The following is a 72,089-nucleotide window of genomic DNA, read 5'->3' as shown; positions in this document are numbered from 1 at the left end:
TACTATACCATTAAAAGTTGATATTCCACACCATCCATTCCCACGACTCGTCCTTTCATTAGCTTTGCTCATTTTGTCTTGTAATTCTTCTTAACTACTTGTTTGCATCACAGCTATGCATCATAGTCCTTCTACTGTTCTGTTGGTTCTTGTTCTTATCGTGAAATCCTCACAAAGTACACCCTTTCCTTTCTTCTTTCGTTGAATCTTCATCTTCTTTTATGATACTACAACTTGTGCACACATATATAGATATATATCTCAAATTTTTTTCGGCTTTCTTCATGATCGCATTTTTGCATCTTTCACACAACCATTGTCTTATAATTTAAATTTGTTTTCCTTTGGGCAAGTCTACTGACTCATTAACCTTCTCCTTGTTGTTGGCGGCCATATAATTCCCTTTAACCATTTCATTACACCTCCTCCTCTGTTTAGTCCTCATAGTTTCTTTTGTTTTCTTTTACTCGTAAAATGCCTATTTCCATTAATCATCCTTTACTCTTAGGTTAGGAAACTTTGGAGTGTTTCGTTACGAGTGCGAATCCCTTTTGATGCTGAAAATATGTTCTTGAGGTACTTTCTTCCCTTAAATAGGCATACCAATCATGGGTTCACATCCATTCTCCTGGTTAAATCTCAAGAGTTTAAAATTTCCTCGTCGCTCTCATAAATCCTGTTTATTTCTTCTCAAGGATGCACCTTTATTTATTAGTTACAACCTCCTTGGTTCTAATTATGAAGATGTGTAGGTTGGTTCCAGTGTCCTCACGTTCATCCCTTGTCACTTATAACATTACTCTACCTCCCGTTGATTTATTTAAATTTGCTCCTATCATCTGCTTTTCTGCTTTCATCCTAACCTTTTCCTCAAATATATATTACCTTACCCTTAATGGGTATACGTTTTCCTTGTCCAAGTTTCTCTCCCCTTCATGATATCATAACCTTCTTTTTCCTAATGCTCTTTCTTACATTGTTGGTCGCGTTACCGCTATCTGACTTTAATTCTCGAGAAAACCCAATCCTGATTCTCTCTGTAGCGCTTGCTACCTCAATTTTGACATACAACACAATCAATATTTTTAACATGTCGTAACATCAATCATAAGGGTATACATAATACTCGATGTAGCTACTCGTGACTTATCTTTTTTATCACTTTTCAACACCTTTTTCTTGCGAGATATCCCATTACCATTTGATCTTATCCTGAATCTGTGGCTTTAATACATTTGCCCTCTCTTTTGTCCGGCTAGCCAGAGAATTCTAATTGTAAAGCTCATATGCTCCTAAATTCCCTCGGGCTATTCTGGTTTTCTCATATTATCTTTTCGTATGTCTAAATTTGTAAGCCTTCCTAGCATAACTTCCTACGTCCTAATTTTAACTCCTGGCGATATAACCTTACTTAAAAATCTTTACTCATACTTGTACCCTGCCTCTTTGTCTAAAATAATCAACCTCACATCCTTTACTTTCCTATAGCAACCGAATCGATCCTTGCGATATTTTATCTTCACTTGTACACCTACTCTCTTCTTTCCTTATCACAAGAGTATAGCATAAGCGACATCGCACCTAATTTCTCTATCGTCAAATAACCTTCACAACACCCGTCTAAAAAAATTGAGGTGAATCCTTCTTATAAGGATTAGCTAGAAATACACCACATATTCCTAAGGTTGATACAATCTCTACTTCCTTCGTCGGCCACGCAACATCACATTTAGAAGTTATATAAGCAATCTAGAAGACAATCATAAGCACATTCCAACTTACCTATCCATTTCTCCTTCTTGAGTTCAAGGTCATCATTAATACCCGAAGTAACTTAGCCATAATGATTCTCAAAATAGTACCAACTATCAAATACTCAAAAACACCCTTGAAGTAGAATGACTGGTTACTTCTGAATCCCAATGTAAACTCACATCATATAGGAAAGTCCGATAAAACGAGTCTGTGCGCCTGTCATCAACCCGTCCTGGTCTTATGTATGTATAAAATTCTAGAGTAGAACTTTCCCTTACTCGTTAACTTCCTTTCCCATATCAATATCTTTTCGTTATCTCTTACTCACCAATCTATAAATCATAATACTGCATTTGAATTCTTAGTGTCAATGTCTTCAATAAATCTCAATTTTCTGAAATCTCGAATGCACTCATTCCAGCTCTTTTAATTACTAATAATTTTTCCCCTCCAGGGTTCTTCCCTTGAATTAAAATCATTCTAAAACTTCTCTTTGAAAGCGTCTTATACTTGTTCATTCAATCATAACTTACCAAACATCCGATATTCCCTTCATTCTTTCTCTATAGCCTAGACATTCAAACAATTCAATTTGTAAAAATCTCGGCAGAGTTTCCTCTATACTTCTTACTACCTCATTCATGCACATAGCCCAGAAAACACATCCAATGCCTCACAGGGTGATCACAATATTCGTAACATTTACCTCAAGTTCTCATATCAAAGTCTATTAATATCAATAAGGCAGGAAACATACCTTTCGGAGTAACAACTTCAATTCTCATCAATTATTTCATAGCGGCATAATCAACTGCTTATCCATAATCAAAACATTTAGGGTTAGAATTAGGGACATCACATCCTAAACTTTAGCTCTACGGCACGATCTAAGATGAGAAAAAGGGTCAATCATTCCTAAATGCCCTGCAGCCTCTTGTTTATAAGTGTGATGCGCTTTACACCCATAAACAAGACTCTACTGGACACGGCTCATAGACACACCCTAGGACGAACTGCTCTGATACCACTTTTGTCACAACCCAACCAGGGAGCCATGACGGGCACCCGGAGCTAACACACCGAGCACCTCTAAACATATATCTCATAAACATTTCTGGGTGGACCATAATGATAGCTCCTGGATATCATGATCTGTAAGGACATATATCACAATATAACGGCACATCTCTACATAATCTTCAACAGTTATGTCTATCATCACCAGCCGACAAGGCTACTAAAATGTTATACAATGACATGGACCGATAGGGTTATGAAATGTCTAACTATACACACATGTCTACGAACCTCTACATAGAATACAAGTGATCATAAGGACCAATATCAATAGACTGCAGCTCCGAAGTAAGCGGAGTGCTCTTGAGAATCTGCTGATAAGTCACCTACGAGTCAAATCTGTGTACCTGACTACCTACAGGCATGAATACAGCGTCCACAAGAAAGGACGTCAATACGAACAATGTACTGAGTATGTAAGGCATGAATAACAACATAATAAGAAATATAGAACAAAACATGAGATAAGGATAACCTGTATGTCTGGTTGCCTCTTAGGGAGAATATCATGCATGCTTAGTCTTTTCATAAAAATCTTTCTCATACTTGTATAATATAACAGTGCTGCAGAACGTGCAGCCCAATCCATAAATATTTAGTATTCTTCACGGCACGTGCGGAATATATATATATATATATATATATATATATATATATATATATATATATATATATATATATATATATATATATATATATTGCTGCGGAACATGCAGCCCGATCCATACCCATATATCCCGCGTTCGGGCATCCCGCGTTCGGCATCCCGCGTTCGGTACGATATCATAATATACCGACTGATCAGGTGGCTATGCGTATATAACGCCTCACCTTTCCCCATATCCCCTATATATATATATATATATATATCATATACATATATAATATAAGTAGCATGCATGAGAGCCCAAATAAAAGCTACGACTCTATCGGAGTGACGTAAGGTCGGTAACCTCCGATTTATATTATGGAACAATCATCATCGCTATATCTCACCCCGAAGGAACAATTATCATGAGGTGAGATCAACAACAATGAGTAAAATCAAGGAAATCATGAAATATACTCAACAATCTCATGATAGCATTAAAACCATAAACTTTGGAATTTCTAGAAATAGGATCATCATCATCAATATTATCATCATAAAATATACTTATCTTTAGCATCATAAGAACTCTAATAATCATGAATCTCTAGCTTTTGGGAACAAGGACATTATGGAAAACACGTATAGGTTCATAAGAAAGGAATCATGCCTTTAGAAAGAACGGGTTTAGCCTTAACATACCTTTTCGGTCGCCTTAAATTTAACTATTTAATTCTTATCCTTCCAAGCTCGTAAATCTACATTCAAGAGAATTCATATTATCGTTAGGCTTTATCGTCATATGCTTGTCATAAGCCCTCAAATTAATTCCTTTTAAAATCTGCCGAAATTCGAGCAGCATCTCCCCTATTTGTATCCCTAGCCCGAAATCACAATACCAACAAAAGAACAACAATAGCAATACTAATATCAAATACATCATCATCAATACCAAAATATTCCATAAAACATCCCACACGATGTTTTTCAACATACAACAACAATATACACTTCCTTTCTTCCCAATAAAGGAGCATAATCTCATCAACACACTAACAACATTAAAAACCATCCTTATACATGTAAATCAGCCCAACCACATGGCCACAACATGCTCAAACCAGTCCATAAACACAACAACTACAACACAACACTTTATGACCTTTCCTCCGTAACTATTTTCAGTTTTAAGACTTGCTAAACCTTCAAATAAACTCAACATATGAGATAGGATGAAGAACATACCTTATACTTGAAGATATTTAGCCACACCAACTTTCTTCAAGACCAAACTCACCACAACATCAAGTAGAAACAAGAACAATCACCTTTCATGGACTAGTTTGGTGTAATCTTGTTAAATTCTTGATTTAATGGGCTATAAATGCTTGGGGGATGTGTTATGAAGTTTCTAGGACTCATAAGAATGTAAAATGATGAAAAAAAAGGGGTTGATGGGGTTTTTATACCCCTCATAGGTCGGTTCCACCACTTTCCCAAGTGGGACCCGCGGAAGCCATTTGGTAGCTTGGATGGGTTATCTTAAAATGGCTATAACTCCTTACTCCAATGTCGTTTTGATGAGTGGTTTATTGCGTTGGAAACTAGACTCGGCAAACTTCATTTTAGGCTTTTGAAACACCTTAAAACTCCTAATATACCTAGAGATATACCCTGCCAAAGTTGACCCAAAATTCTGTCCAAAATTCTGCCAACCTTTTTCCAAATTTTCGACAAACTTATTTTCTTCGATTTGTTTGGTCCCGGAATCTTCCAAAACTCTCCATACATGATATTTATCATTAATTTTACTTGATAATAGTCATGTTCGTTGGTTCCAAGGTTTTCCTTCCCGGTTACGACTTACGAGATCGTAATTTATCCTTTACTTCATTGTTACGTACTTCCCATGACTTGTACCTTCCAAAACTTCATGGGATGTCTCCGATACTCCAATAATATTGTGAAGTACGTGGCATGCTTATGCACTGAAAATGCAAGGTGTAACAACTCTTATCTCCAAAAACCTTTACAGGTGGTGCACTTTTCACAGGTGCATTATCCAAAGGTGCATTCTTTTTCCTTTTCGCAGGTCCTTTAGCCCCTTATTTTTATTTTTTCTCCCATTCATCTTCTTTTACTGGCTTCAACTCCGGATGTAACAAAAAATATTCATTCTCCTTATGCCCTTATAATATACATGATTTATAATATTGCAATGACCCGTTAGGTCATTTTGGTTATTTTGTCTATTTTACCACTATTAACCCTTCCCCTAGCTTTTTTTGGTATGTTTGACTTGTGGATATAGGTAGCACGATTCCTGAGGCATTCAGATGAGATTTGGGTAAGAAAATAAGATTAGGTTCTTAAGGGATTGATTGACCAAAGTAAACATCGAGGTTAAATGAGTCTTTTTGGAAGTTTCGTCGATTCCAATAGTCTGGAATATCGATTATTACTTGGTTGAGTAGTTGGTTCGGTTCCCGAGGGACTCGGGAGTATTTTTGACTTTTGGTTGGAGATCTAGTTCTAGGATAATTGAAAATAATATCGGTCAACACCAGTTCAATATGATCTCTTTTGGAAATTCCGAGTGAGCGAGTGAGTTTGTTACGTGTTTTAGAACTGTTTTGCATATTTTCTTTGTGTTCGAGAGGTCTCGGATGAGTTTCGAGTGTCAGATTGAAGTTTTGAGCTTAGCAATTTTTTTAGGTTTTTTGGTGTCTCGCTTATGCGAGTTTTGGTTCGCACCTACCGAGTCGCACCTGCGCGAGCTGCACCTGGTCGAGGCATGCCGCATTTGCGGCCTTTTGGTTAAATGGGCTAGGCACACTCCTGCGAGGGGAGGCCTGCACATGTGTGGGCCCTTCTGCGTGAAATGGTCTGCATATGCAGACCTGGGTCTGTTAAGTGAAGAACGCAGATGCGAGCCCTTTTGGTGAAAAAGAGGACCCGTAGAAGCGAGTAAAGGTCTGCAAAAGTGGAAATCACTAGACAGATCATAATATATCCCCCATTTCGAGTTTAGACATTTCATTCACATATTTGGAGCTTGAGACCTCGGTTTGAAGAGATTTTGATTTGCAAGATTCATCGAGTGGGTAAGTTCAAAATCTCCAAGATTCATCGAGTGGGTAAGTTTTTAATCTTCTTGTTTCCATTATATTAACGATTATTAAGGAATTTCGTGCTAGAAATCATGATTTAGGAATGGGGAATTGGGGGTTTATGAACCCAAATCCAAAATCAGGATTTCTTCAATTAATCAAGCAATTGATGTTAGATTTGATTGATTTTTGGTATCTACACTCCATTGACCATGGGTAAACTAATTATGAGTTGAATTTCCCATTTTACCGTCGGGGGATCGAAATCCTATTTCTGAGTGCGTTTTAAGTCGGGAACTAAAGTATAGCAATATTTGTATCCTTGGATTCATATAACTTCCTAGAGTAATAATTTGACCATATTGAATTCGATTACGCAACGAAATTATGGCTTTAACCTTCGAGATTTGGAAGGGGATTTTGGGTATTTTCTAGACCCGAATCTTTGATATGGCAATATGGGTACCATTTGACTCCTATTTTTATGAAAACACCGTATTTGAATAGATTGGGATCGTTCGGAGGCTATACGAAAAGGTAAGGCTTTATTGTGACCTTCGGGCATCAATTCAGGCAAGTTGAGACTTTTAACCTTAATTAGAGCTTTATGTTGGTCTAATTAGGTTAATAAAAGGGGATATGGGGTAACTAAAGGGGTCCCGATACTTGTGAGATGACGAGCACTTGTATCGTCTACCGGTTCGTGATATGGGTACTTGTGTATTTTCAATTGTATAGTCTAGTCTGAATGTCATGCTTTGGGCATTAGCTGATAGCATAGATTAAGTGTGTATGTGATTGGGCTGTCTCTTATTTATTGCTTCTATGCTTATTACCGGTCTTGTTTATGGTTGCATGTTCTCATCACTCCTAAAAATACTTATTTAAAAGTGGAAAAGAGCTAAAGATTGTGTCTTTATTGCTTAACTTGATTTCTTATGGTTGTGTATGTCATATTCATGCTTTATTATGTACCTCGTGTGCATTTGAGGAAACGTGCATAAGGTTCGAGGGGAAATGGTTTCGGACGTGGTGATGCTGATGATATAAGCCAGATTAGCTAAGTGACAAGTAATGTTACCCTACGGGTTGAGTTTTATGATTTGTTATCCCTAAGAAGCTAGGAACCGAAAGGGAAATGATGTCAGGTTGGTATATGGACCCCGCAAGTCCCCCATGAGGCACGATTAGTAGTCTTTGAACGTGTGTGCACCTGGTGATGGAAAAGGCCTTGCATTGCATAGCACTTGCATATCATGCTATTTCATTGATTCCTTGTTGTATGTGTTAGTTAAATTGATGTCTGGTTTGTCTTAAATGCTCATTTGGTAAATTGACGGTCTCGATGACTTAGAAGCTTTTACCGAGGCTTGTAACCCAAGTTTATTATGCGTATTATGATTATTATTATGGACGAATAGCGGTTAAGTGTGGAAGTAGTGTTGGTAGACCAACCCTCGTCTCCATTTTTGTTAGGGTCGGTCGACGATGCTGTGGAGGTCACGCCATTTTCCCGTGCTTAAGCTACACTTGTTGCATCCTTTTTTTGTGCAGATTCTGTGCTCGGTACGAGTAGATCTTGAGACTACGCAGTTGCTCATTGAGGAGATCATCTGGAGTGTTCGGGGCGAGCTACAGGATGATCCTTACCACCGGATTCTTCTTCTATCATTTACTTCAATCTTTTCCTATCTAGACAGTATTTTGGGTTGTATCTCAGACTTGTTGACACGACCCAACCGGAGGACCATGACGATCACCCGGAGCTAACCTACTGAGCATCTTTCATCATACTTTCATAATCCTATCTAGGTGAGCCACATGGCTAACACATAATTACAATGCATCAATAACGCAAATTCCACCGGACCAAGGCACCATTTTATATAAACATCATCAACTATGCCCATATATACACAAGCCGACAAGGCTATGAAAATGATATACAAAATGTGAACCGAAAAAACTGAGGGATATCTAGCTACATACATCTGTCCACGATCCTTCACAAAGAGTATGTAATATCATAAAGACGGGACAAGACCCCGCCATGCCTATATATGTACACAAAAATAATAACACCAACTATTGCGGCGGATCAAATGGAGCACCACTATGCAATCACTAATGAAGCAACCTAAAGGTCTGGTCTATCTCCCTGCCTACCTGCGGGCATGAACGCAGCGTCCACAAACAAAAGGACGTCAGTACGAACAATGTACTGAGTATGTAAGGCATGAATGTAATATGATAAAAGCATAGAGAATAACGTAAGATAAATGAATCATTTATACCTCATAATACCTCTGAAGAAGTTCATCATGCTTACTTAACGTTTCTCTACAGAAAACATTTCATACATATACATATAATGATACCATACCCGAGCATGTAGGTTCAGTGTCACCCATACCCGGCCGTAGGCAAGGCTCGGTGTTGTCCATACCCAACTGCAGTGGTGTGCGCGCAATAGATATCATACCCGGCCATATTAGCTCGGTGTCATAAGATAGCTACATACATATATGACATACGTGAGTATCTAAAGGAAACATTACAACTCTATCGGGGTGACATAAAGTTGGTAAACCTCTGATTTCTACTATGGAATCATCATCATCGCTATATCTCACCTTGGAAGAACAACTATTATAAGATGAGATTAACAACAATGGATACAATCAATAATTATGGGACAAGCTCAATAGTATCATGAGAACATTAAGAACTTTAAGCTTTGGCATCTCTAGAATTGAAATCATCATCATAATCGTTGTCATTATCATCACAAAGAACATTGTCAACAATATCATTAGAACCTTGAGAATTATGAGCTTCTAGCATTTCTAGGAATAGGAATATCATGTATAGGTTCACAACTAGGGAATCATGCCTTTAGAAAGAAAGGGTTAGCCTTGCATACCTTTACGTCTTCTTAACTACTTAACATTCTCCTCAAAGTCCGCAAAATCTACATCCAAGAGGATGCACACTAAGGTTAAGTCTTGAAAACACTCTTAAGTTCAAACTAGTGCAATTAACGAGCTAACAAAGTTTGGGCAGCATTTCCCCTATTTTATCAACTTCCACCAAAATACAAACCAACTCCCAAAAGACAATAATAAGATTCACAATACCATATTCAAGAAGTTACATTCAATTTAATCTCAAATTTATCCAAAATCCCCTTTTCAAGTTCGTCTCATGGTCATCTTCTTCACTTCAACACTTATGACTTCTCCACTTTAATTCTTTCCCTTTCCAAGGGTTATTAAACCTTTGCATCCACTCAATCATGTAAATAATATTAATAACATACCTTATAATAGAGGAACTTCACTTTCCTCAACTCCTTTCAAGACCTAGTTCATCACAACTTCGAAGAGAAGCAAGAACAATCTTCTTCCATGGATTACCTTTGGGTTTTGATGTTGATCTTCTCTTTTGATGATATGGAAAGGTTTGGAGTGTTATGGAACCTTCAAGAACTCTAAATAACCCTCTATAATTGTGGGGAAATAAATGTGGGAGGTTGGTATGAAAATGGGATCTTTTGGGGATTAAAAAGGGGTCCAATTTGCCCCACTGCTCCGTGTTGCGGTGAGTATGTGGCTCAGCACACTGAGTATGCGGCCGAATACTCCCTCCACAACATGAGGGTGGTGTTGGGAAGAAATATCACCCAAAATGGGGAGTTGGCAGCTAATATGCGGCCCAGCATACTGAGTATGCGGCCGCATATTGCTCCTTTTTCCCCGGTTTCGCGAAAATACGTTCTTTTCGATTCATTTGACCTCCAATCCTTATGGAACCTTCTTGGCACTTGTATAAAACTTCATTAACCAAATAAGGGGCCCTATATCTCCACCTCAAGGCAGTACTAAACAATGTGTAGCTCAAATGGTATGAAATCTTCCCAAAACATGATTCAAATTTCCAATTCCTTCAACGAACTTACTTCCATCGTTACATATGACTCTGAAACCTTAAGACACATACTTGGAATTATTAGATAACTTCATTAAACTTATAAAGTCTTCATATGCACTTTATTCTTGTGCTAATTTACTCTTAAAGCAAACGACACAAAATTTTCAAGATGTAACATTCCTCCCCCCTTAGGAACATTCGTCCTCGAATGTTAGGCTTTTAGGAATTCTATAAAAATTGCACCAGAGTTTCCCTTGTAATATATCACTACTATCCTGCCACAAAGAACCCAAAAGATATATATCGCCTCACAGGGCTACAACAACAATGATGGCCACACACGACCAAGAAATCATCGAAAGAAAGCATTACATACCTGAGGACAATGATGCCTCTGTGTGAATCTCCTCCCGGGGTGGAAATAAATGTGGATATCGGAACTTCATATCTTCCTCAGCTTCCCAAGTCATTTCTTCCCTATTATTGTTTCTCCATAAAACTTTAACTGAAGCTACATCTTTAGGTCTGAGCCTCCGAACTTGCCTATCTAGAATAGCAATGGGAACTTCTTCATAGGATAGTTGCTCGGTGATCTAGATATCATCTACAGGTACAATTCTGGAAGGATCTCCAATGCACTTGCGAAGCATCAAAACATGGAAAACCGGATGGACTGACTCCAAATCCGAAGGTAGATCTAACCCATAAGCCACCTGGCCTATCTTGCATACAATCTTATAAGGCCCAATATACCAAGGGCTGAGCTTGCCCTTTATACCAAATCTCATGACGCCCTTCATCTGTGACACCTTTAAGAATACCCAGTCATTCGCATGGAACTCTAAGTCCCATAAAAAATTATCTGTATACGATTTCTGACGACTCTGAGCTGCCAATAATCGATCCTGAATAAGCTTGACTTTTTCTATGGCTTGCTGGATCAAGTTTGGCCCTATTAACTTAGCTTCTCCCACTTCGAACCACCCAACTGGTGATCAGCACTTGCGCCACTATAAAGCCTCATACGGGGCCATTTTGATGCTGGAATGGTAACTGTTGTTATAAGCGAACTCAATAAGTCGGTAAGTGATCATCCCAACTACCTCAAAAATCCAACACGCATGCCCGTAACATATCCTCGAGAGTCTGAATGGTGTGCTCAACTTGTCCATCAGTCTAGGGATGAAATGTTGTACAGAGACTTACCTGAGTCCCCAAACCTTCTTTGAAAGACTTCTAGAAATTAGCTGTAAACTGTGTCCCTCTATCAGAAATAATAGATACTGGAACGCCATGGAGTCGTACTATTTCTTTGACATAAAGCTTTGTATAATCTTTAGCTGCGTATGTAGTTCTGACTAGTAAGAAATGAGCTGACTTCGTAAGTCTATACACAATTACCCACATAGAATCATACTTACGCTGAGAACGAGGTAAGCCAGTGATGAAATCCATATTAATCACTTCTTATTTCCAAGTCAGAATTTCCATAGCTTGCAACAATCCATTCGGCTTCTGATACTCAATCTTTACTTGCTGATAGTTAGGACATTGAGCTACAAATCCCGCTATGTCTTTCTTCATTCCGTTCCACCAATATATATATTTAAGATCATGATACATTTTTATCGCTCCCGGGTGAACAGAATAACGGGAACAATGGGCTTCCTCTAAAATCTGATGGCATAATCCTGCTACATCAGGAACACATAATCTGCCTCGACAGCTGAGAACTCCATCTGCAGAAATCTCAAAGGATGACTTCTTTTTTTGAGGAAGTGTATTCCTGTAATGAACTAATATGGGATCCTCATACTGGCGTTTTTTCACCTCAACTACTAGTGACAAAACGGCTAAATTCTGAATGGTAACTCCCACATTGCCCGAGTCCATTACCCGAACTCCTAGGCTAGCTAACTGCTGGAGCTCACGAGCTAACTCTCTCTTCCCTGGATGCACATCATATAAGCTTCCCATAGATATACGGCTGAGAGCATCAGCTATAATGTTTTGCTTTCCCGAGATGATATAGAATGCTAACATCATAATCTTTCAACAACTCCAACCACTGCCTTTTCCATAAATTTAACTCCTTCTGCTTGAAAATGTACTGTAGACTTTTATGATCCATATAAATATCAACATGAACACTATATAGATAATGCCACCACGCCTTCAATGCATGAATCACAGCAGCTAACTCTAGATCATGGGTTGGATAGTTTTTCTCGTGTTTCCGCGACTGCCTTGAAGTATAAGCAATAAATTTACCATGTTGCATTAACACACAGCCTAACCCAATGCCTGAAGCATCACAATACACTACATAGCCCTCCGGTCCTTCTAGAAGTACCAGAACCGGGGTCGAAGTCAGCCTATCCTTCAATTTCTGAAAACTGCACTCACAAGCATCCGTCTATTGAAATTTAGCTGACTTCTGAGTCAGCTTCATTAATGTGGCAGAAATAGAAGAAAAGTCAGCTATAAATCTTCTATAATAACCTACCAAGCCCAGAATACTACGAACCTCTGTAGGTGTAGTGGGTCTCGGCCAAGTCTTTATAGCGTAAATCTTCTGGGTATCCACCTGAATGCCGTCAGCTGAAATAATTTGTCCCAGAAAAGTCACATAATTCAACCAAAACTCACATTTCAAAAATTTTGCATATAGCTCCCGAGCCTGAAGAACTCTAAGGACAGTACATAAATGATCTGCATGCTCTGCCTCGAATCATGAGTATACCAAGATATCGTCAATAAACACAATCATAAACAAGTCTAGGAAAGGCCTGAACATAGTGATCATCAAATCCATGAACACTACCGGTGCATTTGTCAACCCGAACGACATTACCCGAAATTCAAAGTGACCATACAAGGTTCTAAAGACCGTCTTAGGAATATCTTTCTCCCTAACTCTCACCTGGTCATATCCTGATCTCAAGTCTATTTTTTAGAACCATTTGGCACCCTGCAACTTGTCCAATAAATCAACAATTCTTGGGAGCGGATATTTATTCTTGATCGTCACATTATTCAGCTACCTGTAATCAATACACATTCTCAAGGAGCCATATTTCTTTCTTACAAATAATACAGGTGCTCCCCACGGCGATGAACTAGGCCTGATGAAGCCTTTTTTAAGCAAATCTTTCAATTACTCCTTCAACTCCCTCAACTCTATAGGAGTCATTCTATAAGGAGGAATAGATATGGTTTAGTATCCGATAGCACATCAATAGCGAAACCAATCTCTCTCTCGGGTCAAAGGCCTGGAAGCTCATCTGAAAACACATCCGAAAACTCATTCACCACAGGGACAGATTGGAGAGTTGGCAACTCTGCCTCTATATCCTGAAGCCGAACTAAGTGATAAATACAGCCTTTAGCAATCATCTTTCTTGCCTTGAGATAGGAAATAAACCTACCTCTCGGAGATGCTATTTTACCCTTCCACTCTGAAACTGGTTCTCCCTGAAACTGGAAACGAACCATTTTGGTTCTACAATCAACATTGGCATAGCAAGAAGCCAACAAATCCATACCCATAATGATATCAAGGTCTACCATTTTCAACTCAAGTAGATCAGCCATAGTAGGATGATCACAAATCACAACCACACAATATCTATATACCCGGCTAGCTATCACTGGGTCACCGATGGGTGTAGACATTTCAAAAGGATTTAATTGGCTCAGGTTTCACCCCAATACGATCAACAATACAAGGAGTAATTTATGACAATGTAGAACCTGGATCAATTAATGCATACACATCATGAGAAGATACCGATAATATACTTGTGACAATATCGGGGGAAGACTCAAGGTCTTGTCGCCCAGCCAGAGCATAAATATGGTGCTGAGGACCACTAGAACTGGACGCTCCTCCTCTACCTCTACCACGACCAGCTGGTGTCTGTGAGCCTTGCCCCAGAGGGCGTATAGATGATGAAGAACCAGCTGTTGATCCTGTAGGCTGAACCGTACCTCTACTACCTCAGAATGGACACTCACGCATAATATGGCCTGACTGGCTATAAGCATAACAAACATCCGAACCTAATCGACACTGTCCCCAATGTACCTTCCCACACTGAGCACATCCAGGTAAAGGTGGTCTCATCTGGCCTGAATCACCCCTGTAATGAGAACCCGAAGCTCTGAAGCTCTGACCCGGTCCGGAGTGAATAGGTCTATTAAATCTCTGGCTTGCAAATTGTGAAGGTGCACTAGTCACTGAATGGCTTGAGTGCCTAGAATAGGCTGCGTATTCCCTCCTCTAAATGCACTAACCGGGCCCGAGCCCTCTTACTATAATCCCCATCATGCTCACGCTCACTCCTTTGTTGTTGTTTTCATTTTTCCAAATTCTGGGCATAGGCCTGAACGCGAGAAATATCCATACCTTCCTGGAGCGAGGCTGTCAAGCACTTATCCATCAAATGCAGCCCCAAACCATTCATAAACTGGTGAACGCGATCTCCCATATCGGCTACCATGGCTAGAGCATACCTGGACAAAGAATTAAAACGAAGGCTATACTCCAGAGCACTCATATTTCCCTGTCTAAGATTCAAGAACCTGTTAGCTCTGGCCTGTCGAATCTTTGGCAGTAAATAGTGTCGGAGGAAAGTATCTACAAACTCTTGCCATATCGGTGGAGGTGTATTGACTTCTCTAGAAGATATCCAAATAGTATACCAATGAACCGCAACATCCCGCAATCTATAGGAAGCCAACTCTACCGACTCAACATCCGATGCATATATTACCCGTAATGTTCTCAATATTCCATCTATAAAGCTCTACAGGTCCTCGTCCGATTTTGACCCAAAGAATTCTAGAGGGTTCAAACTAATAAAATCACAGGCTCTGGCACCGACAGCTCTATCACCATGACCCGTACCTTGCTGCTGGGCCAAAGCAGTGACTAACTGAGTCAACAAATGGATGGCCTCTTTCACCTCTTAGCCTAAGGCATCTGGTGGAGGAACTGGGGGTGCTGGAGCTAGAGTTGAGGCTCCTTCATGATCCTTTGAAGCAAGCGGTGAGTGAGAGGACTAAGATGGGACCTCGTTATGGGACTCACCCTCCTCTATATCTATCAGCAGTGCCCGCTCAGTTCTTTTACCTACTATTGTCTTGCCTTTTTGGGCTGCTATACCATTTCCCTTTACAGGCATTGCTGAAAACATAACACATTGTTAAGAAAAGGAAAATTCTTATATCATGCCTCTATCGCACGATTTATAATGAAGAAGAAGGTCATTCATTCCTAAATGCCTGCAGTCTCCAGTTTATAAGTGTGGCGCACTTCACACCTATAAACAAGACTCTACTGGATACGGCTTGTAGACACACCCTAGGACGAACCGCTCTGATACCACTTTTGTCACGACCCAATCAGAGGGCCATGACGGGCACCCGGAGCTAACCTACCGAGCACCTCTCATCATACTTTCACAATCATATCTAGTTGAGCCACATAGCTAACTCATAATTACCATGCATCAATAACGCAAATTCCACCGGACGAAGGCACCATTTTATATAAACATCATCAACTATGCCCATATATACACAAGCCGGCAAGGCTATCAAAATGATATACAAAATGTGAACCGAAAAAACTGAGGGATATCTAGCTATACACATCTGTCTACGAGCCTCTACGAAGAGTATGTAATATCATAAAGATAGGAAAGGACCCCGCCATGCCCATATATGTACACAAAAATAATAACACCAACTATTGCAGCTCCGGATCAAATGGAGCACCACTATGCAATCACTAATGAAGCAGCCTAAAGGTCTGGTCTATCTCCCTGCCTACCTGCGGGCATGAACGCAGCGTCCACAAACAAAAGGACGCGCACGAACAATGTACCGAGTATGTAAGGCATGAATGTAATATGATAAAAGCATAGAGAATAACGTAAGATAAATGAATCATTTATACCTCATAATACCTCTCGAAGAAGTTCATCATGCTTACTTAACGTTTCTCTAGCGTAAAACATTTCATACATATACATATAATGATACCATACCCGACCATGTAGGTTCAGTGTCACCCATACCCGGCCGTAGGCAAGGCTCGGTGTTGTCCATACCCAACTGTCGTGGTGTGCGCGCAATAGATGTCATACCCGGCCATATCAGCTCGGTGTCACAAGATAGCTACATACATATATGACATACGTGAGTATCCAAAGGAAACATTACAACTCTATCAGGGTGACATAAAGTCGGTAAACCTCTTATTTCTACTATGGAATCATCATCATCGCTATATCTCACCTTGAAAGAACAACTATTATAAGATGAGATCAACAACAATGGATACAATCGATAATCATGGGACAAGCTCAATAGTATCATGAGAACATTAAGAACTTAAGCTTTGGCATCTCTAGAATTGAAATCATCATCATAATCGTTGTCATTATAATCACAAAGAACATTGTCAACAATATCATGAGAACCTTGAGAATTATGAGCTTCTAGCATTTCTAGGAATAGGAATATCGTGGATATGTATAGGCTCACAACTAGGGAATCATGCCTTTAGAAAGAAAGGGTTAGCCTTACATACCTTTACGTCTTTTTAACTACTTAACGTTCTCCTCCAAAGTACGCAAAATCTACATTCAAGAGGATTGACACTAAGGTTAAGTCTTGAAAACACTCTTAAGTTCAAACTAATGCAATTAACGAGCTAACGAAGTTTGGACAGAATTTCCCCAATTTTATCAACTTCCACCAAAATACAAACCAACTCCCAAATGACAATAATAACATTCATAATACCATATTCAAGAAGTTACATTCAATTCAATCTCATATTTATCCAAAATCACCTTTTCAAGTTCATCTCATGGTCATCTTCTTCACTTCAACACTTATGGCTTCTCCACTTTAATTCTTTTCCTTTCCAAGGGTTACTAAACCTTTGAATCAACTCAATCATGTAAATAATATTAATAACATACCTTATAATAGAGGAACTTCACCTTCCTCAACTCCTTTCAAGACCAAGTTCATCACAACTTTGAAGAAAAGCAAGAATAATCTTCTTCCATGGATTACCTTTGGGTTTTGATGTTGATCTTCTCTCTTGATGATATGGAAAGGTTTGGAGTGATATGGAACCTTCAATAACTCTCAATAACCCTCTATAAGTGAGGGGAAAGAAATGTGGGATGTTGGTATGAAAATGGGATATTTTGGGGTTTAAAGGGATTCAATTCGCCCCGCCGCTCCGTGTTGCGGTGAGTATGTGGCTCAGCATGCTGAGTATGTGGTCGGATACTCCCTCCACAACATGGGGGTGGTATTGTTCAGAAAGCTCACCCAAAATAGGGATTTGGCGGCCAATATGCAGCCCAACACTCTGATTATACGGCCGCATATTGCTCATTTTTCCCCGATTTCGCGAAAATGCATTCTTTTCGATTCGTTTGACCTCCAATCCTTATGGAACCTTCTTGGAACTTATATAAAATTTCATTAACCATCTAAGGGTCCCTATATCTACCCCTCAAGGCATTAATAAACAATGTATTACTCAAATGATACGAAATATTCCCAAAACATGATTCAAATTTCAAATTCCTTCAACGAACTTACTTCCACCGCTACATATGACTCTGAAACCTTAAGACACATACTTGGAATTATTAAATAACGTCCTTAACCTTATAAGGGCTTTATATGCACTTTATCCTTGCGCTAGTTTACTCTTAATGCAAACGATACGAAATTTCAAAGATGTAACACTTGTATTTCTACATTCCGTTCTTGTACTAGTGACACTAGATTTTGGGGGTTGTATCACCTTACTTATGTTTTTATGATTATTAGATTTATTAAGTCTTTAGAAATGACTTGTGTGATTTTCTGCATTTATTTCCTTATTGAATTATTCTAAATGAGATGTGGACCAACTTGGTGGGAGTCGATGCCTTCAAGGCTTAGTAATTTAGGTCATGAAAAATTGGTATCAAAGCTTTAGTTTCATCGGTCTGACAAGTACAGGAACCAGAACTAGTCTTTTTGGAAGTTTCTTCGATTCCATTAGGTCAGGAATGTCGATTATGACTTGGTTGAGTAGTTGGTTCGATTTTTGAGGGACTCGGGAGTATTTTGGACTTTTGGTTGGAAATCTAGTTTTAGGAGAATTGGAATTGATCTCGGTCAACACCGGGTCAATATGTTCTCTTTTGGAAATTTCGAGTGCGGAGTGAGGACGTAGCGTGTTTTAGAACTGGTTTGCATATTTGATTTGTGTTCGGGAGGTCACGGTTGAGTTTCAAGTGTTGGATTAAAGTTTGGAGCTTAGCAGATTCTTCTGGTTTTGTGGTGTCTCGCTTCTGTGAGATTTGGCTCGCACCTACGCGAGGTGGGCAGCAGGTGCGGCCTTTTGGTTGAGTGGGCTAGGTCCGCTCCTACGAGAGGAGGCCCGCACATGCGTGGGGCTCCGACGTGAATTGGCCCGCAGATGTGGACCTCGGCCTGTTAAGTGAAGCTCGAATATGCGAGCCCTTTTGCGCAAAAGTGGACCCGTAGAAGCGGGTAAGGGTCCGTTGAAGAGGAAATCGCTGGACAGATGATAGCATATCTCCCATTTCGAGTTTAGACATTTCATTCACATATTTGGAGCTTGAGACTTCGGTTTAAGGAGATTTTGCGGGGATTCGCAAGATTCATCGAGTGGGTAAGTTTCTAATCTTCCTATTTCCATTATCTCATCAATTATTAAGGGTTTCCGTGCTAGAAATCATGATTTTGGATTGGTGAATTGGGGGTTTATGAACCCAAATATAAAAAGAGGATTTCTTCAATTAATCATGAAATTGATGTCAGCTTTGATTGATTCTTGGTATCTACCCTCCATAGACCATGGGTAAACTAATTATGAGTTGAATTTCCCATTTTACCCTTCGGGGCTTTGAATCCTATTTTGGAGTGTCTTTTATGACTGGAACTAAAGTATAGCAATATGGGTATCCTTGGATTCATATAGTGTCCTAGAGTAATAATTTGACAATATTGAACTCGATTATGCAAAGAAATTATGGTTTTGACCTTCGGGGTTTGGAATGGGGTTTTGGGTTGATTTTCTAGACGCGAATCTTTTATATGGCATTATGGGCACCGTTCGGAGGCTATACGAAAAAGGAAAGGCTCTATTGTGACCGTCGAGCTTCAATTTAGGCAAGTTGAGACTTTTGATCGTAATTAGAGCATTGTGATTGGTCTAATTGGATTAATAAAAGGGTATAATGAGGATAATTAAAGTGGCTCTGTCACGCCCCGAATCATGGCCTAGGCGTAACACGGAACTCAGACCCTGACTACATGTGATCGAGGGAACCACCTGGCTTGCTGAATCAACATGGGGCATGAACTGAATGCGGAATATAACTTTAAAACATGGATAGTCTGAATAACACGAGTAATCATAATACTAATGAAAATAATCTGAAAATATAATAAATGTTTAGCCAATACTGGCTATACGACTCTGAACTTTTGACATGACATAACTGACTAGTCTATGAAACCTCTGACATGAGTCTGACTGCTAAACTGTTTATCGTGACAAGGCTCCCGGCATACCTTAACTACATAACAGACATGAAATAAATAAAGATAACACCCCGAATGAAATGGGGCTCACTAATAGGTGCTACGAACAAAGTCCTAACGAGTTGATCCGTCATCCTGTAAATCTGCATAGTGAAATGCAGGTTCCCAGGCAAATAAAAGGGGATGTTGTTACTGTTACACTTTGGAAATTTTGTGTCGTTTGCATTATCAGTTAACTAATGCAAGCCTAAAGTGGACATGAAGCCCTTACAAGGTTAAGGAGGGTATTTGATAATGTTAAGTGTGTACCTTAAGGTTTGGGAGTTAAACGAATCGGCGGAAGTAAGTTCGTTGAGGGATTGGAAACTTGAGTGATGTTTTGGGAAGATTTTATGTTATTTGAGCAATAAATTTCTTACCATTACCTTGAGGGGGAGTTATAGGTCCCCTAAGATGGTTAATGAATTTTTATACAAGTGCCAAGAAGGTTCCATAAGGATTGGAGGTCAAACGAATCGAAAAGAACGTATTTTCGCGAAAATCGGAGTTTATGACCAGCTTGCGGCCGCAAACTCACCAAATTGGCAGGACTCACTGCCCCACATCCTCCCCAAGGAAAGGAGGGGAGATGCGGCCGCATACTCAGTATGCTGAGCTGCATCTCCACCGCAAATTGAAGCTGGAGGGCGAAATTAAGACCTTTTTAAGTCCCAAAAGATCCCACTTTTCATATCAACCTCCCACACTCTTCTCTCCATATTATAAGAAAGTTCTTTAAGGTTATAAAATATTCCACAACCTTCCACACCATCAAAAGAGAATGTCAAACACTAAAACCTCAAGATAATCCATGGAAGATGATTGTTTTTGCTTCTCTTCAATGTTGTGATGAACTTGGTCTTGGAAGAAGTTAAGTAAAGTGAAGTTATTCTCTTATAAGGTATGTTTTTCATCTTATTTACATGATTGAGTTGATTTAGAGGTTTACCAAGTTTTGGAGAGGAAAGAATCATAGTAAAGAAGTCATAAAGTGTTGAATTGAAGTTGATGACTATGAGGTGATTTTGAAAGGAGATTTTGGATGGATTTAAGATTAAATTGAATAAAATTCCTTGATTATGGTATTTTTGATGTTATTATTGTTGTTTTGGAGTTTTTTCGGAGTTTGGTGGAAGTCGATAAAATAGGGGAAGTGCTGCCTAAATTCCGCTAGCTCATTAATTACTCTAGTTTGTACTTAAGAGCATTTTCAAGACTTAACCTTAGTATGAATCCTCTTGAATGTAGATTTGCGGGCTTGAGAAGAGAACTTTAAGTAATTAAGGAGACATAAAGGTATGTTAAGGATAACCCCTTCTTTCTTAAGGCATGATCCCATTGTCACAAACTTATACATGATATCCATAATGTTTTCCATGATGACTCCATTCCTTGAAGTGCTAAAGCTTATAGTTCTTAATGTTGTTATGATGTTATTGATCTTGTTCCTCATTGTTGATCTCATCTTATGATAGTTGACCCTAATGAGAAGATATATTGATAATGATGATTCCATAATGGTAATCGAAGGTTCACCGACCTTATGTCACTCCGATGGAGTTGTAAAGTTTCCTTTGGACTCTTATTCATGCTTTATATATATATGTATGTATTTTTCTCACATCGAGCCACGCAATAGTCGGCCGGGTACGACACCTATTGTGTACACCACTACAGTTGGATACAGATAACACCGAGCCTTGCTATGGACGGGTACGGGTGACACCGAGCCTATATGACCGGATACGGTATCTTTATACATATAGGTATGTATGAAAATGTTTTCTTTAAAAAAAGGATAAGTATGCAGGACATCCACCTTAAGAGGTATTCTGAGGTATAAATTGATCTCTTTATCTTATGTTATCTTCATGCTTTCATCATGTTGCTATTCATGCCTTACAAATTCAGTTGATTATTCGTACTGACGTTCTTTTGTTTGTGGACTTTGCGTTTATGCCAGCAGGTAGACAGGGAGACGGACCAGACCCCTAGGTTGTTTCATCAGTGATTGCATAGAAGTGCTCCCTTGATCCGAAGCTGCAGTTTAGTTAGTACTACTCTTTTGTGTACATACTTGGGCATGGCGGGGTTCTATCCCGTCTTTATGATATTACATACTCCATGTAGAGGCTCGTAGACAGATGTACATAGATAGATATCCCATAACCTCATCGTTTCATATTTTATAAATCATTTTGTCATCCTTGTCGGCTTGTACCTATGGGCATAGTTGATGATAATTATATAGACGTGCTTATGTTTAATGAAAATTGTGTCTCTTCAGTTTGTGGTAAATATGAGCTAGCCATGTGGCTCACCTAGAAATGATTATAAGAAGTAGGTTAAGAGTTTCTCAGTAGGTCAGCTACGGGTAACCGTCATTGCCCTCCGATTGGGTCGGGACAATTACATTCGAATTGTATTGATATGTAAAGCAACTGAATGAAATAAGCATGACACATGAAAATAATAGAACTGAAACTGAAACTGTATCTATAAGCTGAACATGAACATGAGTATCATCGGACATGAATATATATGCATATAACATGAGTAAAAGCATTTTTAGTTGGGAGAGAATTAATATAACCGACAACATGAATCACCACGTGGGTATATGGAGTCTAGTACCTGGCCCGACCAGCAGAGCAATCTCATACCTTGCCAGGGTTATAAGACGTAAACATGACATGAAAGGATCCAATCAATAAAACATGAAGGAATTGTCCTAACTGGGCAGAGCGATCCTTATCCTACGGTGGCAAGCCTAGTTTCAGGCTATCTGAGCCTTCTCGATAATCTGTGCAACTCTCAAAAACATGAACATGAAAATAGGTGGCATCTGAGACCATGGTTTTCTTAAACATGAATTGTAAGTATAATATAACATGAATATATAATTACATAAAGTACTTGTATGAAAACATGGAGACATGTAGGATTTTAATGTAAATAAGCATAACAGTTCATATCTTGCATGTAAGAACCCGTGGAATGCAAAGTATGAGTTTTCATAGATTACGGACAGATTCTCCATAACCAAATTGGAATATCAAGAATGCAATAATGAACTATCAATACAAACATGGTATATCATGGTACCTGATCTTAGGCTTATCATAAACATGTCTAGAACCCTAGTTTTGGGTGAACTTCGTCTAATCATGGAAGAAAGCGGTGTGGGGAAGAACAATGATATTCCCACACGTAGATAGAAACCTTACATACCTTAATCGCTCCACAATACGTGATAAAGTTTGTGTCTTGAAGAAGAAATCCAAAAGCCTGAACCTTAACCCTTAAACTTAGGTTTTCTTGAAAACCCTAGGTTAGGAATAATGATTTCCTTATTAGATTACATGAATACATGTTAGAATTGACTTGGAAAGGCTGGAATAGCTTACCTTAATGTCTTGGATTGATGGGAGAATAGGAACTTCGTTCTAGGGCTTGAAGGAATGAAAAAATAGAATTAGAAGACAGAACTGGTGTATTTATAATTAACTACGTCGAGAGAATTACGGACCATAAATATGGTCTGTATTCTAAGATACGATCCGTATTTATGGACCATATATTCTCATGGCACAAAAATAGAATGTCAGGTGATTTTCTCACGAAATATGATCCATATATACGGACCGTATATTTGGTCCGTATTTACTCATGGCAATTTCCAGTGAGTGGACTACTCTGCGACCTTTCAGTAAAACGGTCATAACATTTTGTACGGATGTCCAGTTGACCTCTATAATATACCGTTGGAAAGATATTTAAAAGGGCTACAAATTTCATTAGGAAGTGTTCCCAAATTCCTAATTAATCAAGGGGTTATAGTCACTTAAAGTATGACCTTCTGCAAACTCACTTGAAAACATGCTCCGTAGAGTGGCTTCCGAAATTTCTTTGTCCAAAGACTCTTATTATGACTTGATTAGTTTTCAAAACACTTCTTATACTCCTTATGTTGGTTCCATTATACCCCCGTCTTACAAGTCAAACTCTATCCCGAATGCATGAGGTGTTACAACATCTCCCTCTTGGGATCATTCGTCTTCGAATGATGGGTCATGGTTAAGAATATGGCTAGACATGGCTTGAATACATGAACATGAAGGAAACATGAAGACTGAGATACATGACATGGTTTTTGTGAAACATAGATGTTGGGGCATGAGGCATGAATCGTGAATACATAAACATGAACGTGAAACGTGAGGCATAAATACATAAGGGGCACGGCATGGACATGAAGGATATTTACCTTGAACGTTCTCTGCTTGCTCCTCAAACAAGTGAAGATATTTGAATTTCATGTCTTTTTCGACTTCCCACGTAGCCTCTTCGACTTTCTGACTCCTACATAAAATCTTTTGCTAAGGCAACTTCTTTAGTTCTCAACTTGTGAACCTAACGATCAAGAATGGCTACGGGTATCTCTTCATAAGTGAGACCATCCTTAACGGTTATAGTGTCAGCAGGAACAACCAACGACAGGTCTCCCATACACTTCTTCAACGAGGATACATGAAACTCTTGTTGTACAGCCGCCAAATCTTGTGGCAACTCAAGCTCATAGGCCACTTAACCAACCCTACACAGGATTCTGTAAGGTCCAATGTACCTGGGACTAAGTTTCCCTTTCTTGCCAAATCTCATTACACCTTTCATAGGTGAAAATTTTAAGAACACCCAATCCTCAACTTGAAACTCTAAGTCCCTTCTCCTTGTTACGGTTCGCATTTTGCGGGTGGGATTAGCGCTCGAAAAGCTATTTCAAACTTGTTAGTGCTCTTTCGGACTTTGTTTTGAAAAAGAGTCGCCACCTAATTTTTAGAAAATTAGAAAAACCAATGGTGAAGGTTTTATTCATACACCGTGAAAAATCCTTCAAAATTCAAAGTTTTAGGTAAGGGTTCTGGTGATCCCCTAGGGAAGGGGTTAGGCACGCTAGTATTAAGGATCCGTACTATACAGTTGACCTTCGAATTCCAATGTATGAATATTTGCAGGAACTGTTTATTTAGTGTTTATTCCCATATTTTAAAAAATCTGTCATATATTGCATATCATTTGATTTTTGAAAAGAGTGGAATATATTCCCCTTATATATGGGGTATTTAGATTCGGATTTATAATATCCGGATATGAATATATTCCTTCTATGTATAAGGATAGTATATCTTGTTCATATAGGTATAAAAAATTATTTTGTCTTATGAATAAGTAAGTGTAATTATGTTCACGCTTATCCTCATACTTGGCTTCAGGTCATTTTGTATAATACGTTAGAACGTTTTTATCTAAAACTTTTATATTTACGAATGGATTATTGTTTGAACTCCCCTTGACTTATAAACTGGTCCATTTTTTACTATATAAAATGAGTGTACATATTGATTTTTTTCAGATTTTGGGCTTTCAAAAATATATCTTTGATTTCAATAGAAGTTTTCCAGTTTTGGACTTTAGCCCAAAAACTTGTGTTTTGTGAGATTCGGTCTCTTTTATTTTAGTTTCAAAAATGGTTTTCCTCCAAATGGGTCTCAGCCCCAAAAATAGTCATGTCCTTCTACTGGGCTCGGCCTAGTTTTTTTATCAAGCTATGATTTGGTTTCGGTGATTCAAAAGACTTCACTTTGATTTTTTTTTAGAAATACTGCAATGGTTTGAAAACTGATCCATTCTAAGGAGTATGTTATACCATCGTGTGATTTTGAAAATCCATTTTTTCTTTCTATTTTAATTTGTTGTGAAGATCCTCATTTATTCCTAATGACATTCTTTATGCTTAATCCTTTTTTGTTCGAAAATTACTTTGTGGACTTAAAGTCAAGTAAACGGCATAAGTATCGTTGTGCTAAGACGACTAGTTCGTAATCATAAAAGATTCCAATAATATATGATTTTTACACAATACGATAAACTTCACAAATAAAGGAAAAAAACTTAAATAACTAAACAAAGTAAAAAGAAGAAGGAAGGCTAGGGGCGTACCAACCACCTAGTTGGCCATTTTTACCCATGGTTGGGCCTTCTATGCGTTTCTTTAGTATTAGTTTCCTTTTGTTCACCGGACTCGATAAATGTGAAGGAATTTCCTGCAGGTTGGCTTCAGACTCGGCCCAAGTGGCCACGTGATAGAGAAGGGAGAGGGAAAAACAAAGGACCCCAAAAAAACATTGCTGATCTTATCAAGTGTATACACACACATAGGGATATAACACAGCTAAAACACACTACATCAGGTTGTTGGGCTTTGGAAACCCAAGACTGGACACCAAAGACAAGAAAACAACTGAGGCCCTTCAAATTCTTACTTTGGGCTAGACAAATCTATACTATTCCTTTATGAAGTTGAATTGGACTAGGCTTAGCTCCATGCTAAATCTGAATGTCAACTAAACATTGAAGCTTAATTGGGATTTCTATCCCTTTGGTCGTTGATATACACTCCCTAAAGGCTTATATATTTATGTGTACATATAATATACCGGCTGATATATCACACGTATATCTGCACCTAGCCAACATATCCCTATGAATATTTCCTCCTAAGCTTAAACTAATTCTTAAACTTGTCCGACATTATTAACCACCTAATTATATTTCACTTTTAAGCAATAATATCAATCCTAATCTAAGGCTAACTTTAGACTTAAACTTCCACAAGACTTGTACTGAACCGGACCAACACTATGCAGATTAAATCAAATTTAAGCAAGTCCGAAGATGGTGTATGAAATAGCCAAGGCCAACATGTATTTATACATTACACAAACCTGGGCAGGGCTTAATCCCTTAAGAGATGCACTCACAACAAACTCAAGATAAGACTGCACACAAAGGTTTGCAGGCCCGCTAAACAAAATTCAAGAACCATTATACAGAAATGAACCATGTTGTTACTGTATCACTTCATGTTTTAGGCACAGCCCTTATACTCTTTTATCTTGCCAGATTTCAGTGAACAGATAAATAAAGAAGCAAGACACACAACTTAAGCAAATATCCAATAGTCATGTCATGATGCATATTCCAGATTCCAGATCAATTCCTTTGAGAATAGTTTGATCCAAAGGTGAGAAGATAACCAGTAACAGACAAGCCAACTAGAAAAAGGATAGTATTAAGCATTGTAAACAAGGACAGTACAGGTTCATTTTAGGCTCCCTTTGATCTAATGAACAGGGAAGGAAGAAATAGAGTACGGATACTACAAATTTCACCCCATAGGCATATGAGGTATGCCGTGGCAACCTTTTATTTGGAAGAAGACAAATTGAACCAAGTAAAACCTGGTCCTATGTCTCCCTTCGCTCAAAGTGCCTTTAAAAGACTGCCTCACTACCAAGTTATTTACAATTTATGTATCCATACCCTATAACCCTTTCAACCCTTTCATTTGTATCAATCTCAATAACACAAAGGAAGAGACAAATCACATTTACAACTTATCCACATGAGACTTCACTAAGACAAATCATATCAATCCCATTTAGTCTCATTTTACCCCCTCAAGTTCATACTAAGGTCATATCTAGAATATCAGTCCCTCACATAACATGATCTATACAAGTTTAATTAAAATAACCAACTAAACCTCTAGGTAGATCAGGACAGAACCAGAATAACTATTTCAACCCTAAAGAAAGGATAGACATCATTATCAGCCTTGTTCTTTTCTATGATCAACAAGTACTCAATACGTAAATGCAATTTTATAAAATAATACAGGCAGCTTTCATGAAATGGCACGACATTCATATCAAGTTTTCCTTTCCTCTTTTATTCTTCTCCCCCCCCCCCCTTTTTTAAGGACTAAGTGATCAATCATATGGAAACATAACATAATCAATGACATGTAAACAATATGTGCTAACTTACTATAGTTTTTTTTTAATCACTCTTAAAGTCATTAAGGGGTTCTGCAACTCTACTTTATTAGTGGCAAACATTTAAGTCCATTTGTATAATCAGAAATCAAATGTTAATTATAAAAGCACACCCTTCATTTTAAACTGCCTAGGATTATACATGCTTCAGATACAGAGTCAATGGAGTTAGTTATTACCCTCTTCTGGGTATTTTTCTTTTTCGCAAAGACTTTGGGCCAGTTCTTCAGGGTGTAACATCTTCCAGAGCGAGTCATGCCTTGGGCCATGGGCGCTGTACGTTGATGGCCCGATTCTTTGGGAGCAGCACTATCTGTTTGCCACCTGAGCCACCATCTGTGGTGGGACTAAGATTCTGAAACTTGGTATAGCCTTTGGAATATTCGGTGCAGGGATCAAGACCTTAAAATTGGAATGATCTTGGAGTGTGATGGAAGCCACTGTTTGTTTAAGGGACTTAACTATTTTGGGGACCGATGCCCTGCAAGCTTCCCAGTCTTCGTCCTTTTCAATCATGTGGACTCCGTTGTTTCCATGGTTGGGCAATGGATTTGTGTTTACATTGGGAGCCGCATCTTCCAAGATGATCTCTCCCTTGTCAATCAGATCTTGGATCTTATGTTTGAGATTTATGCAATCTTCTGTGTTGTGCCCATTCCTCTTGAATGATAGGCACAAGTCTGATTGGCCCTGAAGAACCAATTTTCGGGCTGAGCCGGAGTTGGAGGGACTTTATGGATTAAGCCTACGGTGTGTAACCTTTTAAAGAGTCGATCCCTTGGCTCAAGCAGTGTTGTAAATTCTCTCGCCAGCTTTCTCTCGAAAGCAGGAGGCGGAGCATTGTATACTAATGGTGGTGGTTGATTTTGGTAGTTCGGCGGTGGATGGATTTGTGGTGGGTTGTCTAGTGGCGGGCAGTAAGCATTGGCTGCCGCTTTGTAATTTTGTTGTTGTGGTTAATAAGTTTGTTGTGGTGGTTCTTGGTAAATAAGAGCGAGTAGTCGGGCACTTGGTGGAGTCACATAAGCCGGTACAGTAGTGGTAAAGCTTGGTTATGCATAGAATATGGGTGTAAGGTTGTAAGGTGAAGAAGATTGTGGTTCTTCCCACCTTTTAGGGTTTGGGCTTGATATGTGGGGTATGCTCGCCACGTCCTCTTTGTTTTTACGGAAGACTCCTGCAGCGGCTTGTCCATATACCTTGTTGAAAACGCTGATGATCTTACCCGACTTGAGACCTTCTTCTATGGCCTCTCCCATTTTAACTAATTCAGCGAAGGGCCTTCCGGCCATGGACAACATTCTGTCATAGAAGTCTGGTTCCTGTGATCTGATGAATACGGAGACCAATTCTCCCTCGCACATTGGTGGTTGTACACTGGCTGCTTCGGCCCTCCATTGGCTGGCGAGCTCTCTATAGTTCTCAGTTGTCTTTTTTTTGACCTTTTCAAGGAGGTATCGGTCAGGCACTGTTTCGACGTTGAATCTAAATCTCTCCATGAAGCTTTCTGCCATGTCTTCCTAAGTAAACTATTGGCGCATGTCTTGGGTTGCAAACCATTCAGCGGCCTCACCAGTTAAACTTCGATTGAATAGTCGCATGATCAGAGGTTCGTTCTTTTTAGTACCGACCAACTGGTCACAGTAGGACCGAAGATGTTCTTTGGGATTCCCTGTCCCATTGATTATTTCAAACTTTGGGATCTTGAATCCTTTCAGTAAGTCCAAGTCTAGATGCATACACAGATCATCGTATCTTAAGCCTGTGGACTTTCTGGCCGTTAGGTTGGACGTTTCCAATAGCTCCTCCATTTTCTTTTCCATATCCCTCTAATGTTTGTCGTGTTCAACCCTCCAGGCCTTTTCCATTTCCTCATAGTGGTCCAGTTCTTTGTATCCTGGAGAAGATTCATTTGGGACGTTGGGAGTGTAAAAAGACACTAGTTGGTGAGTGGGATAGTTGAGTGGGATTGATGCGGTTTGCCCGGTTAGCAGAGCTGAAACATGTGGTTGGTTTGCCGGATTGATGAACACTAGTTGGGGGGTTTGATATAAGGGAGCTGAATGAGTGGCTCCAGGAATTTGGGTGTATTTTGTTGGTGGTGGAGTGCGGCAAGAAGCACCAGCGTGATTCGGGTCAGTTGGATTTAATGGAGGTGGGATGGTTCCTGGTGGTGAAGTGATCAAGCATTGGAGAGCTTAGCGAAGGAAAGGGAGAAGGAGGCCTTCTTCCTTAAGTTGAGGCATCCTTGTCAGTGTAACGACCCGACTAGGGGGTCATGACGGATACCCGGAGCTGACTACCGAGCACCACTCATTATGCTAATCATTATACCCCACCTGAACACATGTACTCTTCAAAGCAATATATAAATATACATAGGCCCTCACGGCTGCAAAGATGATATACAAGAATATACAATGTAGTCATCATGGGACATCTACTACCCACACATACGCATCTACGAGCCTCTACTAGAGTGCTAGACATACGGTCGGGACAGGACCCCGTCGTGCCCAAATATGTGTACACAAAATAATATCTCAAAAATGGCACCTCCGGAATAATGGAGTGCTCCTGTAAATCCGCTGAGTAACTCCTAAGAATCTGGGCCACCTCCCTGTCTGCCTGTGGACATGAACACAACGTCCTTCCTGCCATATAAAGTTATATGGACCCCTATACGGATCGTATAAAGTTATATGGACCGTATAAGTGGTCGTATAACTAAACTTTTCTGAAATTATTTTCGTCGTTTCGTTTGATCTCCAATCCTTATGGAACCTTCTTAGCACTTGTTTATCACTTCATTAACAACTTAAGGAGCGATATAACTTTTCTTCAAGACACCATTAGATTAACATTAGCTTGGTACATGCAACCCCTTTCAAAACACGACTTATACTTAACATTCTTCAACGGACTTTCTTTTCTTGCTTCAAACGTCTTTGGAATCTTAATTAAAACCATTAAGTACTACTTCTTACTTGTAGAAACATCATATACTTCTTATCCCGCATTAGTCTATTTACTGAGCAACAACATGAAATTTTTTGAGGTGTAATAGTCAGCATTGGCTGCCTCAATCCTAGCCCCCTTTTCTTGGAGGGTCGTGACGGCAGTCAGTAATGTCGCAATCACATCTTCTTGAGACGATACTTCCTGTGGGTCTTGGGTATCTCCCTCACAGAGACCGAGCTCATTTCTACCATTATCCGGTGTACCAGTCATTTTCTCTTTTCCTTTATCCTCATTCGATAGGGATGATAATGTGGCCTTTGATCTCGTGAAGTATGCCAGCTTTTGGTATTAAACTAATCGGCCTCATTCTATAAGATAAGAATAACTCAACGATAGGCAAATTTAGTTACTTGGATATAAATATAAAAGCAAGCTATCACATATCGGTATTTAGGAGCACACGTAGCACATAAAGTCACGTATTAAAACTAGAATACTGATTGATCCTTTGTTCTAAAGGTTCGGAGGTTATGGGCCCTTTTTGGATTTGGGTGGATCTTGGTCCAATGGGCTTTGAGGTTGACTTTGGCAAACCCTTCTCATGTTACAAAAATTAAACAAATAGGGGGGATTATAATTTATGTTATATAGGGGCCGAGTCTTACGTAGAATGCCTACATAGCTCACCAGGGGAAATCAAGCCCTATCATAGTTCGTTTTACAAAAGAAGGATATTTATTTTTCCTAGATGTCCTTTGGGCAAACCCTAACTAAAGACATCCCCAGATAAGGCCCAGTATGGGCTTCCCACGTATCCCTCCTAGGGACATTAGGTCGGCGCGATTCCTTACATATTTATGGGGAGAAGGCAACTTTTATGTGCAAAAGTGGGGGACACCTAATAACTACCCAAAAATATAGCTCTGCGAGTCACTGTCCTTACGAACTCGCTCTCTCATCTTTCCTTTCTTCTCAGTACTGTGGCAGGAGAATGACCAAAATCTCCCCCAGCTTTATCATATGCTTGAGCTCGAGCTTGAATGCATAGCATTCTTCAACGTCATATCCCATAGCTCCAAAGATGGTACAAGCAAAATTTATTCCTGTTGGGCCCTATTGGCGAGGGCTTGTGGACAGGTTCCACGAGTATGATTTTTCTCAAAGCAGCCAAAGTTGAGAAGATGCGGGCATATGTCACCTCAAAGACTGTGAAATCATACCGCCAGATCTGAGTTTCGGTGGTGACTCCTTCTTTTGGGACGATACGGTCATGGACTAGTAGGGTATGTCGCCCCATAAAGTTCCAATGATCCTATCATCAATTAAGCTAGCAATCCTTCTCCTTAATCCCAAACATTTATTCAAGGGATAGCCCGCTTGATGGAGGTGAAACGGGCATCTTTTGTAGGCATAAACTAACTCAGGGGCTGATAGTCTGGCTCGAGTGGTGCAAGGTATCCCCAAAGCTTGCATTTTCTCGAACACATCTTTACAATTGGGGTCGAGGAGCCACTCCGAACGGGGAAGATCGGGCTTTGACAGCTACGCTCCACCAGGCGGGTGGATGAGGGTCTGCTCCTCCAAAATTTCCTGATGCCATGGTGAAGGTAGCTAGCACCGGCTCAAGTGAGGGTGCCTAGAAATCAGATCCCTCGTTGGTAGGGGCATAATAGTGAGACTCATCATTCGCATCGTTTGCTTCTTATTGAAACTCGGGGAAAATCCCAAAAGACTCTTGGTCTTCCTCAATCTCTATGTCCACAGGCTCAGATTCCTCTTGTTCCATATCCTGGGGTTGAACTACCTCTGGTTGTTCTTTTTCAGCTTCTTGTGGTTCAGAGGCTTCCTCTTGAGGCTCTGACTCTTCTTGTGGATCTGACTCCATCATCCATGAGTCGGATTTAGCTCCCTGATTTCCATTTCCCTCTTATGGGGCTCCTTCTCGAGGTGTCTCAGGCCTCCTTTCCTGCGGTATGTAGTTCATCACCAACTCCCTCACTTCTTCAGAGACATTCTCCTCATAGTATTGTTCCTGTGGTATCCCTTCCGGTAGGTTACTGACCAGATTCAGTAGCCTATCAACCTCTTCAATCTTCTTTCCTATTTCCTAGAGATGCTCTTCCATTTGCTAAACCTTGAGTCTTAGCATCTCGACGGTTTCTCCTAGGGTGGCATGTTCTAATCTCCTTGATTTTCCATTTGTAAGTCAACCTTTTTGAGTGGAGATAAACTAGGATAAATCTTAACTCAATTGATCTTTCTTTTAGGTATGTAATTTAAAACATTAGATCAATCGTATTCAAGCTTTAATCTTAGGATAGCACATGTTGAAATGAATTCTGCATTCCATCTACAAAACAAAACACAGTTAAGATTTCCCCCATCCCCATAGGATCAATGGTTCATCACATAGGCACAAACATGCTTCCACATAGCACATAAATGAAATGCGGTGTTTTTTGGGTCATAGACCGTCTGAACACAAGGCAGTCTCTCTTAATGAGCCTTAGGTAGGTCTGATATACCCAAGGCTCGTCTAAGGATACATGCTCTAGTTCAGTAGCGATTTGGCTTAGCTCTATCCTAGTTTTCACTAGAGTGGGCTTTTCACAAAAGACCGGAACCCGAGCGGACGGCTTGGGCTGTACCGTTAGGGCTGTTGGACGACCGCGAACCAACCCCACCTCATTATGGTTCCAAAAGAAATATTTTGATTTTATACTGAAGGAACAACCGCGTGCTCCGTGAAGTTGCCTTTGGAACAAAGTGTAAAATAAATGCCAGGAGTGGCGGAGTTATGATATGCATATAATGATAGTTAATAGTTGCAGGAAAGTAAATACATAAACAGTTAAAGCAAATATACTCATATTATATTGGAATCCTTATGGTTAGAACCTTTAAGTCCCCAGCAGAGCCGTCATCTGTTACGGTTCGTATTTTGCGGGCGAGATTAGCGCTCGAAAAGCTACTTCGAACTTGTTGGTGCTCTTTCGGACTTTATTTTGAAAAAGACTCACCACCTAATTTTTAGGAAATTAAGAAAACTAATGGTGAAGGATTAATTCATGCACCGTGAAAAATCCTTCGTAATTCAAAGTTCTAGGTAAGGGTTCTGGTGATCCCTTAGGGAAGGTGTTAGGCACACTAGTATTAAGGATCTGTGCTATACGCTTGACCTTCGAATTCCAATGTATGATTATTTGCATGAAGTGTTTATTTAGTGTTTATTCCCATATTTAAAAAAAAAAAAAAAAAAAAAAAAAAAAACCTGTCATATATTGCATATCATTTGATTTTTGAAAAGAATGGAATATATTCCCCTTATATATGAGGTATTTAGATTCGGATTTATAATAACCGGATACGAATATTTTGCTTTTATATATAACGATAGTATTTGTTCATATAGGTATAAAAAATTGTTTTGTCTTATGAATAAGTAAGTGTAATTCTGTTAACTCTTAGTCTCATACTTGGCTTCGAGTCATTTTGTATAATATGTTAGAACGTTTTTATCTAAAACCTTTATATTTACGACTAGATTATTTAAACCTTTATATTTACGACTAGATTATTGTTTGAACACCCCTTGACTTATAAACTAGTCCGTTTTTTACTATATCAAATGAGTGTACATATTGATTTTTTCGGATTTTGGGCTTTCAAAAATATATCTTTGATTTCAAAAGGAGTTTTCCAGTTTTGGACTTTAGCCGAAAAACTTGTGTTTTGTGAGATTTGGTCTCTTTTCTTTTAGTTTCAAAAATGGTTTTCCTCCAAACGGGTCCCAGCCCCAAAAATAGTCATGTCCTTCTACCGGGTTCGGCCCAGTTTTTTTATCAAGTTATGATTTTGTTTTCGTGATTCAAAAGACTTCACTTTGATTTTTTTAAGAAATACTGCAATGGTTTGCAAACTGATCCGTTCTAAGGAGTATGTTATACCATTGTGTGATTTTGAAAATCCATTTTTTTTCTTTCTATTTTAATTTGTCGTGAAGATCCTCGTTTATTCCTAATGACATTCTTTATGCTTAGTCCCCTTTTTTTTTTTAAATTACTTTGGGGACCTAAAGTCGACTAAACGGCATAAGTACTGTTGTCCTAAGACGACGAGTTCATAATCATAAAAGATTCCAATAATATATGACTTTTACAAATTTTTACACAATACGACAAACTTCACAAATAAAGAAAAAAAGTTGTAAATAACTAAAAAAAAAAAAAAAAAGGGGGAAGGCTTGGGGCGCACCAAGCCCCTAGTCGGCCATTTTCACCCATGGCTGGGCCTTGTATGCGCTTCTTTAATATTATCTTCCTTTTGTTCGTTGGACTCGATAAATGTGAAGGAATTTCCAGTTGGGTCTTGGCCTAACAGGTTGGCTTCAGACCCGGCCCAAGTGGCCACGTGGTAGATGAGGGAGAGGAAAAAACAAAGGACCCCAGTTAGAATAAAAAACACTACTGATCTTACCAAATATATACACACACACATAGGTATGTAACACAGCTAAAACACACACTATATCAGGTTGTTGGGCTTTGGAAACCCAAGACTGGACACCAAAGAAAAGAAAACAACCGAGCCCCTTCAAATTCTTACTTTGGGCTAGACAAATCTATACTATTTCTTTATAAAGTTGATACTGTATCACTTCAAGTTTAGGCACAGCCCTTATACTTTATATCAATTAGTCCCTTGAGTGAGATGTACAGAAAGAACAAATTGAAGAACAGGTCTCTCTCTGGTTCTTCACAATTTGATAATTATCAAAACATGAAGTGTGTCATATCATATCCTATCAATCATTTCCCCCTTTTTGATGATGACAAACTTAGAGACGTTGTTTACCTATCTCTCTTCCACATTTCTTCCACAAGCAAAAAGAAGTTCAGCAACATTAACTCATGGCCACTTGGGCAACACAGCATAAGCAATAATCAATAACAACCAAGTTAAGTAATATTGGATAAATCAGAGAAAATGCCCAATGTGATTTTAGCAGAACAAAATTTAGCAAAGGCCAACAATGCATAATGTGATGGTTAAACTACCATAAACGCCATAGTCATTAAAAAGGGGTAAAAAAGGATGGGATATTCATGAAGTTTTTGAAGCAGGGGTTATATTAGATGGGAGATAAGAGGGAAGGAAATGGACTTCTAGGAGGAAGGACCAGGTCAATGGATCAGCTTGAGGAGCTTGTCGATCTCTCATTTGCAACTCGTTGGTCATGGACCAGGTGCCTGTTCAGTTCCACCACTTATGCCTTCAGTTTTGCATTCTTTGCTTTCAGCGACTCAAAGGCACCAGGTTCCTTACCTACCATTGCACACTTTTGAATGTTAATATTTTGAGTCTTAGCTTTCTTCGCCTCTGACTCTACATTCTCAGCATCAAGTTCTTGTGCAGTAACCACTGTTGTCTTTCCTGGCCTAATTTTTTTGCTCTTTTCCTTAAAAAGGATTTTGTAACATCAGCACCGGGTCTCTGTGCAACCCCCTGTTGTCTTACCCTTTCCCTTCTTCTTAAGTGGAATGTTCCCCACTTCCTTTTCTTCATTATTCACTTCCACCACATTAACTAGTCCCATTTTCTTTTTATCTACTCAGCACCCTCACCAGTTTCCCCCCTTTTCTTATATATATTCCTCTATGTGGAGGCACCTATTGTAGCCTTATTTTGTTCAAAATATCAATGGTAGCTCAGATCCAGACACAATTTCAGATATAGGTGAGTCTGGAGTGGGTATAGGAGATTTTGGGGTGACTTTGCAGTGTTTGGTTCGGATGGATTTAGGGATAACGGAAGGAAAAAGTGGGTTTTGATAGAGTTTAGAGGTTATAAGCGGGAAAGAATTTTAATGACGTGGCACTCTAGGCAGCTCAAGCACACAAGCATTGATGAGACTACTAACCTGAGTCACAGGAACCAGGTTCCTGGACAAGTTTTGAAAATGAAGGCAAAGTCTCTGAAAAGTGCAATGTCACTCATCCTTGTATTATCTCGTGATTGTTATGCGTATACCTGTAACGGTATAGAATTGAGTTAGATGTCACTAAAAAACACAGTTTAGCATTGTATCTCTTCTCTTAACATAGCCAATCATTGAGGGAACTTGTGGAAAGGCAATTTGTTGAGCTTGAACAAACCCAACTCCAAGAGATGTCTTTCAAGGCGCTCCCTGCTTAGTGCTTTGGTGAAGATGTCTGCTACCTGGTCCTTTGTCTTACAGAATCAGCTTTCAGCAAATAGAGTGATAAAGGGACCAGGTTCCTTCAAGTTCGGTCCATCATTGACATCTTCAGAGGCTTGACGTACACTTCTTTGTTGCAGCAAAGAAGTGTTTTACTTCTTTGTCCAGCCTCAGGAGTGCTTGATACAACATCAATAGTTCAGCCTTGAGTAGGGTAATGGAGGGACCAGGTTCCTCTATACCTTCTGGAGATTCTGCTGCCTCTTCTGTATTGCAGGGACCAGGTTCCTCTATGCCATATTTTCAGTTCATGGGAGGGTGTCTTACCAATTTTTTCCACGGCCAAGAATGTGACCTTTCTTGCCATTTCCAAAAGACACACTCCCTCCTTGATAGGCCTTAAGTGAGAGGAAATCATCCACTCTTTCAGTTATATGCATTGAGTAGTCACTATCCAAGTAAACATTATTATATTAATTTTTTTGTTGCTTCTTCTCACTCTAGCCTTCTTCCTTTTTCGGGGAACAGATCGCTCAACTCGGGGTTTCTTCTTAATCTTTGGAGCTGCCATAGAACCAGCCTCACAACTCTTCATAGAAAAATAAGGGCCATCACAAATGATATCCCACAGCTTAGATCCTCAGCCATAATAGAGTTATCCCTTCTTTCCTTCCACCATGTATAGTATTCTCTATTGGATCTTAGTGGTCTTGTGATAGATTCTCTTTTCTCTAGGTTTGTTGAACTAGCCATAATAGAGATCCTTTCTAGGTGTTAACCATTTAGAAAGAACCTGCTCTGATACCAATTGTTAAAGGCTATGCATCCACCAAACCGTATATGAGAGACCTAGTTAGCTACCAGTTCCCTGAGACAGTGCAGTAAGAAAATAACATAAGATTTTTACGTGAAAAACTCCTTGATCAAGGGATTAAAAACCATGACCTACCCCAGTAGGATTTCAACTTCACTAACCGAGCAAACTCAGGTTACAACTCTATTACAAGCTAGAAGTTAACTCCCATCACCCCTCACCCTTATAACAACACTTATGCAACCCTCACACTTGACTACCCCTAGCCAAGCACAGTAATACACCTAGACTCACTCCAGCCTAGTGTACCACTCAAAGGCACCTTTTGAGAATTCCCCATATTGACTAACTCTAGCCACACACTAATCCAACTAACCTAATTCTAGCCTAGTGTACCACTCAAGAGCTTGTGGAAGCAACATTGAGAATTTAGAACACCTACAAATAGCTTATTTTTATGAAAGAGTAGGTTTACAGTTTAAGCATAAACGAACAAAGAGTCAACAACTTAAGGACCTAAAATATCTTCAGTTCTGGATCTAGTCCTTCGGGTTGTTGTGGCTCTATTCTTAAGGAACACCTTGAAAGGTGGAGACTTGCACTTTGGATGAAGCAATTTTTGGATTGATTGTGCAAGAATGAATCTTCACTTGAACATGATATTTGTATATAGAGAGGAAAAGTGAAGGTATGTAGAGGAAGAGTGAAGGTGACAACCCATAAAGCAACTCTATTGTTGTACCACTGCTGCACTACCGCACTGCTACTATGTCAGCAGATTTACAGCAGTAGAGTTGACTTTCCAACGATCCAGGGACCTGGTCCCTCATCTGTTCTTGAACGGGATGCAATAACTCTACTGCTGTGCTGCTACACTGTTGCAATGTTAGTAGCTTTTCAGCTGTTCAATTGACCAAGCAATAGCTGGGGACCTGATCCCATCTGGTCCTTCTGAGGACGTATTTGGTCCTTCATATATGAACATATCCTGTTGGGAACCTGATCTCATCTGGTCCCTCTGAACATGTATCTGGTCCTTCATATGTGAACGTATCCTCCAGCTTATGTAGTGACTGATTGGATCTGATTCTTCAAGGAGCATGTTAACATAGCAGTACATGAGATATGAAGAGGAGGCCAAATACAAAAAGTGAACCTGATCATATCTGGTTTCTTAAGGTTTGTTAAATCATCAAAACATAAGGTGTTATAACTCATCACTAACTCATTCAGGTCCTCTACATTTTTCCATCGGGCCGAAGGAACACCTGCGGTGAAGTAGGCCATCAACAACACAGTACCGAGCCGCTTTATTTCGTAAAGCTCGAGAAGCCTTTGAATCCTCTGGCAACTTCCCATGATTGAGGTAGTCCAGGAATTCATTCTGCTAGTCCCAAACCAAGCTTCTGGAATTTATTTCGTCATAACCAGAGTGATCCAGCGCCGAGTGTAGTAGCTGGACCACTGACTCTGAGTTCGGTCCTGTTGACTCTGTGGAAGAGCCTAAGTTAGATAATGTATCTGCTTCTACATTCTCTTCTCTAGGTACGTGCACCACCGTCCGCTCCTGAAACCGGGCAAGCAATTTTAGGACCTTCTCTAGGTATTTCAGTATGCGCTCCTCTTTGGCCTCGAACACTCCGTGCACATGATTTACGACCAACAGGGAGTCACACTTTGCCTCGATGACTTCTGTTGTAGGCTATACGTCCACTAAATAATATATGAGGGACCTGTTTGTTTACCAGTTCCCTGATGCAGTGTAAAAGTAAAGAAGGCAAGATATTTACGTGTAAAACTCCTTGCTCAAGAGATTAAAAACCACAACCTACCCCAGTAGGATTTCAACTCCAATAACGAGCAACTCATATTACAACTGATTGTAAGCTAGGAATTAACTCCCATAACCCCTCATCCTTACAATAGTCCTATTGTAACCTTCACACTTGACTACCTCTAGCTAAGCAAACTAATACACCTAGACTAACTCTAACCTAGTTTACCACTCAAAGGCACTCTTTGAGAATTTAACACTGTGACTAACTTTAGCCACCCACAAACTAATACACCTAGACTAACTCTAGCCTAGCGTACCACTCAAGAGCTTGTGGAAGCAACCTTGAGAATTTAGAACACCTACAACTAGCTTCTTTTTAGATAAGAGTAGGTTTACAATTTATAGAACCAGAGAACAAAGACTCAACAACCTAAGGACTTAAAGCATCTTCAGTTTAGGGATCTGGTCCTTCGGCTTGTTGAGGCTGTGTTCTTAAGGAACACCTTTAAAGGTGGAGGCTTGCACTTAGGATGGAGCAATTTTTTGATTTGTGTAAGAATGCTTCTTCACTTGAGCATGGTGTTGCATATGTAGAGGGGGCGGGGGAGTGGGGGGGATGAAGGAGATATCCCATACTGGTCCTCTGCTACAGAATTAGTGTTGCACTGCTACAGTGTCGGCAACTTTACAGCTGTAGAGTTGACTTTTCAATGCTCTAGGGACCTGGTCCCTCATCTGGAGAATCCTGGTCCCTCATTTGTTCATTGAACGGGCTGCAACAACTCTGCTGCTATGCTGCCACACTGCTGTAATGTCAGTAGCTTTATAGCTATTCAGTTGACCAAGCAATAGCTGGGGACCTGATCTCATCTGGTCCCTCTGAAGACGTATTTGGTCCTTCATATATGAGCATATCCTCCTAGGAACCTGATCTCATCTGGTCCCTCTAACAACAAATCTGGTCCTTCATAGATGAACATATCCTGCAGCTTGTGTAGTGTAACTGATTGCATCTGATTCTTTACGGAGCATGTCAACATTGCAGCACATGAGGTTAACAAAGTTCAAGCAAGTGAGCCTAATTATATCTGGTTCCTTAGGGTTTGTCAATCATCAAAACATAAGGTATTACAACTCATCACTTCCGCACCTAGTCCCCGGGCTAGCTCGAGACCTGTAATCAAAGATTCATACTCCGCTTCATTGTTACTTAGAGGCACCCTAGTGATTGCTTGCCCCAAGATATTTGCTGTCGGGGTGTGGAGCACCACCCCCAGCCCTATTCCTTTCACGTTGGATGCCCCATCCGTGTAAAGTGTCCAAACTCTAGATGCAACCCCTTAAGCTAAATAAGCTTTCTTCTGAGCTTGGGGGGCTACACCCGGACTAAAATTTGCCATAAAGTCTGCTAGGACCTGGGATTTGATCGCAGTACGGGGTCTGTATTCAATATCAAATTCACTTAATTCAACCGCCCATTTTTCCAATCGCCTGACAATTCGGGCTTATGTTGCATGTTCCTTAAAGGGAACGAGGTTACAACGACAATTGGGTGACATTGGAAATAAGATCGGAGCTTTCGGGATGCCATTACTAAGGCGAAAGCCGAACTTTCCAAGAAAGGGTACCAAGTTTTGGCCCCAAACATAACTCGGCTTACATAATAAATAGGAAATTGCATACCTTGATCTTCTCATATAAGAACGGCACGTACCGCTACCTCTGAGACAGCCAGATAAACCAACAGAAGCTCTCTGTCTTTTGGCTTGGACATAAGTGGAGGGGAGGACAAGTATTCTTTGAGATCTCGAAGCACGGCGTCAACTTGAAATCATTCTTCTTTTTTACCAAAGAAAAGAATTTGTGGCACTTCTCCAAAGACCTGGATATAAAATTGCTAAGGGCGTCTATGCGACCAGTTAACCGTTATACCGATTTTACATCCTCCAGTGTATCCGGAATATCCTCGATAGTCTTTATCTTCAATGGGTTTATTTTAATTCCCCTTTGAGAGACAAGGAAACCCAAGAACTTTTCGGATCTGACTCTGAACGCATATTTCTCCGGGCTCAACTTCATGTTGTACTGTCTCAGGATTGCAAATGTTTCCTGCAAATGACTTATATGGTCCTCGGTACGGAGACTCTTAACTAACATGTCATCTATATAGACTTCCATGGTTTTTGCCTATTTGCCGTTCAAACATTTTATTTACGAGCCTCTGATAAGTGGCTCCGACATTCTTTAAACGGAAAGGCATTATGTTATAACAGGATGTACAAAAATTAATTATGAAGGAAGTTTTCTCTTGATCTTCCGGGTGCATCTGTATCTGGTTATACCCAGAGTAAGCATCGAAAAAACTCATTACCTTATGATCGGCCATGGCATCGATTATTTGATTGATGCTCGGAAGCGAAAATGAATCCTTCGGACAGGCTTTGTTCAGATCCTTAAAATCTATGCACATCCTAAATCTATTGCCCTTTTTTGGCACTACAACTATGTTTGCAAGCCAGTTCGGATATTTGACTTCTCGTATGGATCCGATATTTAGCAATTGTGTTACCTCTTTCTTGACAAACCTATTTCGGACTTCAGCTATAGGTCGCTTCTTCTGGCACACCGGTGGGAAGCTGAGGTCTAGCCCAAGCTTGTGGGTTGCTACATCCGAGGGAATACCTGTCCTATCCTTATAGGACCAAGAAAAGCAGTCATTGTTATCCCTTAAATAATTAAGTATTATTTCCATGAGCTCTGGGGTTAACCCCGTGCCCAGGTATACCTATCATTCTGGCAGATCCGGATGTAGTGCAATCTGCTCAAGCTCCTCAACCGCGGATTTGGTAGCATCTGAATCGTCAGGTGGCTGGAAATATCTTGGGACCCCGTAGTCATCTTCAACTTCCTCCGGCCTCACATCATTCCTGCTCTCTGACAAAACCTGTTGAGCTACATCCGATGCAGGACCCGGATCCTGCAATTGCTATGGGACAGGTCCGATTGAGCTTTCCACTGCTACAGTTTCCTCGATTGCGAACATTTCTCTCGAAGCCTGCTGCTCCCCTCAAATCTGCCTGATCCCATCTGGAGTAGGAAATTTGAGTAGTAATTAAAGTGTTGAGGGGACTACTTTCATATCATGGAGCCAAGGTCTCCCGAAAATAGCGTTGTACTGCATGTCGCCACCAATCACATAGAACTTTGTCATTTTGATGATTCCACCATGTCACACCCCGACTCTGATAGGGTATGATGGGCACCCGACCCTTACTTAGAGTCGAGCGAACCCACTGGCTCTCGTTATACTCAAAGTCTCATTGGGCCCTTAGTCATGGAATGAAATGCATGATGAAAGTTTTTCAGAAAAACATTCTTTCCGTCTTTATCAAATCAAGTAAGATCTGTGATTATATGAAATCTGTAAAGTAATGCATGATAATACATCGGCTTACAGAGCCGCTTGCAAAACTGGCATACTATATACGTGACTCTGTCTGCAAAGTCTCTAACATAAATCATTATACCATGACATGGATACTCGACTCGGCAACACTCCGGAAAGAAATGGAGCTCGCCAATCCGAACCGGAACATCTTCTAGCCATATCCTCTACTCGTCTGTATACACCTGCGTGGCATGAAACGCAGCGTCCGCAAGAAGGGACGTCAGTACGAATAATGTACTGAGTATGTAAGGCATGAATAATAACATAATATAGATATGAAAAGAAACAATGAGTAAGAGAGATAACCTGAACATCTGGATGCCTCAAAAGGCGGATGTCATGCATGCTTAGCCTTTTTAAAAGAACATTTCATACATATACATAGTAACATGCCCGGCCATAAAGGCTCGGTGTGAAAGTAACATGCCCGGCCATGAAGGCTCGGTGTTACAATCATTAGCCTGCGTCCAGGCCTCCCGCGTCCGGGGCAATATCATAACATGCCCACTGCAGTGGTGTGCACATCTACGTGCCTGCCCGGCCAACTATAGCGCGGCGCGGTGTGAGAAATACATATATATATATATATATATATATATATATATATATATATATATAGCATGCATAAGAGCCCAATCAAAAGCCACAACTGTATCGGAGTGACGTAAGGTCGGTAGCCTCCGATTATATTATGGAATAGTTATCGTCGCTTTGTCTCACCTCGAAGGAACAATTGATTTAAGGTGAGACTATCAATGAAGGATAGAACTAAGAAAACATAGAATAAGACCATACATCTCATAGGGCATCAAGTCATGCACTTTTGGAATCTTAAAAGAAATAGTCATCATCCATGAACAAAATTGAGACATCAAGAAGTAGTTCAACGTTCTCATATCGTCGTCATAATAATATATAGCTCGTGTACATGGAAATCTCTCAAATAAAATTATCTCATAATAACATGAAATCATTCTCATCATTTTCATCATAATAACATTCTCATCTTTGACATCATCATTGTTATTGAAAAACATTCCCATCGTTACCATCCTAAGGGCTCACATAATCACAACCTCTGGTTTGGAAGATACGAATATTTTGGAAAACATTTATGGATTATCGAAAAGGAAATCATGCCTCGGAATCTTAGATTTCTTCACTTTTGATAACAAGGAAAAATATGGAAACATTTATGAAATCATAACCTAGAGATCATGCCTTTGAAAGAAAGGGACGAGCCTTAACATACCTGGAAGATAATTCTCGACTTCCAACTTACTTCATGTCGTGCAATTCGCTGAATATTATTCGTAGCCTCGTAATCTACATATACAACCATTCATACTATTATTAGAATCATCATCATACGCTCGTCTCGAAACTTTAATGAAAGTCCTTTAGATTACGTCGAAATTCGGGCAAAAGATTTCCCCCGTTTATGTGCCTAGCCCGAAATTCCAATTCAACAACCAACAACATCAACAATAAAACCAATAGCAATACATCATTTCCAACACCAACATATGCCATAAAACAGCCACACTATTTTTTTCTAAATTTCCCAACCAACCAACTTGGGATACGACTAATTAATAACTTTATTTCCGTAAAGACGTCGATATTAATACTAACAACATCAATAACAACATCCCCAATATCTTACAAAATAATTATATATAGATTTTATCCAAAATTCTCTTCAAGCCTCAATCCGTAATTCAACAACATCAACACAACAAACTATAACTCTATTCTTGCAATTATTCCTTAATCAAACTTGATAAAGAGAGAGATTTAATGATTCATACCTTATTTTTATGAAAGTAGCAAAATATTCATCCTTTACTTGCTCCCAATCCAACTCCAACACCATACGAAATTATAATCGCGTCTACGCGTTGCCCGGACATCGATTGGTATTCCGTAGCTTGAATTTTGCTCAAAATTCTCATTTTTGTGTGATGAAGGAGCCTTTTTAATGGCTGAATTTTCTGGAACATTGTAGCATTTTTTGTGTTGAAAATGGGGGTTTTTAGCCCTTTTATAGTGGGCGGGCCGACGTACTGTAGCAGTGCTGTTTCTGCGCAGCAGTTCAGTTTGTAACGTCTATAACTCTCTACTCCGATGTCCTATCGACGAACTGTTTGTTGCATTACAAACTAGACTCGACGAGCTACATTTTAGACTTTTTAAACGCCTTAAAACTCCAAATATACTAGGAGATATGCGCCTCCAAAGTTGACTAAAAATCCATCCAGCATTTCTCAAATGTTCGTCGAACTTATTTTCTTCAATTTATTCGATCTCTAAATATTTCGAAACTCTCCATACATGATATCTGTAAACTATTATACTAATAATGGCCATGTTCTCGTGTCTCGAGATAGTCTCTCCCGACTACGACTTACGAGATCGCAATTCACCCTTTTTCTTCGTTGTTACGTACTTTCCATGGCTTGTGCCTTTCAAAACATCATGGGACGTCTCCGCCACTCCATTACTACGGTGAGGTACATGTCATACTCATGCTCTGAAAGTGCGGGGTGTAACACACCAGCTTCCACAGGCAAGTCAATCTCACCCTTGGTGGTTTCGCTGGACATATTGAAATCGGAAAGCATCTTTGCAACCGGTATTACTTTCTCAAGATGTCCCATTTCTTCCACCACCGTCCAGCGGAGGATATTGGCAGCACTCCCCGAGTCTATCATGATACGTTTGACTTGGCAGCTATCGATAAGTGCAGTAATGATCCGAGCGTCATTGTGTGGTAACGTGACGCCTGCCGCATCCTCATCTAGGACTTCCTGACTTTTTTTTTCTTGCGTCACTGAAATCTTCATCTTTCTAGATGTGGTGAAGCTGGTTGCGGGTCCGCCGAAAATCATATTGATGACGTGCGGAGGAATATTAGGCACATCTTTCTCCTCAGCGGGGTTGAATCTGTCGTAATTATTCCTTCCTCTTTCACTCAGATACTCCCGAAGATGCCCTCTATTAAGTGTGTTAGCTACCTCATCCCGAAGGTGTCTGCAATCCGTGGTTTTGTGCCTGAGGGTTCCATGGAACTCACACCAAACTGTCTGATCTCTTGTACTGGATCTTACCGCAATGGCCTAGGAGGGCGCGACGACAGATGGCCCTTCAGCATGTCCACCAATTGAGACTCGCTGATGGTGAAGCTATAATTTGTGAGTTTAAGGGTACTCGGTCCCCTTCGGAGGGACCCCGGAAGACTATTATTGGGCTACAGCCCCGTCCGTTCTTCCCAGAATTATCTTTCTTATTTTCATCGAGTTTTTCCAGCGACTAGTAGCCGGATCCGCCATAAGACGTTTTCGGTGGTGGATAGGGTTGAAAGCGACCCTTCAAAGAGCTTCGGTCTCGTCCAAAACCTCTATCCATCTTTGCGGAGGATCTATGGAGGGAGCCCCAGCAAATTATCCTCCACCCGGATCTTAGATTCATACCAATTATGCACGTCCTCCTAAGTTGTAGCTTGAAACTCGAGAAGGCTCTCCTTGAGCCTTCGGGAAGCATTCGAACTCAAAGGGTTCAGACCCTTAGTGAAAGCCTCCGCTGCCTACTTGTCTAGTACGGCAGGTAACAGTATCAATTCCTTTTGGAATGGGTGACAAAATCCTTGAGATGCTCCGACTCTCCCTGAGCAATTCAAAAAATATCTGCCTTTCTGGTTTTTACCTTTCTTGCATCGGTATGAGCTTTGATGAACGTATCAGCCAGCATGGCGAATGATGTGATTGAGTGTTCGCGACAGCTGGGAATACCAGGTCAGAGACCCCCCGGCGAGAGTCTCGCCAAATTTTTTGATTAGTACCGACCCGATTTCCTTCTCCTGCATATCGTTTCCCTTTACCACCATGGTATAAGTCGTAATGTGCTCTTGCGGATCTGTGATCCCGTCGTACTTGGGAATATCAGGCATTTTGAACCTCTTCGGAATCAATTTCGAAGAGGATACTGGCGTGTATGCCCGCTGACTATATTTCTTTGAGTCGGGCCCTTCTATAATCTGGGGTGCCTCGGGAATTTGACTCGGGAGCCTTTGGAACTCCTTCGCATTCTTCTCGGTCTCCTAGGCTGTTTGGTCCATCTTCCCAGTGATTTCTCTCATGAACTGTTTGACTTCAGCTTAGAAAGGATCATCGGGGCAGACTCGCTTCCAGAAGCGTCTCTATTCCTTCCTATGGTTTTCCCGCTAGCGTCGGCGGCATTACCATTAGTAGCAATCGCAGGCGTAACGCCGGGAGCCACAGCTCTGCTCGGCAAAACACCCGTGAAGGCCTCAACTATCTGCTTCAACAGCTCCACTTCTGCCATTATTTAGTGATTTTGCTCCCTTAGGATCTGGACTGACTCCACAGTAGGTTGATCGGTGGGGACGCCATCTGTATCGGTGTTAAGGTTATTTCCCCTTCTATCGTTTTATTTCCTGCGTTTGGTGGTTGCAAATGGGTTATAGGTACTTGGAAGAACTGACTCCGGTCCCAATGGGACATGGGCTGAACGCTTGCAACGTTCGTGTTGTCATTTGCTCCTTTCATACCTGGAATGGACACTTTGGCAAGCACGACTTAAGAAAGATTAGTAAGATAAAAAATGGTCACAGTGACAACTGCAACTGTCCTGGCCCCACGGTGGGCGCCAAACTGTTTACCCGTAAAATGATTCAGTTGAATTTATAGACGTGGTCAAGGACACGAGGATCAAAGTGACCAACAAGATTATGAAACTTGTATTAAGCTTAAGTAAATATATGTAAATAAAGCAAATGACAAGAAGTAGCCCGAGCTTTGGATGCCAATTCCCTGACTTAGACTTCGTCGTTCCGGTCAGACCGGTGCTATGGAGCTAATATGAAGATGACAATATTATAGAAAATCAAGCAAGAAATAAGTGTAAGAACTGTGTATATTATCTTGTATATTGTGTCCTTTACAATGGGAATAACAGTCCCTATTTATACTTAAGGCTAGGGGTGCACGTTCCATGAATCGTGCCCCTACCCATAATGAGCTTTAAATACATAGTGATAATAAGCAATGAATAGGATCATTAAACCTATTTTACACCATATAAGTAACGCTTGATCCAGCCCAAAACGGTAGACCATTAGGCTCTCTTCCGGAGCTGCTCTAACGACCTATCGGGCCAGCGCTACCTCCGGTACAATGGTGTTGCCACCGGTGGTAACCATGCTGACTTACCTCTGACTTATCTCTTATGCCATGTGTCTTTATTGCGTTGATCCAGATGTACCACACGTATTTTGCCCAATATATATATATATATATATATATATATATATATATATATATATATATATATATATATATATATATATATATATATTTATAGACACATTATCATTGAGTCTAGGATCTATCGGAAACAACTTACCCCCACAAAGATAGAGATAAGGTCTACCTACATCCTAATCTTCTTAGACCCCACTTGTGGATTTACATTGAGTGTGTTGTTGTTGTATTTATAGACACAAAATTATCTATTGGATGTTGTAAGTCACAATTTCGAAAACTTTTTATTTTTCCTTAAACTTTTTTTTTTTTCCGCTTAAACTTAATATTCAGTCATATACCTGAAAATATTGAATTGGGCCAGCGGGAGTATTAATATACATTTGCAAGTGACTGACCACCATCTATTTTACCCGTGGGGAAAAAGAAAAGAAAAAAAGAAGCAACATCATCCCTCACAAGCTTCCAAACAAAGAGAATTAATGGAAAGTAAGATTTGCAGGTATTATTCTGGTTGTCCATTGATTTTTTGTCGAGGATAAAAAGAGCACGTATAGTACTACGTTGGAATTATAGACTTTTTATCTTCTGGCCTTTGGGGCTAGCTAGTCAATGGGTATCTCTATCCTTATCTCTCTTGATTCCATCTCCATAATACCAAAAAAACATGCCCAAAACTGCTAAAGCAGATCTCTTCTCCCTTGCAGACTTTAAGAAAAAAGAAAAGAAGAAGATTAATACTCCTGTATTCCATGGCTTACATTAAAGAGTCTACTTTCAACAACATCAACTACTTCTTCTCTCTTCTTTCTAATACTAATCCAGATAATCAGTTTGTTAGCAATTGGTTTTGGGGAATTTCAATATGACCATGGTTAATCCTTCTCAGAACCTCTCTAAACAGCTTTTTCATAGTTATGGTTTTGGTAGTTACCAAAATTTTGTTCATATGAGCCGACTAGAAGAAGAAGAAGGAGGGTATGAGTGTAATTATCCTCATCAACTCCAAGAAGAAGTTTGTTTAGGATCTGATCTTGCACTTGTTAAACCTCCAGATTGTTCAATGGCTGAAGATGAATCAAGAACAGAAAGTATTAACGAAGAAGTACACTCAGCCAGCTCCAAGTATAATAATAATAATAACAACGTTCAAGAACCAGAAAAGGAAGAAGAAGGGTGGCTTCAGCTAAGTATTGGTGGTGGCAGTAGCAGCCATCATGAGAAGAAACCGCCAGGCGGCAGATTAGGGTTGGTAGAACTTGATCTATTACCACCAGGACCTGCAGGTGGTACTAGCAGTACTAGTAGTTATGAACAAGGAAATAAAACCTTATTAGCCGGCGCCGCCCCACATATATTATTTCCTCATCAATATCAGGTACCTGAATTTCGAACGGCTCCGCCTCCTCCTCCGCCACCGTATACAACTAGTACATCTTTATTCTTGCAACAACAACAATATCCTGGAATTACTGGAACTAGTTGTGGAATGTTCCCACAAGAGATTAACTGGGGGTTTAGGCCTATGTCTGCTTCATCTTCTTATAATCAGCCTATAGCAGGAGGCTCACAGTTTAGTGCTCGACCATTTCCAGTTCTTCATGCGGGAATAGGAGTATCGGGACCCAGTATTGATTTCAGGGTCATTGATCCTCCTAGGAGACCACATTCTGGGATATGGTTTTCCCTACAAGCATCCTTAAACCAGTAAGCAAAACGACAATGTTATTAATGCTTAATTGTTTCTTCTCATTTCCTTTGCTTTTTTTTTTTCTGCATTTTTTCTTCTGCTTAGGTTTAGCATCAAATTTATCATAATTTATAAAGTACTCAACTGTTTTACGATGCAGAGAGAAACAGCCATTTTTACATCAGATATCCAAGAGCTACCTCAGAATCAAGTAAGCTTCTATCTACTTCGACTACTTTTCTTTCTTTTCAACTTTTCTCGTTCTTATTTTCAACTTCTAAGTTTCATAAAATTTTCAAGTTAGTTGATTAATATGTTCTCCCTGTGTTTAACTTCCTGTTTATTTCTTTCAGAGATGGGAGAATGACAATACGATTAGTCTTGAAATATTTGGTGAATAAGCTCCAACTGGAAAACGAATCAGAGGTATTTACTTAGCCTTCTCTTTTTCTAGTTTGAAATAATAGTTCTGTTATTAGCTAGCGTAAAAGCTTCATATTCACCTGGAATATCTTAAACGGAAGGATTCGAAGAAATTAAGACCAAAGTGTTTGAACCATTAATTATTACAAGGTTTGTGTCCGAAACATGAAAGGAACAGCAAAGCTAAATGCTTTCTTTTGGGGAGTAATATTTATAAATTGAGACATCACTTCATAATTAGGTGGGCAGTATATTTCTAGTTCTGGGCAGCCATATTCGGTCTTCTCCTTTTGTATTATTAGCTTAATCCCTTAACTTATTGATCTTGAACAGCATGCTCAAAACCTATCGTGTGGATTGTTATTCTTTTGTCTAATTAAGGAAATGCATTATTTCGAAAAATGGGGTCTTTAGCTCCATGCTTTTAAGTTATTTATTGTTATTCTATCGAGGAATGATTTAGGTGTAGGGCTGAAGCAAGAAATGTAAAATTAGAAAGCTACATACCACCATATGATCAACCCGCAAAAACCACTATATATACAAACTGTTCTTCCCTTTTCCATTTACTTGGGTGAGGGTGATAGTAACGTCTTAATCTTTGCTGGAACGACCCCATTTGTTGCTCATCCATATTATATTTTCTTAGATATCTTTAAGTTGAGAAAGTAATTCTTGGAAACCTAAGTAGCACATAGTCAAGGATAAGGATTTTTAGTAAGAATCTAGTAGCAGGTTATCCTTCTGTTAGAATCAAGAACTCGTCGCTTGCTTACATATATATTTTTGAATTTTAGGTTTGAAGAGTGCTGGAGACATAATTAAGTTAAATAAAAGCATACTCTCGCTAACAGTTTAAGTTGTTAATTAGATTAAATAGCAAGAAAATGGAGCTAACGTTAGTTATTCATCATCGTTAGCTTCCTTCCAAAGAAAAACATAAAGACTAAGAAACAAGGTATATAGCCAGATTACCCTCAAACGAAGAATTGGCTCATTAGGGAATAGAAAATTCTTGAATTCAAATGGTACATGTATGTTAGATATTGTTAGTTAGAGATGAGGTTCATCCTATAGAGTTCCATCGCTACTAGAAGATCTTGTAACTTCTATTTAAATTATAGAGGACTCCTCTTCTTTGGTATAAGAAATACGATTCTTTTGCTGAGTTCACAGTTCTCCACAATTCATTTTCGTCCATGGCTATAAACTATATACATAATCCTGTTTTCTGTTGTTCTCTGATTGGTTATCCTTCCTAATTAACACATTGGAAGTTTCAAATGAACCTTTCCTTCTTCTTTCTTTTCCTCGTTAGTCCAAAATAATCGAAAACTTTAAATCTTAACACTTCCGCAAAATTTGCAGAAACTGTTAGTGATAGAGAAGGGCTTCATCTTCTTCTTATCTCTAAGTGAAGATCAAAAGTAGAGAAATTTAAGTATCCGTTTGAAAATCTGGAAAGGTTAATGTGAAAGAATCTGAATATCAATCCAAAATAATAAGGTAATGAGTGGAGTGGCCCAAGATATAATAGATCTCTTTGCGAATCCTTACATAACTTTTAGGAGAGTTGTTTTAGATTAGCAGGCTTTATAGTCATGCTATGAGGTTTGTAAAGCTCTATTTGGTGATTAATGGAAAAGTTGGTTACCAAACAAAACAAGAGAAGCGAGGAAGGGTGACTTGCCACTAGCTATATCATGTCAAGGGGGAAAAAGAATTTTGTTGTAGATGTATGTGGGTGAAATTGGCTAATGGAGAGGATTATATATAAAGACTCATGTAGCTTACTTCAATTAGTTTTGGATTGAGGCGTACTTGTTTTCGAGCCGAGGAAGTAGCCACTAACGTTACATTAGGGTAGACTATCTACATCACACCGCTAGATGCTTTGAACCGGGCTGCCCCTGAAGATGTATGTTTTTCATCTATTTGTAATCAGTCAATTTGGCATGCTGAGGAGGATTTACTTTGACCATTGCTTAATTTATTATCTACATAAAACTTCTCCTAATTAATCATTTAACAGAAAAAGTAAAAAAAAAAATCTCATTTGGCATGTCATTTGGTATTAGGAACATGAAATCTCCAGTTGTTATTTATCGTTAGCTGCCTTTTTTAACTTGCAAAAGAATTTCCAAAGATATTTTGTGAACGAGGATATAATTCTTTCTGTCTGCTTCTTTGACCTTAATTGGTGATTTGCATGCATGTAGACCGAACAAACTCTTCCAATCAAACAATTGTTCCTCTTCAACATTTCTCTAAATGATATTAGTATTAATACAACTTATTCATACTAATTTGAAAATAATATTTGCCAACAACCTTTTACGCTTACGAAGAGATACACAAGTGCCTCTTGTTGTAAATTTGTCCAAGATGCTTTCCTATAATAAGTTTTTTTTTTTTTTTTCCTTACCTACCGGAAACAACTGTTATTAGGGTTTTCTTGAGCACATAGTAAGCCAATAATCCCAAACTCTATAATTAATCTGAGGGTTGTTAGATGGCATGACATACAACATTCTGTTCCTTTATTTATTTTTATTTTTTTTAATTTAGACAAAAGAACATTCTGTTTCTAACTAAACATTCCTATTGTTTGGGTAGGAATTACTATTTAATGCATTCACGAGGTCAACTCCTCTACACCCGGCTAATGTGAAACCATATGGTTTTATTAATGTGTCCTTAATTACATTTCATATCCTGAAGAGAAGAATATTCAAATAATACCTTTCTTTAGTTCAAATAAATCACCTATATATCTGCATCCACAAGAAAAAATTATAAAAGCAATCATGTGTTTTTGGTCTCTCGTTGACGAGATAAAACAAATGATTTTTTATGAAGGAAAATGAGAAATTTATGGTCTACGTGTTACTCAACCAGACATATTTCTGGTCTGAATTATGTAATAGAGGCCGGCATAGAAGAATATAAGTTGTATTTATTCTACTTAAATATTGCTTCTTAAGTCATTTCTTAATTGTTACCGTGTAATCCTAATCTAGTTGACTTGAGTCTTGTTGTTAAATAGACATGGCTATCATGTCTATGCACCCAAGCTTCTAAAAACCCTACTGACCATACATGTCATGCAACTAAGTAACCAATCATTGAAGTTTTAAGTGGTAGGAAATAAGATATATATTCATATAACAATATGAATGATAGTTTATACTGTTTCATCTTCTGCCTTCTTCCGTTGCGTAATAAGCTCCCTTCTCCATCAACCTAATTTGCCCTTTTCAGATTGGTTAGGCCTAATACCCATTTGGGACCATCGATATGATGTACATAATTAAGTATATCATGAACTGGACCTAATTAAATCATCATATATGGCTCATCGATATATAGATGTTCATGTGTACAAGTCAGACTTCTGGTCTTGTTTACATAGTATACGGCTATGCGTGAGAGACCTAGGATTTAACAACTTTACATATATAGATAAACATGCTACTAGATCATATTCACTATAAGAAAAACAGGAATTAGATACGATTTTTTGCTAATATGTAGCTTAATAGCTTGTAGCTAATAAAAAAATTCAATAATTCGTCACCAAATAAATAACTGATTTCGTTGTTTAGTGACGACAGAATTCATCAGTCGCCAATTATTATTATGTTTTTCTCTTTTCTGGGTAGTGATAATAGATCATAGTATGGATTTGCTAGCTTTTCGGCTGTAAATTTACTTTCATACCAGGCATTATACATGCAGGCACACACATATGATATATGTCGCAATCATTAGGCACAAGGTACGTACGTGAGAAAATAGAGATATTGTGAATTAGAAAGATAAGAAATTAGGATAACAGTCGTAGGGCAATGATCAATGGGTTAAAGCAAAAGATGGCCATAGAAATCAAGGTGGGTAGCTTCTTTTCTTTCCCCTTTTACTACAGTGTTTAAGTAGAAGTTGATAATGATTTTGTTTGAGTGCAAATGTGCAATGGTGCGTTTGACTTTTAAGAGAAGGGAAAAGAACATGTTCTACTTGGATTATCTTGTTTGGTATGCTAGTTGACAAAAATCCCAACATGACACGACATAAATGCATTTTGCATATAAAAAACATAGAAATAATCAGGAAAAAGTTTGATATTAACAAGACATGGGAATCATATCGTAGGGCCATGAAGAACACACGTGGACCCTGTGTTTTCTCAATATATATATTACACTAGTAATAACTCCCATTTGCATGCCCCTATTATATACTCATATGAGTTTCGTCATGCTTTCGCTAGTTTTAAGTCAGCTTTCCCATGGCGGATTGTAGGGTCTCCCTTCCTCTCTATTAATCATTTATTATTTCTTTTTTGTAAGTGCTGCACTATGATAGAATTGAAAATATCCTATCATATCTCATCTACGACCTACCTTTTTCTTCATTAAGAAAATATAACCTAGGGCCCCTTTAATTTCTTCTACGTCGAGGAAATAAGCAACGCATGAGTCATTGATAATATACAGGCCGAATCATTTTTTAACCTTTCCGAAGTGACAACACTAGAAGAGAGTATATACACAAGTAGTTTAAAAGATTAACATAGGCTGAATACCTACGACCCTCTTAATTACTCCATGTAGTTGATTTTTCTATAATTCAAGTGATTTCAAATGACGTTTGGCGCATGAGAGTGTAAAATAACAGCCGTATCATATTCTGATGTGTTAAAAAATATAAAATTACATTTCCTCTTATACTAAGCCATTCCAACGGCTATTTCCTTACCTTCTTCCATATATCTTCTCTATTCATCCATTAAAATACAGTCTAATTTTCTTTCTTTTACCATTTTTCTACTGAGGGAGTACCGATTATAGAAAAGTCAAGTACACAGGGGCAATTAGGACCAGTAATGATTATAACAAAACAAAATAAAAAAAAATAAAAAAAATAAACCCTCAAATACAAGGGGTAATTAAGACCGGACATAATTTAAGATGAATTTGAATAAAGCACGCGAAATTTAGGGGGAAAGAGAGGGAGGGTGGTGGAGGGGTGGGTGTTTAGGTATTTATATATATATATATATATATATATATATATATATATATCTGCTTTAAGGATGTAGCTGTCAACTAGAATGATAAATTTAATTTTGGTTTTTTTTTTTTTTTTTTTTTTTTTTAAAAAAAGCAGTTATGCTTTGGGAAGATAAAGGCATGAAGGACGGCCACTTCATGATCCATGAAGAAATATTGACTTTTTTTTTTTCTTTTTTAAATTAAGCCACTCACCATGTCAGTGACCGAAGGGTGTTGGGGGTTCGGCATAACCCAACCATGTGTATTCCCATCTGCGCAGCAAAAAGGATTGGAGGAGGACATGGACCTTACCTCCTTCATGCATGAAATTGGGACACCTAATCTGTTAGCAAAAGTACATGACAGGGGTTATTTCTACTACTGCCCCTCATGTATAGCAAAATAAGAAGTTCATTCAACTTACAAAGAATATTGACCTTCATTTTACACACACACACAATGTGTGTATAGACACATACATACATATATGACATAGGAGTGCCTATTTTTGTTTTCTTTGTGTTTATTGTGTGTATCTATTTTCCTTTTCTTTCTTTCTTTTTCTGATTAAATTATTCTGTTATGAAGAAAAGAGAACAAACGAAAATAACGTGAACGTGACGTGCATGAAACGGGTAATATATAGAATTTGTATCATGTACATAGCCCATGTAGAGTTAGGTATTTGATTTTGATAACTATAATAATAGAAAAATATAAATAATGCTGATTCCTCGCCGTACTTTTTGGATCCATCCCTTTAAAAAAAAATTATTTTGTCATACCTTTTTTTTTTAATATAAAATCTCAAATATGGGAAGTCTTTTCTTGATAATCAGGGAGTATTTATTTTTAGAGATCAAGTCCAAGCTATAATCATTTAGGCTTAGGAGAAAAGTCTAATAAGTGGGTCCCAGAATATAATTAAAGTTGGGGCAGTTTCAATCGTGGGACGGATTGGCTGCACCAGCCCCGACCTTATTGGTCGGTTTCATGGCTCAACCCTTTTTCTCTCTTTTCATTTATCTTCTACTAGGGGTAATTTATTAGCTTCTGCTAAGGCAAAACATGATTGGGAAAAAGAAAACGAAAGAGAGAATGTATGGAATAAAGCCGTCGCTATTTGACCTGCACATTGGGAAATAAACTACTCCTTCCGTTCTAAAAAAATTATCTTAGTTTAATTTGACACGAAGTTTAAGAAATAAAGGAAATTTTTTGAAATGTATGATCCAAAATAAATCTTAGATATTTGTGTGGTTGTAAATTATCTCATAAAGTTAAATTATTTCTAACTATCAAAATGTGTCAATCTTTTTTGAGACAAACTAATAAAAAAAGTAAAACAATCCTTTTGGAAACGGAGGGGGTATATGAATTGGTTAAATAACACATACGCTTGTTACAAACAGTAGTCCCATCTTAAATCAATAAGTACGCATATAGTCTTTCGCTAGTAGTGCTTTTGTACTTTTCTTCCTCGTTTGATAAATGCCTGTCAGAAGTAGCAAAATCAACTGTGGATGGGGATGAGTCTCGCTTATTGATTTATTGTTCGTTAACTCTATGGTGATACTTAACCAAGGTTGAAAAAAAAAAATAGCTTAGCAACTTTGATACAACGAAGTAAAAGTTGAGTAATTATCCATGGTATCACCCCTTGATTATGGTTACTAACATAGTCTGAGCTTTGCCAACCGGTAATGAAGCTCATTTGTGTGTATGTAATAAGTTGTGCTTGTATTTAACTCAAAATTATTTCAATTCACTAATAGAACTTGGTAATGTTTGATGCATGTATAACGTTGGTGGTGATGGTGGTAACTTCAGATAGAGATAACATGTAGAGGGCAACAGCTACATTCTTTCTTGACGTTGCAGCATGTAAGAGATCATATATGGAGTACTACTGGGGACACTCTCACTTTGCTTCCTCCACAATCCTCAAGCACTACAGCTTCTAATCATATCATGGTATTACATTATGGTAGAAGTGCTGCTTAAACTAACTACAATCATTCCACTTCATTTTGATCACTGTATTAACTTATTACCCACCCTTCTGTTTATTTCCTTTTCCTCCTTTCACTTTTGCTAGTGCTTATTTATCCTTGCCTTTCTTTTTCACCAACGGATTTGATTTTCCTACTTTTTTTTCTTTAAGGGGTCGGGTTTCTTCTCTAATTTGATGAAGAAAACATAGTTTGGAAACAGTTTATCCCGAAACGCTGTTTACAAAGTTTTGGGGCTTACAGAGCTTTTACAAAGTTTTGGGGCTTACAGAGCTTACTGCTTAACCTGAATTGTAATATTTAACTGAAACAGAATGCTGAGCTACGTTGCTTTTTTTTTTTTTTTTTTTTTTTTTTTTTTAACTTTATTTACAAATTCTAATTGGTCTTTCGTATATTTGCCTTGTACGGTCTTCCCACCCAGGATTTAATCTTGTTTTATGTTGTTGATAGAATTCCCAGATCAGAATTGTCGCAAGTTTAGCGTTTGACCATAGATGAATTTATATGCCCTGTGCCCATCTATCACCCATGAGTTCAAATCAACTCCGTCGGTGAAGATGAAAGCATTTTCTCCTAGACGAAACAGATCGGATGCTAAGATGAACTATCCACCATGTTAGTGACTAAACCATTAACTGTTTCATCAAAGAAAAACCTTCACTCGACTATCAGAGACTTCAAAGCAGATTCCCTCCCCACAGCAGTCTCCTGAGAGAAGAGGGGGGGGGGGGGGGGGTTGACTTTTCTGGTACAGCCTCTGCAGAATTGGGCAAAACACACACACACACAGACAGATACTTAAAGAGAAAGAAGTTATAACGAAGTCCAAATAATAAGATCAAGAAAGCTGCAGCTATTGAGAGCTCGAATGAACAACAGATGCTAAGAGCTCCTAGAAATATGAAACAGGCGAAAAAAAAAAAAAAAAAAACGAGACAAAGCACAAGTGCAAGTTCTCCAGCCCAAATAAGCAGTCAAATCCAAGACTAGTATATAAGCAAAATTATACGTGCTAAAAGCAATATGAAAACGGTTGCATCTTCTTGCAAAATGCGGGTCAGGGATATCCTAGGCATTTCTTCGTTTTTTTTTTTTTTGAGACTTGTAACAGTTAATCTATATATCCATAGGTGTACTACATCAAAATATGTAGTCCCCCTCCAAAAGGTTACATTTACAGCATTGATCTCTACAGTTTTCTATTCTTACAAGAGATCTAACACATCAAAAATATCTTCTCGTCCGATCTAAAATTTCCTGTTTACACCAAAAATAAAAAAAGAGCTAGGCGCTCATCTTTAACTTCGTAAATTGTTACGCTTGTTCTCAAAACATCTCTCGGTTCCTCTCTTTCCAAACAGTCCACCAGATACATGATGGGACAATCTTCCATCTCTCCTCTTTTCTTGTTACATTCCCATCCCTGTTCCCTGCGATTTTAACACTCCTTCTATGCTCCCAGTGCTTCACCCATCTAATCTTCCTCAAAGTTGATAAACATCCTCCACAAATGGTCTGTCCATTTGCAAAGGCAAGAAAAGATGACCGATTGTCTCATTATGATCCCCACACAAAAACATCTCGAACATAAGTGAAAACCTCTTTTGTTCGAGGGTTTTCGAGTCAACCTTTAACACTCGCCTTTTGCCAACAATGTTAAAAAACAAAATCACTTTATAAGGTACTTTTGTCTTTCATATCATCTTCCATGGCCATCCTTCTTCTTGCAAACTTGATACATCTAGGTCTTTGTATGTTGAGTTTACAGTAAAAATTCCTTTGCCATCCTTCTTCCATTCCAAAGTATCCCTTTCCCCTGTTAAGTTGATGAATGCTGCCATTGTACTGTGGAATTCTGCTACCATCTCCATTTCCCAATCATTCAAGTGTCTTCTCGAGATCCGTATCCCACCCTTGTCCGATCTAAATCTCGATGGCATGTCGCTTTTGGCTAAGAACGAACAAGGCAGAATTTCACCTTTTATGTGTCACCCAACCATATATCATTCCAAAAGGATACCTTTAAACCATTACCAACTTTACATCTAATTCTTGCAAGCATTATTGGCCATGATTCCTGATTGCCCTCCACATGGTGCATCCATATGGAGTATTCACCATGTTTGTCATCCACTTGTCCTCCAAACCATATTTAGCAAAAGAATGACTTCCTTCCATAGCATGTTTTCTCTCTCGTAGCAAATTTCCATAGCCATTTCATCATCAAACTTTGGTTTTGCAATTTCAAATCTTTGATACCCAATCCCCCCGTCTTCTCGCTTTTCAGCCGCCCCTCCCACTTGACTAAATGAAATTTCTTCTTATCTTCATTGCCCTCCCACGAAAAAGTTCCTTCTAAGTATCAATTCTCTTGATTACATTGACAGTATTGGGAATATGGACATCATGTAAGATGGTAAGGCGTCTAGCACACTATTGACCATTGTCAATCTTCCCCCAAGAGAAAATATTGGCTTTTCCAAATTGTCGGCTTTCTCACATTTTTCTAGTACTCCATTCCATATTCCTTTTGACTTGCTCTTGGCTCCCAAAGGCATGCCCAAATATGTAGTTGGAAGCTCCCCTACTTTACCTCCTAATTTCTCTTGCCAAGCTCTCCACCTCGCAACCTCATTAATTGGATAAATGAAGCTTTTACCCCATTAATGTGTAATCTGAAACTCGCTTCAAAGATGATGAAGATAGTTCTTAGATTAAAATGTTCTCTTCCACCGCTTCACAAAAGACAAGATTATCATCTGCATATTGCGGATGAGTGATCTCCAAGTTTCTGCACCCACCGAAATCCCCTTATCCACCATTCACCTTAGTTGTATCGAAACATATTGCTCATGCCCTCCATTGCCAGGATAAATAAGAAAGGGACAAAGGATCACCCCGTCTCAATCCCCTTTGAGAAGGAAAAAAACAAGGAGTTCTGTTGACCAACACCGAGAACTTAACAGCTAATGCAATGTTTTATCCATTTGATCCATCTAGTTCCAAACCCCATTCTCTCCAACATATTGATTAGAAAGCTCCATTCGCATGATCATATGCTTTTTGAATGTCTAGCTCGTATAGAATACCGTGTTTCTTACTCCCCTCTCGTTCTAGACCCACACACTCATTAGCGATAAAACCGCATCCATGATCCGTCTTCCTTTAATAAAAGCCATTTGTCACTCGTCCACCGCCTTATGTATTACCTTTTTCAACCTCTCTCGCCGTAGTTTAGCAATGATCTTATAGACTCCCAATCAAGCTAATAGTTTCGAAATCATCGAGCTCTATACCTAGCTTTCTTTGAATCAAAGCCACAAAAGTGGCATTCAAACTTTTTTCAAAATAACCTTCAAAGTAAAAGTTCGTATAGCACACAAGCTCTATCCCTATGATATCCCAACACCGATTGAAAAAAGCCATAGAGTATCCATCGTGACCTCGGAGCTTTGTCCCTCGCACATGCCACCGATGGAGTCCAAAGATCTCTTGAGGTTCAAAGGGCCATAAAGAGTTGCATTATCTTCGATCCAACCTAGGACAATTCCTCATATTAAATTGTGGTCTCCGCTTTCCTCTAAATACGGCTTCTCGTATATGACACAATTTCTTCCTTCACTTCTCCAAAGATCCTCCAAAATTATCCATTTACTCTTAACTTGTCTATAGTGTTTGCCCCTTCTCGTGTGCATTTGCCGCTCTCGCGAAAGAAACTTGTGTTTCGTCCCCTCTTTCAACCAAGTTGCCTTGATCTCTGTCTCAGGGGGCCTCTTCATGCCTAGCAATGTCTTCAAATTCCATGGTTAGGGCCGCTAGTTTATCTCCTCCTCTTTCGTGGTTCTATGATCTTGTATCTCTTCCAGCTTCGGAAGTCGAGCCAATACCACTTGTTTCTCGCATTCCCAAATTCCTTGTCGTTTTACTCCACTCTTTCAATTTTCCTTTTAAAGCTTTCAACTTTGCTACCAAAGATAAAGTCCGCTTTCCACCGTAATTGAAGGATTCCCACCATGTCTTCACTCTCTCATTAAAACCCTCCGTCTTTAGCCACCGCTCTCAAATTTAAAATAAGAATTGGTTTTCTCCCATTCTCCACTTTCAAGTAACAAAGGTGAATGGTCGATGTCACCCTATGTATTACGGATCGCCGATGTTCCTAAAGCTAGCATCCCATTCTTCGATATCGTGAATCTATCAATTCTTGCCGCAATATTGTGTCCGTCTCCTTTCTTCCAAGTAAACTTCCTCTCCGTCGGGGACAAGTCCACCATTTCCATGTCTTCAATGAAATCGAAAAAAATCGGTCATTGCCTTGTTGATTCTTCTCAGCTTCTTCTTTTCGTACGGATATCTAATCGTGTTAAAGTCACCACAAAGGACCCGTGGCTCCGGAATAAGACTCCTTGCCGCACCTACTTCCCCCCAAGTTTCCTCCCTTTCCATTCTATCATTTGGAGCATAAACTCCGGGCCATGTTCCAACCGAAACCTTGACTCCTTCCGGTGAAACTACAAGAAACAGATACATGCCCTCACCACCGATCACCCTTCCCAATCCTTTTGTCCCACATAATTACTATCCCTCCTCTTGTCCCACTAGCTTCTAATTGAACATAATTGACCCACTCGCTCCCCCAAACTTCTCTCACTATATCGTGATATCCCCTTCCACTTTTGTTTCTGGAAACACACCACATCCGTTCCGGTAAGTAAAATATTTTTTATCATACTCTTTTTTTACTACATTAGGACCCCTAACATTCAAGACACTATACTCAACTTCATTGATCTTTTATTGCTAGATATCCCCCCCTACTTCTAGTACCATTACTCATGAATTTAGTATCTAATTCTAGCCCCTTCAATTCATTCATCCCTTCCTTTTGGTGATTGACCTTCCCCACTATTCTCTTGCTTGTTGCTATCTATCTTCATGAATAACTCTTTGGCTTTCTCTTCACACCCTTTAAAGCTAGCACCAAACTCGTGCTAAGTCCGATTATATCTCGTTGAATCCATTCCGGAGTTATTGATGTTGGAATGGTTGCTTCTTCCGGTAATTGAACTTTCGGAGGGGTAACATCTTCATTTATCTCTTTCCGTATCTAGTTCTTGCATCCGTATTTGTAGATGTAGGCCTCTGTGGTTCCTCTTCTTCTTCATTCTTTGCCGGTTCTTCTTCTTCGATGAATTTCCCATGAACCGTTCAATTTGATTATGTTGAGTCTCCTTTCTCCATCAATTGTTCCCGGTTCGAACATATTCGGGTTATTAGTCTTGACAGTTAGCCTCGTATTTCTATACTAACCATGTCCTCTACATGGGCTTCGTGAATTGACTTATGAATTACTACAACAAAAGGGTTAATAATTCGGCCCAATTGCTCTATTCTATTAATCGGGCCCAAATGCTTTATTCTTTTAATTGAGCACGCAACCGCCTCCATTAGCCCTTTCCCTCTTGTTTCCGGCCCACTTGTCCAATTCAAATTTTCCTTCTCCCGAGGTCCCCACGGGTTCCCTTATTTCTCGCCGACTTCGATAAGACCCTAGTCTTTTATTAACCATTGGACAAAAGGTCTCCTTATTTCTCGCCGACTTCATAAGACCCTAGTCCTTTATTAACTATCGGACAAAAGGTTTCTTCCTCTCTCCTCCTTTCCTTTGCTACGACTTCCACCGAAACTTCACACCATATCGGAATAGTGTAGGTATATTCTTCATTGGACACCTCCACCTCTCTCGGAATCGCTTCATCTCCACGCCACTTTGATTCGAGCCCAAAGGTGTAGACGGTTCTTGAGTGAAGTCTCCTCCTCATTTTCTAAAAACTCTCCGCATTGATCTCCAATTTGTTTGAAGATTTCTTGTGACCATAGGCATAATGGAAACCCTAGAAGTCCGATCCACACCCAATCCCTTTTAATTTACGGCCAAGAACTCCGTAGTTGGTTTCCACCATTCGAGTGCCAAATCGCATCTTCTTCCAGTGTCCATTCTCCCATGACGTGCTACGCTTTCTTTCCTTGACGGGAGCTCAAAGAAAATAGCCATCATTCATGGCATGGACATTTATACCAAAAACGCGCTTCTTCCAAGTGTTGCATGCCCATCTTCTTACATCATTTAGAGTGGCTATCTCTTGTGTTGGACTCAAACTTCCCAACTACACATCCGCCACAAGTCTATCTCGAGATTGAAGTCCCCCGAGATTTTTATATTGTCTTTCGTGCTTCGAACTTGTGCCTTTTTCGTGGCCTCGTCACCCATCTATTGCTTTGCGCAGCCCTTTCGAAGGTTTTATCCAAATTTTAGTTGTAGGTTCTCCGCGGCTTCGTGTTTGTTCTCGTTCATATGTAAACTTTGCTATTTTGTGAGCTATATTCCCCCATCCTCCATTGAATGTAGTCTCCGGTGTAATAATAATGATTTGCTCGCCCTTGTAATGCTATGAAACCGATGTATCTGCCACTCATTGTGTTTTAGAGTGCACAAAAATTTCGAGAAGTGATCCTTCAAATTCCATCTTCTAACCACCTTCCCCCGTACTTTGGATGCTTCAATAACATACGCCTACTATCCACTTTAAAACTTTAATGCTAACTTTGACTCGTCTCATTAAATTCTGCTTTGCCGCGTTCGACCCATTCGTACCACGATTCTTGCACCATATTTGCATTTAGTAATATCATAGGACTTAAAACGGCATTGTAGAATATACTATTTTCCTTTAGAGAAAAGGATCCGGCCATAGTAGCTCGAAAGGACCCCAAATGGAAACTAAAAACTCGAAATTAGACTACCGACTCGTAGACCTCGAAAGTCGTGGTTCGGGAGCATTTTTTCTCTTCATTTTGTTATTTCTTCGTTTTAAAAGGACTAACTAAAGATGAGGAAGAGCAACATTGATGGGAGGCACTCAAGCTTGACTATATGATTGGTAGGAAAGATTTAGACCCTTCTCTTTTCTTAAACTGGTACTTAAAAGATTGAGACTTTAGCATACACATATGTTAGCCAATTGAGAGAAGTTCTACAAAAAAGCCAATCTAGTATTCAGCAGTCTATATAACACAAAAAAGGAAGAGGTACAGAGATACAATCATAATCCTGTAACAACCAAACCACTGAAATGAAACTTGTAATATATTGCTTAGCACTATTATGTCTTCTGATTATGTAAATCAGGGCATGCCAACTGGAACTAAGAGAGCCGGCACAAACAATCAATCTTGAACTACAGTAGTTAATTAGATTATGTAAGGCCACCAAAACACTGATGGTCATAAGAAGAAAGTCGCCTAAGTAAAAGGGAACTCCCATAAAAGAGACCTATCATAAATCCTTGCAAGTGTTTGTTATGATCAGATGAATGGCGTTAATAATAGTCATACAAAAACCATGATTATCTATCCCCAGGAGACTCACTGCCATAAAATCAGCAGAGAATTCAATCGCCAATACTGATATCAGAACAGGAAAGTGACCTTAGCACTTCCGACTGATTCACACCAAGCAATCAGAAAAAATATACATTTTGATTTCATCGTCAGCTCTGCCTCATTATAGAGTCAGCTTGTCACTAAACATCAACCAGGAGAAGAAATAGTTAAAATCAGCAATTACTCTCAATAAGAGAAATTGAGATATCACTTTACTGGCAAGGGCCTTTACTAGCAACGTTGGAGACACCTTGTGCCATGGGGTGTTGTCAGACACTGTTTCACTGAAAATTTAATATTATATACTATATATTTAGATATTTTTTTTAAAAAGACGCATACACCATAAACAAGGACTTATTATCCAAGAGCCTGCATACATCACAGGTGACTAGTATATTCTTTTTGTCTTGGGGCTCTGGTGTGCAACATTAACCTAGTTAATTACCCACTTCATGACAAATCAAGTCAAGGAGAAGCATGATTATGACTTTCCTTCCCTAGTTAATTACCCACTTCATGACAAATCAATTCGAGGAAAAACATACTTTTCTTCCCTAGTTAATTACCTACTTCATGACATTGCTTGGCACAAATCCAGTGTAATGAATCACTAGCCTTACAGAAAAGATTCAGTAAGAATAACAATTCTTCATCTTTATTTTTTACAATTGTGGTGTCCTGTCCAACTTACGCACACCTCGACTAATTCCACAAAGTACTAGCTATCTCCCACCAGCACGGCAAAGGTACCGACTAACCTTGTGCACCAAGGTTTCGACATCTGCGGAAAAAGATCACCTACTGTTTTTGCCACTGTTGGATTTGAACCTGTAACCTCAGGGTTCTCAACCCACTTCATTGATAACTCACACCCTTGTGTACACAATATCAATTCTTCACTTTGCAAACCAAGAGAATAAGATATACACCAGATGTCTCACACTATAAGTGCCTAGGAAAGAACATCTTACTTCCTCAACTCAATTTATATGACTTGTTTGAAATAATAGTACAAGAAAAAAGATCTTTTCCTTTATAAGGTAAAGTAAGTACAAGAAAAAAGATCTTAAATAGTCGACATGCTAGAACAATCGTACAAACATCACACCACTGTTTAAATGAATTTAAATACGAGATAATGCATAAATAACAACCTCAACTTATTCCGAATTTTTAACTGCACACCTAAACATTGCGGGGCCCTGACCCGTTAATCCTTATAAGACTTTTTTGAAGTGGAATAAGTTCCCTCTTTCCACAAGATAAACATATTTTGTGTTAAGTGGTGACATACATGTTGTTGTACTTACCACTGAACTTTTTTCACCTGTTTTCCCTCTTGCTCTTTCTTTCCCTACTATCCTCTCTTCCTCCACCATTCCACACCCTTACCACTCCTCCACCTGTCACAATTTACTAATATCTTCAGTGGTGAAGCTAACCCAAATCCTACACCACCATTAATTGCCTATTCACTTCAATTGGATTTATCCCAAGGACATTCACTAGGAAACAATACTTTTGACACCCCAAATATCGCCACTGGATTCTGATTACATGTACTTCACCCATGCTTAAACAATTACTGTGTTAATCGCTTGAAGACACCTATTATCACTACCCAAGAAATCTACCTCAATTTTACAGCAAAGATTTGACCACAGGTCAATGCTTCGGGCTGATGTTGCTCGGATCGTGTTTATGAGTGAAATGGGGTTGCGAGTGTATTATTTTTGTGGGTTTTCTTGAGAGAGAAAGTGATAAGTGTCGTGAAGAATGGACCGGTATGTGTTTGATATATATTCTGTGAAGCTGACAGAGGCTACGCGGTTGGAAAGATGGAAGTCACAGGCTTTTTTTTTTTGGAGAGAGAGGGTGGTTATGGTAAGATTTTCAGAGAAGGGCCCGGCTTTGAAGGTCTTTGGTGTTGTCTAGGTATTAAAGGAGATGGTTCAAGGGTAATGCTCTGTGTTTTTGGAGAAGTTAGGTATTGCGTATCTCGAGAAGAAGCAGTCCCATTTAAGACTGCCAGGGCAATATCATGGAAAGGACCTGTTGCTCTAGACCTTAAAGAAGAATAAATGGATACACTATTGATCACTGTTCCGTACCAAAATATCTTTGCAAATTCAAGAGTTATGCTCTACCGGTATATTACCATATAAAAACTAGTACAGCTCTGGGTAGAGAACGTCACCACTCTCTATATCGCCAAAGCCCTGATGCTTAATCATAGAAGACTCACTAACTGAAAATACTGAAGCACACAAAGAATCTCTCAATAACTAAAATAAATTCTGCCATAGCCCTCCTACAAGTAGCTGTCGAAATGGGAAATAAATGGTTGATCTTTGTGCACGTGATGCACCAAGTTCCTGGGTGTAATATCTCGGTTTCAAGCCTGTTTTGGCAAGGACCCAAAATGTCTTTGCTTTTCCTCCCGACAACAATTAAACCCCTCCCCTGCAAACACCAACCAACTTTAACTTTCTCTACTTATAAGGGCATAACTGCAATACAATCTTCAATCCATCAACAATCATGCCTAATCCCATGCACCTGGAATTAGTCGAGGTGCACGCAAGCTGGCCTGAACACCACGGTCATAAAAATAAAAGGAATATATATATATATATATATCAAAATTCCGGATAATCCCATTTGAGAATAAACATTTCTAGATTTGGGTATCAACTTAAAGGGGACTAGTGCCTACATTAGTTGAGCTCTCGTGAGGTGAGTTAAGAATATAGATTAATTCATATGGTGTTTTGGTGCCAAAACTAGTCGCACCAAATCTAGTTTACCTTCCTGGCAAAATAAACTCACTATCCCCTGTCACAACATACCTTGTGGCTCCCATCCTAGGTACCCCCCCTCATCCTTCTTTAGTAAATCTTTGCATTGTAATTTAGCCTATGACTTTAATTTTATCAAAATAAGTTATACCAATTTCTAACCAAACTGGACCTTTATTCATACACCAACCCGTCGCTAATCCAATAGTCACACACAAAATAAGCATTATCAGACTTCATCAATGATTCCCTCACAAACAACCAAATGCCTAAAGGACAAGCGAAAAGGATAAGACCATAAGTGAAAACTTAACATCCAAGCGACTGCATATACAGTTCTCAGTCTCTGAGAATATATGAGATCAGCAAGCTAATATCAGCTACATATCAAACCGAGAAAGAAAAGATATTGCCAGAAAAGTGAGCCATGTCAGTCAACTTTTGAAGTTGGAAATAAGACTACATCTCATTCATAGCAGCAAAAAGAAATCTACTATTCTCATGGTTCAGATAGCCCCCCACCCCCACCCACCCCAACATCCTCCATTCCAAAAAGGGGAAGAAACGGAGAACACATGAAAAACACACACTATGTCCAAAAATAGTGAAATTAGCAAAAGATTATATGTAGGCTAGGAAACATCAGACTTCGATTGCCTGAAAATAAACAAATGAAAGCAGAACGAAGAGACTAGAAAACAAAACACTGACTGACTGGTGCAACCACTTGCAAGCGAAAATGGCAAATTTGAGGTCAGGAGAGAAATTTTTAGCCATGTAGGTGCAACCATGGCTAGTTAGGGAAGATCGGAAGATAAAAAAGCATTTGTCTCACCAAAAAGCCTTTATCAACAATCTGTGACAAAGCTGGGAAAGTTAGATACGAAGTTAGGAAGATCGGAAGATAAAAAAGCATTTGTCTCACCTAAAAGCCTTTATCAACAATCTGTGACAAAGCTGGGAAAGTTAGATACGAAGTTAGTACCTCCCTTTAGAAGGATGTTTTCAAAGACGTCTGTCAGAAATATCATATATATTCCACATACTGAATATCTCTCTTTCCAAGCTAACTACCTGTGTGTTTTTCAGCTGAATGAAATTTGTGTCAGAATACAAGATATAAAGCATTTTTTTTTGTGATCAGAAATTTGTAAATTTCATTAGTTAACCAGCAAAAAGAGAATGCTGGAAGCAGTTACGACCAAAAGAGAATGTCAACAAGCAAAATATAAAGATCTTCCCTCTATTAACTGAATGAGACAAGGCGAACAACGACCATAAAAGGGGTACACAAATATTTCACAACACAAACATCATTAAGTGTGAGGGAGCCTCTTATTTACGAGTTATATCTACTTTTCTACAGGAGACAAATTAGAGTCTCTCGAGAAGAAGGCTAAAGTTTCAAAGGGGATTCTCGATAAGATCGTCAACCTAGAAGATGTAAGTTTATTACAACGAAATTTCTTATAGCATATTTAGAAGCTAATAAAGCATGGACTATCTGAACTATGCTTTGGTGAACGACTTAACTGAAGTCTAAGATATGTGCTCTTATTTCATGTACTTCTCTAGAAGGTCATTCTTTGTTTCATCAAATGATTCACCATTTTCTTATATAGTCAAATAACTCACCATTTGTTGTTCACAGTGTAATTAAAATTTCCAACTACATTAAGGAAGATTTTTCGTTCTATACAAGTTAATATAAGAGAAGATCCCTTTTTGATAACGAATACAAAGGATCTTATTGCGGAAAGTGGAACTAAATACTGGTAAAAACGAAGGTTAGAGAGGACACCTTGCAGCTAAAGTGCTATAGACGTATAGAAGGTTAGAGAGGACATCTTGCAGCTAAAGTGCTATAGATGTATATAGTCTAACCATATGGCACACAAATTAATAATCCAGAACATACCAGATTCGGAAGGTAATTTCCTTTATTTACATCTTACTTCATCAAAAAAAAAAAAAAAAAAGGTAATTTCCTTTATTTCTTTTAATTAAATACGGGTGGTATTGATTCCAAGTACTGACTTCTTTCAAACTTATATATCTTAATACTTCATTTAGACACATTAGAAAGTACTTCTCATGTCATTCTCATTTGTATATCGACGAGTACATTTCACAATAACTAATATACTAAAGGCAATAGAAGAAAAAAATCTAGCTGCAAAACTAATACCCCTTGGAAATGTAATTATCCATGTAAAGCGGCAAAAAGGAAAGTCAGTAGAAAATAAAAGCTAAACATACATTCAAAAAACCATTAAATGCTAAACTCACGAAAACCCTTTTCGCAGCTTCAGTATGGCACTAAACATTTTTCGCCTGGAACCAACAGCATTAATCCCCATATCCTTAAGATCCTCTAAAGTCAACATAGGCAAAACCTCATCATCAACCTCATGTATCTCGAAAACAGGAGCATATCTCCCTAACCCCAAACCAATCAACCAATCCCTTACTCCAATACTTTTATCCCCAGAATTCATTTCGTTATGAACTCCACCATTGTTAAGGTCATCTCTACTCTCGGAAACTCTAGTCCTAATTCCTCTCCTATCCCAATACTGAAGCCCCATATGTTCCATAGAGTTAACTGGACTGTGCTCCTTCACTGGGCTTTCAGACCCCTCAGGCTCGAATTCCCTAAACTCTTCGTTATCGTTGTTATCGAAAAAGTTGTCTTCTCCTCCATTAGGCGTCTCAAACTTAGCTGACGTGGAGGAATGCCAATTTGTCCTCACTCTCTTGGTGGGTTTTCTTGATTTGGACTTGCGATTTCCCAAATCAAGATTGTAATTGCTGTTGTCCTCGTCATAATTATTATCGGTGGCACCACCGTTAACGAGGTTAGTTAAAGGGCGGGTTTTAGAAGTTTTAGCAGCGAGAGTGGGATCCTTGTGATAACGCCAGGTTTTGGTGGGGGCACGACGGAAGTGAGTTTCAGAAGGTGAGTCACCGATCTCGCCTAATCGAACACTAGGTCGGCGTTGGCGTTTAGGAGCCAAACTGGGGTTGCTGTTGTTGTTATTAAGGTTGTTGTTGTTGGTTGGAGGGTTATTATCGGATGGGGGAGGTGGTGGTGGAGCTATAGATGTTGTCGGGGTGGTGGTTGTCGTTGTAGTGGCAACGGAAGGGAGAGCAACGGCGGTGATGGAGGCGTCAGGCGGCTGTAGTTCGGCCATGGAAGAAAGCGGAGAGTGAAGGAGCGTGAGATAAGGCAAGCGAAACGACACGAATCAGGTGTAACGCGGTTGCAGTTTCAGTAGTCCGATTGACAGGCAAAACCTCGAACACACGTAAGCCGTTTGTTTTTATCAACTTTTATAAAATGCATCTATCTCAATACATATTACTCCACTATATATTGCCTTCGTTTCAATTTGTTTGTTTAGTTTCGACTGGGCACCAAGTTTAAGAAAGTAAATAAGATTTTTGAATTTGTAGAACTAATATATCCTCTAATTTTTTAATCTTAAACATGTCATGTGAAAAGTTAGAATTAAAAGATTATCAAAAAAGGAAAGAAGCATTCTTTTTTAAACTGCAAAAAAAAAAAAAGTAAGACAATAAATTAAAAGAGAGGGAGTAGATCTATTTGGACCGCGGTAATAGATAGTGATGATGGTTTGTCCGGTAAAAAGAGTGAAAGTGATGGTTGACACGAATAACGTTGGTGGTAATTATGTAATTATTGTGATGATGGATGCAGTTGTTGATTGCGGCTTAATATGATGATTGACAGTGATAGTGGTTATTGATATTTAATAAGCAACTGTGATGGTAATAATGTCACAACCCAACCAGAGAGTCATGTCGGGCACCTGGAGCTAACCCACCGAGCACCTCCGAACATACATTTCATAACCATTTCTAGGTGGACCACAAAGACGAATTTGGTTTATCATAATCTGTAGTGGCATATATCATAAGATAAAGACACATCGCTATATAACCATCAGTAACTATATCCATAAACATAGGCCAACAAGGCTACCAAAATATAATACAACAATATGAACTGATGACGATACGGGATTTCTAGCTACACATATCTGTCTACGAGCCTCTATGTATAATACAGGAATCCGTGAAGACGGGGCAGGACTCCGCCATGCCCAAGTTGTCACGACCCAACCCCGTAGGCCGCGACTAGTGCCCGAACTGGGCACCCGTACACC

The 72,089-nt window shown here is 39.1% G+C and overlaps 2 protein-coding genes and 1 long non-coding RNA gene across 3 annotated transcripts; 1 reads left to right on the top strand and 2 right to left on the bottom strand.

Moving 5' to 3' along the window:
* Nucleotides 1-25,531: 25,531 nt before the first annotated feature.
* Nucleotides 25,532-35,599, bottom strand: LOC132067139 (uncharacterized). Its single transcript, XR_009417055.1, has 2 exons — nt 35,506-35,599; nt 25,532-26,423 (listed from the first exon to the last, which is right to left on the bottom strand). It is a non-coding gene; the product is annotated as an uncharacterized LOC132067139 (long non-coding RNA).
* A 13,299-nt stretch (nt 35,600-48,898) lies between these two features.
* LOC132066575 (protein LAX PANICLE 2-like) lies at nt 48,899-57,894 on the top strand. The gene is made up of 4 exons (XM_059459866.1): nt 48,899-50,180; nt 50,324-50,374; nt 50,517-50,589; nt 57,471-57,894. Exons 1-4 carry the CDS (start codon nt 49,339-49,341, stop codon nt 57,642-57,644), a joined length of 1,140 nt encoding a protein of 379 aa, XP_059315849.1. The 5' UTR covers nt 48,899-49,338; the 3' UTR covers nt 57,645-57,894.
* Nucleotides 57,895-70,069: 12,175 nt separating this feature from the next.
* Nucleotides 70,070-71,245, bottom strand: LOC132067138 (uncharacterized). Its single transcript, XM_059460276.1, has one exon. The coding sequence runs from the start codon at nt 71,091-71,093 to the stop codon at nt 70,185-70,187; it is 909 nt and encodes a 302-aa protein (XP_059316259.1). The 5' UTR covers nt 71,094-71,245; the 3' UTR covers nt 70,070-70,184.
* Nucleotides 71,246-72,089: the final 844 nt, after the last annotated feature.

The sequence above is a fragment of the Lycium ferocissimum genome, chromosome 8, assembly GCF_029784015.1.
Source record: "Lycium ferocissimum isolate CSIRO_LF1 chromosome 8, AGI_CSIRO_Lferr_CH_V1, whole genome shotgun sequence".
Taxonomy (NCBI): domain Eukaryota; kingdom Viridiplantae; phylum Streptophyta; class Magnoliopsida; order Solanales; family Solanaceae; genus Lycium; species Lycium ferocissimum.
Note: the sequence above shows the minus strand (reverse complement) of the source record. Positions and strands in the feature narration are given on the sequence as shown.

Bases quoted from the DNA above. Each gene is read 5' to 3' on its own strand.
- LOC132066575 (XM_059459866.1), top strand. From the start codon at position 49,339: ATGACCATGGTTAATCCTTCTCAGAACCTCTCTAAACAGCTTTTTCAT. The intron at 50,375-50,516 runs GTAAGCTTCTAT...TATTTCTTTCAG, and splicing joins AAGAGCTACCTCAGAATCAA to AGATGGGAGAATGACAATAC. The intron at 50,590-57,470 runs GTATTTACTTAG...TGGTAACTTCAG, and splicing joins AACTGGAAAACGAATCAGAG to ATAGAGATAACATGTAGAGG.
- LOC132067138 (XM_059460276.1), bottom strand. From the start codon at position 71,093: ATGGCCGAACTACAGCCGCCTGACGCCTCCATCACCGCCGTTGCTCTC.